This window comes from Danio aesculapii, chromosome 16, assembly GCF_903798145.1.
Source record: "Danio aesculapii chromosome 16, fDanAes4.1, whole genome shotgun sequence".
NCBI lineage: Eukaryota > Metazoa > Chordata > Actinopteri > Cypriniformes > Danionidae > Danio > Danio aesculapii.
In genome coordinates, this window is record NC_079450.1 from 40,637,516 (window position 1) to 40,689,017 (window position 51,502).

General features: G+C 40.4%; 1 protein-coding gene across 1 annotated transcript; it reads right to left on the bottom strand.

Moving 5' to 3' along the window:
• Positions 1-237: 237 nt before the first annotated feature.
• On the bottom strand, positions 238-21,008 carry LOC130243124 (dual 3',5'-cyclic-AMP and -GMP phosphodiesterase 11A-like). The gene is given in 15 exon segments (XM_056475186.1): positions 238-653; positions 742-857; positions 1,236-1,315; positions 7,626-7,676; positions 7,833-7,925; positions 8,058-8,125; positions 8,199-8,274; positions 10,136-10,268; positions 10,423-10,488; positions 15,421-15,560; positions 15,761-15,808; positions 15,810-15,851; positions 18,637-18,795; positions 20,236-20,510; positions 20,513-21,008. Coding segments are annotated over 15 exon segments (2,259 nt in total).
• Between the last annotated feature and the right edge of the window lie 30,494 nt (positions 21,009-51,502).

Genomic DNA, 51,502 nt, shown 5'->3' on the forward strand with positions numbered 1-51,502 from the left:
GCCAGTGCATCCTTGCCAAGGGAGTCCTCGGTCAGGGAAAAGAACCACTGGCAATAGGCGTTTTCTGGAGAAGCAAACCTGAAGAGTTTGACCTGGGCTTCCTCGAAGCACGCCCATATCAGCTGGACGGAATCGGCGTGGAGTCTACATTCTCCCGGATGCCGTGAGAGCACATCGGATGCATGGTGAGCTTGCCGGAATATGAATGGCGCGCAGCGATTTCAGCCGCGTATGACTTCAGAGGTGCAGACGATGAGCGAGCTGAGACATGCGGGGGAGCGGATACCCCCTATGTAATTGATGTACACCACCGTATTCGTGCTGTCCGTCCTGACCAGCATGTGTTCCCCCTCCAGCATCGGTAAAAGATGGCATAGAGCAAGAAACACTGCCAACAGCTGCAGGCAACTGATATGCCAAAGCAACTGGGTTCCTTTCCACAGGCCCGTGGCTGCATGCCCGCAACATATGCCCCCCGCAGCACATGCTGGAAGCATCTGTCGAGATGACAATATGCCTGGACGCCTGTCCTAAAGGCACTTCGACCTGTAGGAACGCGTGTGACTCGATTTTGAAGCCAGTGCTTAAGTGCTCATATGGAGATATCCGAGTGGCGTGACAGCTGCTGCGGATGCCATGTGCCCCAGGAGCCTCTGAAAACCCATGGAGACAGAGAGAGCCCGAAAGGGAGGACTTTAAAGTGCCAGGCTCAATCTTTGAATGCACACCGCATAGACTGACGGTGGCATGCAAGAATGGAGACATGAAAGTACTCATCCTTCAGGTCTATTGCTGCAAACCAATCCTGAGGACGAGCGCATCGGAGGATGTTTCTGCGTGAGCATTCTGAACGGCAGCTTGAGAAGACAGCGGTTCAAAACGTGCAGATCTAGGATTGGCCATAACCCACCGCTCTTTTTGGGTACGATGAAGTACAGGCTTTAAAACCCACTCTCCATCTTGGCTGGAGGGACTGGCTCGATTGTATCCTTTGCCAGGAGGACATTGAAAAATGCCGTTGGTTGTGGAGCCCGGCCCTTCGCCGGGGAAAGAGCAAGTTCCCTCTTCTCTGAATGGCCCGTCTCAGGGACGCTTCATGGTCCGTTTACCGAACTTAACGGTGCCCTGGGGCGGGGGTGGGCTACCTGTCTGTGTGGTGCCCTTGGCAAGGAACAGTGGATGTGATTGGTTAGGCGGGGGGAGCGTCTTACGTTGCCGCCGATAGATGACTTTACCCATTGCATCCCACTCCTCCTTCGTCGCCGTGAATTCCTGAGTGAGTGAACTCATCGATGTTGTCACCGAACATGCCAGCCTGCAATATGGGTGAGTTAAGAAGCGAACTTTGTCAACATCGCGCATATCTGCCAGGTGTAGCCAGAGTTCGCACATCTGGCCCACTAATGTGGCCATCGACCTTCCCAGCACACATGCAGCGACCTTAGTGGTCCGAAAAGCATAGTCCGTTGCAGTGCGGAGCTCGATTAACAAGCCTGGGTTGGAACCACGCTTGTGCAGCCTGGCTTGTGCAGCCTGGCCAGCGCCTGCGCTTGGTAGCGCTGGTAGGTGGCCATAGCATGCAAGCTGGAAGCAGCCTGGCCCACAGCTGTGTAGGCTCTGGCTCAGAGGGAGGCAGATAACCTGCACGCTTTGGACGGGAGATGAGGTTGACCCCGCCAGGAAGAGGCACCACGTGGACATAGGTTGACCGCAATAGCACGCTGTAGGATCATCTCGTACCCCTGGCTGCTCCTCTGTAAAGGGTGGTGAGGGCAGAGCCTACTGTGCGCCTCCGGGAAGAAGGGGACGGGAGGCTTGAAAGGTCTGGCTTTCTTAGTATCCTCCACGTAACACCCATCTAGTCAGTCTGGCCGCCCCAGACCCACGGCCGAAGCAGCCTGGGAAAGCCCAGCTAACATGTCCGCTTCTGCATCTGGCGCAGCGCTCACCACCCCGGAGGGAGGGAGCGGGTCCGGATCCTCATCAGACAGTGAAGGCTTTCCTTCGATGCAGCGGTGGATATCTGGTCCTCTGTGTCATTGAGTGAAAGGGCGACCATCTGGTTAGATGGATCTCTTGCTCGAAGCTTGGATGGAGCCCTTGGAGGAGCGAGAGGTCCGCAAGCATACCTGCCCGAGTGCCAGCCACAGTGCGGGGGACAACTGGGATGGGTCGCCCTTTTACAAGAACGAGCCACGATCTTATCTGCGCAACAGACATGCCATCGCAGTGAAGGCATGCACATCCCGCGAGCACCGCATAAACATGCTGGAACCCCAGACAAGCAATGCTGTGCTCATGCCCATCATCCGGGGAACAGGCTACCACCGCACCGCACCCGTTCTGAACGCACGTTCAGAACGACATCTTGAAAAAAAAGGCCCTGCACATCCCGCGAGCACCGCATGAACATGCTGGACCCCCAGACAAGCAATGCTGTGCTCATGCCCATCATCCGGGGAACAGGCTACCACCGCACCCCACCCGTTCTGAACGCATGGTCAGAACGACATCTTGAAAAAAACGCCCTGCGCATAAGCGTTTCTCTTTTAGGGAACTTAGCAACAATACAAACCACTCTGGAGGACTGGACCCAAAGAACGCCAAGCAAGGGAGAAACCCAGCACGACCGTCTGCTGCTGCGTATCACACATTATGGACCGGGAGAAGCAGCCTGCTTTCTCTTTTCTCTCTCTGTCCTAACAGTTGGAGAAACCCTCATCGACTCTCTCAGAAGCTTCGTTGAAAGTATCTGAAGCAAAAAGGAAGCCTCAGCTTGGCATGTGCAGCGCTTAAATACAAGATTAATTGTAAGTAGCGGCAGCTGTGCATGCTGATGCTGCCAACTCATTGGCATTTCATTGGCCCGTTTGTATACTCTTTCGGATGATTGGATTCTGACGAAATCCCCATAGCGGAAGTTTCCACATAGCATTGAAGTTCCCCTCCCAAAGGGGAAAAGCTATTTATGTCTCTAATATACATATTGAGGGATTTAAAAACTATATTTCAATGTGCTTCCTTTCAGGTCTGTCATCATTGAGCAATATTATGACCTTACGCTAACTAAGAAGAGTAATGTCCGACTGAATGACCAGCTGTAGGTTCAGAAGCTCATAATTAAACATTATTTCAATAAAATTAGCATAATTAATTTATTTGCTATTTTATTATGTTTTGTTTTAAGGATTCCCAAACCAACAGACATCGATATGAGGTAAAATATTTTAAAAAGCATTTGTTATTTCTGTTCTTTTTTTGTCTATGTGTCCCCCCCCCCCCTTCCTTTTCAGTGTTTTCATATTGTTTAGTAGCTGATTGTGCAGTCAAGCAGGAACGGGTCAAGGACAGAGTGAAAGCTCAAGAGATTTATAATCTGTATCTGTGTGTGTCCTTACAGTACAAAGATGATTAAAGTTGATATCCCACGGGAACATCCATACAGCTCCCACATCGCCCGATATCCTGCTGTATTTCCATCATACCGATCACCAGCAGTACAGTCCTCCAGTCCCGTAGTTGTTGTGTGGCGCCACCATCAAAGAAGCAAAATATAACATGGAAAATAAAACAGTAGCAAATAAGTAATGTATTTCAAACATTTTGTAAAAAAAACATATTATGCAGCACAGACAAGCCCTTTTAGAAATAAAATACATACACTACTGTTTAAAAGTTTATTATCAGAGTTTTTGGTATTAAAAGAAGCCTAATCGGCTCACAAAAGGTATGTTATTTGATCAAAAATACACTAAAAACTTGAAATATTATTCAAATTTAAAATAATAATTTTCTTACTGAATAAAGTTTCAACTTGAAAGTATTTCTGTGATTCAAAGCTGAATTTTCAGCATCATTCATACAGTTTTCAGTGTCACATGATCCTTCAGGATTCATTATTGCACTGTAAATAAAAAGTTGACAACTAAAAATTGTAAGGCAACTTGCTCCACAGCTTACAGGCCTTACAACTTCAGAGAAAAGTCAGAAAAGTTAGCCCTCTGTGGCAACAAAACAGTTTTTTGTTATTATATAAATACTAAAATAGTAGCCTCAGGGCAACACTGTGCAGTTAGACCACTTTTGTTAAAGCAATAACATCCTATGAAAGGAAATGTGCAGAAATGTATAGTTATCACCACCATAATATATATATTTTTTGAAATATACTGTATATTATTACTCACAGGAAATAAATTGTTATGTATTTTATGGAGGTAAAAAACAAGATTGAGCAGTTGGGCTCATTCCTTCTGTCAGCAAGCTTGAGGAGTCAGTCACATTAGCTGTGTTTCCATCTAAAGATGCAAATTAAACTTGCAAAAAGCCACAGTTCTGCGCAGTTTATCTTCAGCCCTGATTAAACAAACCTGATGAAACTAATTGTGTTCTTCGGGCTGGTGTTAAAGCAGGATACACTCTAAAACCCAACAGTCAACTTTATCGAATGAAATGAGTGTAGTTAACTCAAAATTCACTGAAAGGTAATTCTACTAATTTAAAAAGAGTTTTGAACTCAGTGTTGAAGGTAGTGAGTTAATTAAATATCTCATTGCTTCAACTTAAATTGAGAAAGTTCACAGTACTCATATACTGTAGATTGGTTTTTTTAACTCAAATGGTTGTTGCAATCGGGTTCCTTAAATGAGTTGCCTTAACTCTTTGGGTTTTACAGGATTCAGTTGGTTTGAGTTCTCTTCATTTATTGGGTTTTACTGTGCTCAAATTACTTTGTTTACTCAAATGGATTAATTTCTGACTGTTAGTGTTGATAGTAAAAAAAATAAAGATTTAAGATCTGCACAAACATCTGCCCTCACAAACACAGTTGCTCCCTTGTACCCAAAATATAAATGTGACTTTTATAAAAGAAAATAATTTATCTGTAGCTCTGTAAAGTGCCGTCAGTTCACAGAATTCTGAATCGATCTTTTCATTTTCTGTTTAAAAGTTGCCTGAGTGACCTTAGCTTCACCGAGAATGCTTTTCTTTATATTTCTTCTTCTGAACCTCTTTCAAACCGGTGAAAAGCATGTCTCGCAGCAGCAATGTCCTTGAGCGTTTGCGAACACACATTCTTTCATTCTCCAAGCATCTGTGCCACCTCTGCATGCAGGAAGCTGAAGAATGACTGCAATCTGTAGTTTTGTCATTGCTGGAGGTTAACAGAGGGAGAATTTAATGTCTCTCTCTCTCTCTCTCTATCCTCTCTTCTCTCTCTCTCTCTCTCTCTCTCTCTGTGTGTGTGTGTGTGTGTGTGTGTGTGTGTGTGTGTGTGCGCGTGTGTTTGTGTGCGTGCTTATGTAATCTTCCATTGCCTGATTCTCTGGAAGCGAGAGCGGGTAGATCCTACCTCTTGGCAACTGGGCATCTGGAACTAGGTCGATCGCGCAGTCCCATGGCCGATGCGGCGGTAGCTGGGAAGCTCTCTTGGGGCAGAAGACATCATGAAAGGAGCTGTACTCCTTAGGAATGTGGATAGACTGCTTCTCAGGAGGGCTCTCGACCGATGTTGCAAACAAAGAAATGGGGTTCCGACCTTGAAGAGGGAGATTTGGAAAACAGGCAGGTGTACATCCAGATCCCCATTTCTTTATCTCTCCTGTGCCCCAAGAGATGATGGGATCGTGCTTCACCAGCCACGGGCGCCCTAGAATGATGTCCTATTTGCACCCTCCAGAACCAGAAATTGAATCCTCTCTTGATGTAACAACCCCACTTGAAGAAGGATGTCTTCGCATTGTCGATGGATACGGGTCGAAGATCGAGTGCACTGGGTTATCGGTTGTATCTGGTATATATGCGAGGACGCCTCAGTACGGAGGTGGAGTTGCCGACAGAGGATTGGGAGATGAAGTTCCCTGCTGACCCGGAGTCGATGGGCTGTGACAAGGAGAGAAATAGAGGCAGTAGTTATTTGTACGGTGGTAGTAAGTGGTTTACATTGTTCAATATTCGTACTGAATACACTCACTGAAGTCCGAATGGGACGAAGGGGACACTCCATACGGGTGTGTCCACTGACACCGCAGTATAGACACAGACCCCGGGTCAGCCTCCTCTGTCGTTCCGCTGATGTCAGTCTTCCAGACTCTATTATCATGGGTTCTGGTTCTGGAGAGGCTGTTGACTCAGGCGATTGGAGGAGTGCAGACGAGGGGGTGATGGTGTCCTGTTGATAGGAACGGAGACGATCGGAACATCGGAGAGAATGTTGGATGAATCTCTCCAGACCCATTGTATCATCTAATGTGGCCAGTTGGATTCGGAGAGTGGGTTCCAAGCCGAGCCGGTACGTGGTCAACAACGATCTCTCATTCCATCCACTTGCAGCTGCTAGAGTGCGAAACCGGAGAGCATATTCCTGTGTAGATAGAGTACCTTGCTTTAGATGATACAGCTCTCCAGCGGCTACTTCCCCATCAGAACGTCCAAACACCTCTTTGAAATACTCCGTGAAGGTAGTGATGGAATTCATGACCGGCCCGGCTTGGTTCCAGATCGTCTCAGCCCATTTAAGTGCAGGTCCAGAGAGTAGAGATACGATGTAGGCGATCTTCGACTTATCTGTGGGATATAGAGAAGGTTGCATTTCGAATATGAGGGAACATTGTAACAGAAAACCATTGCACTCCCCCGCTCCGCCTGAGTAGGGCGCTGGTCGGGCCATGGGACTGGAAGGAAGGGCCGAAGAAGAAACTGTGGAGGCGGAAGTGCTCGGTGCTGGTGGTGCGTTGGAAAGTGGAGCTGGTGGCTGTAGAATCCGCTTCAACTGGTCCACCAGCTCTTGAAGGTGATCGGGGGTGCTCATGTTGTCGTCGTTAATGGTCCGGGCTTCTGTTATGAAGCGGACAGGAGACAGAGGTAAGGAAACGTTAGGGTGTTTATTAAATGACAACAAGGAGCACATGAAGGATAGCCAGGAGGATCAGGAATGATGTTGGGGTCTTTTCCTCCGTGGGGGTAACAGGAATACACGAGGATGGACAGCACACACCAGATACAGCTGACAGAGGATGACACAGACTTGGAAGGACTGGAAGACAGGACGATTCGGGAGGACCAGGAAGACTAGGAGGAATACAAAGAGAACAGGTAAGTAAATCGTTTGTTTAGCTGAGGATGACTACGCTGAGTGGTCGCTCAGTTGTCCGCTTTCGTCGAGACGAGCCCGGACAATGAGCGACTGGAGTGCTGTGCTTTTATCTGGTGCTCGTGAATGTGATGCAGCTGTGTGCTCATTAGAAGTCAGGTGATGGTGATCTTCGTGAGTGGGGGTCGTGAGAGCCTGACCAATCCATGACATCAGTATTACTAGGAATTATACTCTCATTCTGGTGTAATAGTCAAGAATCTCTGCTGCTGTACAATGCCTGCACCAGGCAGAGTGGCATTATGCATTGCATAAGAATGGTCTGTTTTCAGAGGGCATCTTAAACGCCTTAAATTAATGAATGAGATACTTTTTAGTTTTTTTAGTTAATATTTGACTTTATTTTCACCGTTTATTAGGCTGTGTCCTTGAAATAAAACTACAGTAAATTTAAAACATTTATATATGGAGTGCTGAGGCATCTAGTTTGCATGGACTTAATTTGCATATTTTATCTCTTAACCTGACTTACCTTCAGTCTATCAACCTCTGCCTTGGAGCACGTAGCATGATACGACAGCATCTGGGAAAACACAGAAACAACAATACACTATGAACACCAAGCACACACAATAAATTCTTTCTTCTGACTCATTTATTTGCAGGCAAAATGTAGATGTTATGTTAATGAGCAAGATAAAACACAAGAGGAAACATTTAAATAAGAGATATTACTCACATCTAGAGCCACAGACTGCTTAGCCCATGTCTTCTTCACCTGGTTATACATCATTGTGTTGTTAATGCCCAGACCACAGAAAATAACAAATGCCTGTGAGGAACAACAGAAATGAAAATGACTCACCTGCAGGATTTATGAAAGCACCAAGCATGTCTCTAATTCACTAATAAAATACTGATTTGTGATTTTATTACACAAGATCAAATATTTGAATAGGCACACCTCAAATAATCTTTGGTCTGCATCATTAAATGTCTTCCTGTCCAAGCGGTTTAATATCTGAGCAACACCTAATGAATAAAAAAAGTTGAAATTGATGTGTCTGTGTACAAACAATTAATTATTTGAGTGGGGGAAACTCACCAATAATCTGATGAGTCCGATTCCAGATGGGGACGCATAAAACTGATCTGATATGAAAACCAGAAGCCTGATCTGCCTGAGTAGAAAAAAACATTGCTTGGATAATACATGTATGTGCTTGGTTAGTATGGCCAAATTTGTACCATTCAATGGTAAAACAGTGGGTGGGAAGTATTCTAATGACCTATATTTCAGTCAAGTCTCTTTAGTCAAAATTTTATTTATTCTACCCCAATTCAAAATAAATTTAAACAACTGTAATATCTACTCAGATCACATGCAAAGTAAGTTATATGTTCTTGATGGCAAATACACTTAATTGCATATAATGCATATTTCTTAATGTTTTAAAAGGTATTTTTGGTACTGTAATTCTTTTCTGCAATTTTAAATTGTTCTTGCAGATAGATAAGATGGCATTTACACAACAGCTATTTTAACTTAAAAATGGAAAATGTTTTATGCGTTATGACCCTTCATTTAACATCGCCAACTGTTGGCCTAGCGCAGAATTTTTAGTTGTTTGGAGGTCAACATACACACATTTTTTATTATTGAACATGAAGAACACAAGACACACTAGAGTGCAGGGGTCCGTTCTTCGTACCCTCGTTTAATTGATCTAAGATGAGTTGACAGATCTTTTAATCTTGATAACTGATCTCTGGCTAATTAAGTTCTTCAAACAAGTTTGCAAATCAGTTTAAAATGTCTGGATAAACTGATCTGAGATCGCTGCATGTGTTGTGCAGGACAGATCTATCGATTCTTGAAATCATGTTCAGCAATGCAACAACTGGCTGATGGCACAGCAGCGCAATGACATCATCTGATTAATATTCAATTATCCATGTGAGCAAAATTACATAAAATTTGTAGCAAACTGTTAGTTAAATATGATATGCAATAACTTTCCACATTTGTTGTGGACTGCAGGCTTTACAATTTCACACATCATTGGAGACTGGTTTCTTTAACATGACAATGAGTTCACTGTGCTCAAATGGCCTCTACAGTCACCAGATCTCAATCCAATAGAGCATCTTTGGGATGTGGATGGGATGGGAGATTCGCTTCATTGATGTGCAGCCAACAAATCTGCAGCAACTGCTTGATGCTATCATGTCAATATGGACCAAAACCTCTGAGGAATATTTTCAGTACCTTGTTGAATCTATGCCACAAAAGATTAAGGCAGTTCTGAAGACAAAAGGGGGTCCAACCCAGTACTAGTAAGGTGTACCTTTGGTGTACAACTCTCGATGAGTTTTGAAGAATTAAATGATCCTGGATCATGTCAAATAATCAATAATCAAATCCAACTAATTGAGTAATCCAAGTATGAAGAATGGACCCCTGCTGTAGTGTTATCTAATAATATTTTATAGTTAATGTATTTTAAATGTACTAAGTAGCAATCATTATAAATACATTTGAATGAATGACATACAGGTTTCAATAAAAAAGTTTTTTTTTTTTTTAAGTAAGTTTTGACCTGTTTTAATTGCTTCATGGTACACTCTCATCCCTGGAACCATATTTTAAAGATGATAGAAGTCATTTTGTCCAAAGAAAGTGTTGAGTATTTTTTACTCCTTCACGAAAAACAGTGCGTAAGCTGAGTAGTATGTCCAAATTAATAATATACAAAAAAGAAAATGGGTGAAAAGTACCCTGATGACCTACTACTTTGGTCAAGACTAACCTTATTCAAACTAAATTTAAATGTAGTATCTATATAGTATTAACAGAGTGAGCAAGTAAGTTAGCCATGGTGTTTTGCATCACATGATGTTAAAAATGGTATTAGTAGCTATAGTGTTAATCAGCTGCTGCTAACAGGCTATTTGGAGCTAAAAACAAACCTAGTTTTAGGTCCATGTAAATAAATAAAAACGAGTGTGGAACCGGCGTGGGAGGAGGTTTGTTCTGCTCACCTCAGCATCAAAACGGGGATCCTGACAGACGTCACTTATATTAACTGGCAGACCGGTTGATGCTACCAACTCAGCAATGCTGTTATTGATCAGCCAGTCTGAACAAGACACCTTCTCCATGCTGACTTTGTCAAAGGCAAACACACACACACACACACATACAAACACACAGATACTAAGCATAGCATACATTAATTAATATTATTAATTAAAAAGAATATTTTGCTCAGCTTATACACTATAAACATGTAGCAGTTTGTTATTATTAATAATCCTGTTGTTCTCACCTGATGTCATGATCAACACTACACAGTGGAGACATTAGCTCAAACGTCTGGGAAAACTTTACAACCTGAGAACAGAGTGAGATGAAAATGTCAGCAGTGTTTCTTGTACGACACCTGCACAACATTGCTAAGGTGTTCTACAGGAGTTGGACAATGAAACTGAAACACTGGTCAATTAAATATTGGAGGTTTCATGGCTACATTTGACCAACTTTGTGGCACATTTATTGCACATTCCACCATAAGAACATGTGAAGATTTAATTAGCAGAGTAATAGCACAGTTTTGCTTAAAATATTGCAATTTAAACAACATTATAGGTGACATATTAGAGTTCAAAAGAGGACAAATTGTTGGTGTGCATCTCGCTGACACATATGTGACTAAGACGGCAAGTCATTTTGATGTATCGAGAGCCACGGTATCCAGGGTAATGTCAGCATACCACCAAGAAAAATGAACCACATCCAACAGGAATAACTGTGGATGCAAGAAGAAGCTGTCTGAAAAGGATGCTAACCTGGATTGCATCCAAAAAACATAAACCTACCCCTGCTGAACTCACTGCAGAATTTAATGTGCACCTCAACTCTCCAGTTTCCACCATAAAGCTCCACAGGGTCACTATACATAGCTGGGCTGCTATAGCCAAAACTTTGGTCACTTGTGCCAAAAACCATACGTTAACCGTTCCAGCAGCAAAATCTTGGGCTGTGAACAATGTGAAACATGCATTGTTCTCTGATGAGTCCACCTTCACTCTCTTTCCCACATCCAGGAGAGTTACCATGTGGAGAAGCCCCAAAGAAGTGTACCACCTAGATTGTGGCAGACTGCAGTTTTGGAAGAGTGAGTAAGGAAACGTTTTCCCCCACCAGCATCACGTAGTGACCTGGCCACTATTCTACAGAAGAATGGCTCAAAATCCCTCTGGCCACTGTACAGGTATCTGTCATTCCCCAAACAAATTGATGTTATATTGGCCACGAAAGGAGGCCCTACACCATACTAATACATTTCTGTGGTCTAAAGCTGCGGTCACACTTGACTTTTCTTCCCATAGACTTCCATTCATACGCACCACGAATGCGTCAGACTGGAAACGTGGGGTCATGCGTCAAGTTTCGCAGGTTGCTGCGGTGCAAAGTTCAAGCTTGGTGAACTCTAACCTGCTAAATCGCATCACTTGACTGCATGAGACCAATCGAGGATCAAAACACGACCTCTCTGGGCAGAAATGTAAAACATGGAGCGATCGCTCGCTTTTTTTAATGTCTAATCATCTTCTTTAATCCCACCGCTTTTCGCAGCGCCGCACGACAGAATTTCGCACACACAAAGCCCGGTGTGACTGTAGCTTTAAACCAGGCATTTCAGTTTCATTGTCCAACCCATGTGTGTTGTTTTAGCGCATGTGGTTGCTCAGCTGATGTAAGTGTTTGCAGTATAAATATGATGGCATATAAGTAAAGTTTATTTCTAAATTAATTTAGAGAGGATCACGTCCTTGTGATTGTTCACAGCTGGTCCCGCATCAGCTCATGATTAATTCTCCAATTTGATGATTCCTAACTCACTATAAATAACCTGAGTTTTTCTTATCTCAATATCTTCGTCTTGAAGAAACCCTCCCTGCCCACCCCTTTCCAGGTGGTCGACACAGCGGCCCAGTGATTAGCACTGTTGCCTCACAGCAAGAATGTCTCTGGTTAAAGTCCCTACTAAACCAGTTGACATTTCTGTGCGGAGTTTGCTTGTTCTCCCTGTGCTCATGTTGGTTTTCCCCAGGTTCTCCGGTTTCCTCCTACAATAAAAAAAACACGCAACCTAAGTAATTTGAACATACAAGTTCACCTCTCATCAGCCATCCTATATCTGACATTAGCCAGAAATAAGCCGGGGGGAGTTTATCAAGATCTACCTAAGCTCAAACTCCCCTCTTGCCCTGCAAATGGGAGAGAGCCCAGAGCGAGAGGATCTCATAAGCTCAGGGCTCTCTCCTGGGACAGCATGCCAAACAAGCTTTATTATCAATCATTTGCTATGTGAACTCTTGAAATGGGTGATTTGAGGTAGAAGTGTATTTGAGTCAGCATTTGGGTTAAATCAAATTAAAGGACTTTTCCAAATAATCTAAAAATAATCAGCAGGATCTTTTTTATTTTAATGAACATATCTAAAATCAACATATCTAAAATCAAGCAATGTTAACGTTATAATTACAGTAATACTGTTTCAAAAACAAAGTAAGCAGTCACATGCAGACAGCCAGACACTTTTAAACACCATACTCTTCATTTTCTGTCTGATTCAGGCAGCTTTACTTCTTGTGAGGTGTGTAGTAACTTCTGATACCTTTGCAATATTAGTGTTGAAACATGACGCCCTCTATTGGCTGAATTGAAAATGCAGTCAGTGGCAACTATGCATGATAAACACGCCACTAGCAAAGAAAAAGCCTTTTCTTCCAAACAATAATTTTGCAGCCTAAGATGCACTGTAATTGTGTCACCATATTTCCCAGATCTTCATACTCATGGCAGAAAGTCTGGTATTCTTTGCAGTTTTGTTTTTTTATTTGATCATTCAAGGTCTCCCATTGAGGCCATTTGAATGACATATTCATCAGCAAACACAGATGGTTTTGTGACACATCATGTTAAGAGGACTGAAAATGTAAATTTGATATTCCTAAAATAACAGACCAGTGCACAATCAATAAATCATTAATTCAAGAACAGTGTCTTCAGTCGTCAATAGTCTTTGCCATGAAAGTAACATACTTTTGAGTTCCACGTTTAGTTGATAATGATGAGGTTTTAGGTCAATAGAACCAGAAGAGGTAAAATGTTAACTCATTTCTTTATTTATGAATTAAAAAAAGTCTTAACTGCTTTATGCAAATTATAAACAGAAATGCATTTAGATTATAATTAGCTTTTGCTTTGGTTTTCACTTTGAGCTCTATGCATGACTGAATTAGTTGTTTTTTTCTGGCAGGGAAAGATAATAGCTTGGCTACATGCTCAAAATCTGAGTTACCATTTAAGACCATGGCACAAAAACAAGTTGTGTTTCACATTTTAATACTCCTGGCAAGGGTACTTACTTTATCCTTGATCTTACTGTAATGCCAACCAGCTTCAACCCTTTCACTTGAACGTCTCTTTCTGTGTTGGAAATTGCCCCTATACCATAAAATAGTACTCCACTTGATTTGTGCTGGTGTAGCGGACTTAACTAATGTACTTAAGTGTACTAAGTAATGCAACTCATGCGCATTTAGCAGCTGATGAATTACTTATCAGGTTTGTGAAAATGAATCCCAGCATCCAACATTCCAAAATGGCACTTGAAGATGAATCTTGCATCTTTCCATTTTTCCAACTGCTAGACCAATATGTGTACAGCATAATATCATGTCACAGCATAATTTACAACATAGGCTCAAAAAAAATTCATGCTTCCGCCTAGATTTTTTGTGAACCTTCACAAATATACTTCAACACACTGTTTGACTGCCTGTTTGACTGCCGTTGGTTCCTTTCACACTAATGATATTTACATACAGTAAAATATTCTCAAGAGTTCACACTTAGCTGATGATTGATTTAAAGCTTGTTTGGCATGCTGTCCCGGGAGGAGAGCCCTGAGCTAATAAGATCCTCGAGCCTGGGGCTTTCTCCCATTAGCAAGGCGAGAGGGGAGTTTGACCTCAGGTAGATCTCGAGAACTCCTTTGCTGTAGTAGCTAATGAACAGATAGTGATTACTCTTAAGAGATAACTACTTTCTAGGTGCATGTCTATGGTGTCGATTTGGATTAGTCAATTAACTTAAGTTGCATGTTTTTGGTTAGTGGGAGGGAACCCGGGAGAAACCCATGTGAGCACAAGGCGAATGTGTAAACTCCGCACAGAAACGTCGGTAACAGTGCTAACCAGTGGGCCACCGTGTCACCCATCGAGGAAAGGAGGAGGAGTAAGGGTGGAAGTGGGGATTCGTCCAAAATGAAGATGGCTGTTATATGGAACTCAGGGTATTTAGAAGCTTAGGAATTGTCGATTGTGAATCATAAATGGATAATGCGGGATTAGCCGTAAACAATAAAAAATACCACAAAACAAATTAAAAATGTCTTTGATTTGTAATCAAATACATTTGCCTCACCTATTTACATGTATCTCTATATGGACAGCTTTTCTGGTGTAGTCAATTTGCTTGGTAGCTCAATTTGTACAATGTTGTACTTACAACAGAGTGTTACAGTAGGCTTTTGGTTCGAGTCTGGCACAGCCCGGTTTAGCAAAAAAATAAAGCTATGTAGGATCAAGGTAAAACTTGTAGTTGTGGTGCACATTTTTTCTTTTGAAAATACTATTGGTTGGGTTTAGAGAAAGGTTTAGGTCAGTGGTTATCATGAGCACACATCATTTACATTTCACAAAATGTAGACTGAGGCACACATTTGCCATTGATCATTATAAAATCCCCTTTTAAATCCTAATTCAATTAATTAAGGTTATAGAACCCAGACAGAGTTCAAGATTTCTCTTACTATTGGAGCTACCTAATTTTAAACTTATTTTTTTAACCAGTAACCACAAACATTGGAAAGGCTGCCATACAAACACTGCATTAGTGGAGTCTGAAGAACTAGATTAGTGATCTTTCAGGTGTGTTTCAGCCTGGCCAGTTGAGATTTTGTTGCTGATGTGAAATGTGTAATTAATTGAGATTTCAGAATTCCCCTATTCATAGAGAGGCCCCTCCAGGAAAATGTAAGGGACATCTATATGAATGAACAATAGTGATGTTCTCTTTAGCAGACAACACATTTCAGCTATTTTATTATTTGTACTTAATGTTTAATTGCACTTATTATCTGATGATTCATTGTGATTCATTGTGTCACATGTCCACTGAGCAATGTGGAATAGATGTAAAAAAAACCAGAGGACTCAAATCATGGCAGAAAAGAGTAAAGTGATCTCACCTGGGGAGTGGAATGTCTTCCAGCAGAAGCACTGAGCAGCGTTCACACTGCAGCAAAGTCAACGCACGCTGCATGATCTTCCTCACAATCTTCTCCAGGTCTGTCTGCTCCTCAAACAGATCATTCACCACCTCCAGCAGGGCCTTGAGAAACAACAGCAACAGCTCAAATGCATTCAGAAAACCAGGCCTTTAAGCTTTGGACCACATCATTAAATATTGAAACCATGAGCCCTGAGAATTGTAAACTAGGCTCACAAAATCAAGCAACGCTGTCTAACGTCAGAAAGTCTAGAGGCAGATTTAGAATTTTTGAGTTTTATTTCAGCTGGTCTGTGACTCACTCTGCTCCTCTCATACTCCTTGCGGGATTCGGAGAAGAGCTTGGCGTTTGGAGATCGATATTCCGCAGAATGGTAGATACATTTGCAGCACCTGTAGAGAGAAGCATTGATGCCCTTCAAAGCTTCGGATATGTTCATGCATAATCACAAGAGAAAAGAGATATTTAGTAGAATATGTTAGGATCTTCCCCGCGTTCACGTGGTTCTATTCCGTGTGCTCCGATTTCTCCCACAGTCCAAAGACATGAGTATAGGTGAATTGGGTAGGCTAAATTGTCCTTAGTTGTATGAGTGTGAATGTTATGTGTGTGCCCAGAGATGGGTCACGGCTGGAAGGGCATCCACTGCGTAAAACATGTGCTGGATAAGTTGGCGGTTTGATTCCGCTGTGGCGACCCTGGATTAATAAAAGGCACTAAGCCGAAAAGAAAATTAATGAAGGATCAGTATTAGGGCTGTGTGATTAATCGAAACCAAATCGCAATTGCGATTTGAAACGTTACTATTAGTTAATCATAAGAGGCTGCAATATGAAATATATTTGCATTATATAATTTCCCCCACCCAGAGCAAATGTGTGACTGCCGCCTATGTGTGACAGTCTTACTATCCAATTGAGTGAGCACACTTTCATTCTGCCATAATCAGAATTGTGTGACCAAACTATGCGGAAAGCCAACAATAAAATAAACAAACAGGAAAGCGTGGACAAGTGGGATGATATCGTCTGCTGCGTCAGAAGCATTATAGATGAATTCATATCAAAGAAATGTCGGTTATATGGGAATATTTGGTTTCAAAGTCACAGACACTGAAAAAAAACAGGTCATTTGTAGAGCAGTCACAGAATTGTTGCCGCAGTATGAGAAAATACAATAACCAGCACCTAAAAAAGCACCACAAGCGGCTATATGAGGTGCGTCCTGCTAAAAAGTAAACTAAAAGTATTGCTAGTGACACTCAATCTAGTAAACAGCAAATTACTATTTCAGAGTTGTTTGCAGCTGTTACAGCATATAAATAAAAAACCACAAAGGCACTAGAGATAATTAACGCCATAAATCACTACTGTTTGCTCTAGTGAAAAAAATTGTGTTTCATTTATGAATATTTATAAACAAATTGAAGTTGGAGTAAGTTAGTATCTTTTCAGTTTCTTTTTTTAACTAACACTCACTGCATTTTAGCAGAAAGAAGCTACGATACAGAATATTGAGCTGAAACTTGATTACAAAATCAAAACGCAAATCAAATCGAAATCGTAATACATGTTAAAGAAAAATCTGACATTTCCCCAAATTGCACAGCCCTAATCAGTATAATGATATACAGTAGAATATGTTAATGCCAATTCATGTATTGTGTTAAAAATAAACCTACTCTGACAAATAATTAATCAAAAAATATAGCCTCATTTTTTAAGAAAATAAATAAGTTAAGAAATATGTAATTTTTGGGGGATGTAATAGTCAAGTTTAGCTTCCAAATTAGGTTTTCACTAGTACAGTTAATCACTTTTAAAAAAGAAAATCAAAAAGCAACTACAGTTTTAGTGATGTTTTTATGTACTCTATTGATCTTATTCTGCAATGTGGAAGTAGGGCTGGCCGATATGGAATTGCAATCTCGATTATTAATTTCCATATTGAATGATGGACGATATATATTACATATAAGTTGTTAATTGCTTCCAGATTTAAAAGAGTACCGCAACAATGACTGAAGATTCCCATTGTTGTACATTTCTGCTGTGTGATTGGCTCTTGGATCAATATAGAGTAAAAAAGTCTAGAGCTTATCATTGTTATTGACAAATTTTATCGCGATTCGATATAATATTGTTTATCGACTCAATGTAAAAGTGTGATTTTTTTCTACTGTTTTAGAACTTTAAATTTATTTGCTTATGGAAAAAAGATGGCAGAACTACTTTCTCTACAACAAGCGTGTTTATGACTATACATTAAAAGTAGAATAATATAATACAAAATATTAGTTTGCAACATCAAGCAGCATCATAAGTGTCTTTAATGTCTAAAAATCAATGGAAGTGATTGAGACTGGAATGTAATGGATAGTTTTCCAATGGATGTGCCTTGCTTTTATGTAAAGAATATGGCCACTATCTATTCATAAAAGAAGTAATATTGGGAGAGGAAAAACAGCAGAAGCAGAACATCAGTTTTGCTTCTTTGTATTTCTAGGGCATTTATAACAGCATGGTCTGTATCTGCTTTCAGCGCTGCTTGTATAAATAATTCTAAAGACAAATGCGTGCTATTAATCACTATCTATAGAGAGATGTTTTGAAGCAGCGCTGAAAGAAAAGGAATGTGATGTGCGGGTGCAGATTGACTTGAGCTCAGAGCCTGCAGTTCTGAATCTTCTTTACTGAAACTTTAGTATTGATTCTGGGGTAAAGTATATGTTATTTAAATGCCTGGTCTGTTTACTATTTAAATTACTCAGTGCAAACAGCTTTAAGAAATTACTGGTAGCAAACAAACAATATAACTGATCTAGTTTTGATTTATGCAGTTGTTCAGTGCGTGTGCAAAAAATGGCCATGGGGCTCTTATTGGTTATGCTTCGGTTTAAGGTTATGAATAAATGTCTAATTTTCTGAACCTATAACTGCTTGTCTGCTTGTACTCCAGAATAGCAGGATATTCGCTAAGGTGTTGATTTATAGATCTCTACTGACTTAGCGCACAATTATCTTCACCCTATGGAGTTTCATTACCAGCAAAAGTTTGGGCACAATAGTAATAGGCATCTGGAGAATGTAATAGGTTGTGAATCCAGCAGATGCAGCAGATCTTTTGAATGTAACATCAGCATGATTGAAGCCAAGAGAAAAGAAGTACAGGACTTACTTTCTCATCGTCCTCTGTAAACGGTGTTCCGCTGGGGTTCTTGTTGATGGCCTGCACTACGCCGATGACTTCACCGTCACTGTTGCGAATGGCCATACACAGAATGGACTGAGTCTTATAGCCTGTCAGCTTGTCAATTTCATCACTGAACCGATGGTCCTAGATAATAGAGCAACATTGTAAACTGATGAAAACATTAATATGCATTTTATCAAAAGTACTATTAAAGAAAATTATGTATCAGGAAATAATTGATATGTAATTGAGATGTGTTTTGATTTACTAGTGATTAATTCTGTTGTTTTTAAAGATTATCCTTGCAATTGTTCTTATTTTTAAGTCATTTACAACAATTCAAATATAATTCAACACGATATGGGGAAATTGCTATTTGTTTCAGTTTAAATATGACTTTATATCATTGAGGAAGATGGAAAAAAATGACGATTTACCTTGTAACATGTTATGTGATTATTCTGATTTATGGGTTTTGGGAACTAACTTTTCATAGCCACTGGCCTTTCATCTGATCGCTATATGGTATATTATCACATTCATTGCATTGCATTAACAGATCTTCTCTGACCACATATAGGGACAGCTTGCCCATGGATATGCTATAATGATGTGTATGTACAACTGGTAGTCTGTATTTAAAAATGAGGAAGCTGTAATCTAGAAATTTGAGGTTATAATTTGACTATAATCAAGATAATCATGCAGTGATTCCAAGCTTTGGCTGCAGAAACATCAATCTTTGAAGTCACTGTTCACATACTGTAACCTGAATCTTTCTATCCATATTAAATTTTCATATTTGTGCGGTAGCTGTTAAAAAAACAAGAGAACACAATAAAACCAGAAAGAGGTAAACGGCATAATGAAAGTAGAATTTTACCACAAGGATTTTGGGGCAGAGATTATGTCTTTTAATTGTTACAGTAGCAATGTGTTGGCCATATTTTGTGTCACCTCTTTCAAAGTTTCTGTTAATTAATTGTATAGTTTCATAATTATACTTTTCTTTAGATTTAGCTTAAAATGTTGTGGAGCTCTAATGCATTATGACTATAACTGGAGCCATAACCTTTTTGTTTTCTTTATTAGTTTTTGTTGTTGCTGTTAATTTTTATGTTTGTTTTTGTTCTATTCTTTTATAAGCCACTGTTTTAAAATAAGTAATAATAGCAATGTTACTCTGACCAATAATTGAGAGAAGTATAAACTGTAATAATACCCTTGTCAATTTATTTGTTGTGCAGAGTTTCAAAAGAATTTTAATATGTGTTACATTATAACAAAGGTGGGGCGAGGAGGGCTGTCAAGGTTGCCTTACGCAACGCAAATTAGGTTGCCAATACAGTTAGCTTAACATAAAAACATGGTTTTTGTCAAACATAATTAGTTTTGACGACGTTCATTTATTCATTAACCTATTTAGTGACAAAATACGCACAGTATCTAACTGTAAACTAGCTTTTATTATTTACTAGTGCTTAAAGACCCTGTTGAAAGCTGCCATATCGTTATTTATCGCTTTGGATAAATCCCTTCAAGACCCCCAAATACGCAGCTGTGTATTATTTGTTGTAGTTCTACCTCGTATGCGTTCGGTATGTTGACGGTTTCTCCGTGTTCTGCTACATAACCTATGATGCCTTTTCCCCACGGAACCTGCACTTCATTCGAGTCCAGAGTGCTGGATGAGGGTCGCACTGTAGTACCGGAGTGCACATCAAAAAACTTGGACACGAGTGTCCTCTTATGAGACGGTCCCTCTACCAGGAAAAGCGAACACCTGTCTGCGTTCACCATAATGCACACATTGATAAGTATCTTGTAACTCAGATTCGTCATGTCAAGTTCGTTCGAATGTCCTTAACCAGCTCAAGGAAGAACTCCCTTTCATTGGACTCTTTAAGTCTGTATTTGTAGTCAATGGCGCTGGAGGCATACTGAGGCACGTTCACCCGGGACTCGAGCAGCGCGCTCAAGATGTGCGCGGTGGTCGGCGGTAACGAACTGGCTTTCCGCAGGAGCGCGCGCCGCCGCATGCTCGACTGGGACTCGTGAGCCGTGAGACTGACGTGCTCGTCGTAGGTCCGGTGCGCCGTCATCGCTTTGGACCGGGCGAAGTTCTTTCGGAGCTCCATGTGGGACGATCTGCGCTTTAGTCCATCAGGGTTCGTGGGCCAGAATGGATCCCTCGCGACCCCGCGTTTCTCCTCCACCGGAGAGGTTTTGGACGGCTGATGCTCTTTCAGCCACCTGCTCAGGCTGTCACATTTTCCCTTTCGGACGAGATATTCCTCAAAAAGCTCCGGATGGCAATCCAAAAATGCCTCCACCTCGGAAAAATCAAAAGTTGTCATGTCGATTGCCGAAAAAACCACCACTGAAGTGTTGTGGAGTCGTGTTCTGTAACACGCAGCTCGCTGTGATGCTGCACACACTTCACACATCCATCTTCCATTTACATATCACTGCTCTCCAGCCTTCCTCCTCACGCGAGTCTTTTACGAAGCTCCAGGAGTTGAACGCTGAAATAAATGAATAAATAGCCTACAGTTGATGCGCAGTGAAATAAAGCAATGTGTTAGATGTTTGGCAGGTAAGACAGATCTCCTCTGGAGGGACCTTAATAAACTTGAAAGCAAAAAAGTATGGTTTGTGTCTGTGACTGAAACTGGATGTTTCTTTTTGTGTCTACTGGTAGTTTAACGAAGTCTTTTTATGCAGTATGTTCATCATCACGCCTGCTTAAATCTGCGTGCGTGTGTGCGCCCGCGCGCTATTGTGTGTGATAGAAAGAGAGAGAGGTTATTTTCCAATAACTTCTTTTATTTCATTAAGCACTAATGAGCTAAAGGCTTTTGAAGTAGCCCCAGTCTGAAAATTATGACTGCTTTCATTTGTCATTAAAGAATCCCTTTAATCTAAGCCTGTCCACAATATGTGTATTCCAAATGGATGAATAGCCCATTGTTTCCTCTTTACATAGAGAACAGTCATTATGAATTTAATATTTAAATAGTACTGCTTTATTGTTGCTATAGGGAAATTTGTCTTGGGCTCTATGGTGCTGAAATAAAACACTTCTTCAAATCATCATGACAATAAAGCAGTACTTAGCAATATGCAGATTTGGCAGACACCAAAATGACACTGCATTCAAGGTATACATTTTTAATATCATACACTAGAAATCCCACTCATGTCCTTGCCATAGTAATATTGAAAAATCTTTAAAACATCATAAAACAATAACTGTGTAAATACATTATTATGTGATAATGGCATGCTTTTGAACACACTCCACTTCACCTAAATTGTGTTTGTTGAAACTTCAGCTAACTTCTGATGAAGAATCGTATGCATAACCTTATACTTAAAACACATATCATGTTATGTTGTTATATTATATTATATTATATTATATTATATTATATTACAAATTTTATATTCAATTCAATTAAATTCATGTTTATTTCTATAGCGCTTTTACAATGTAGATTGTGTCAAAGCAGCTTCACATACAGTTAATGTCAGAATTATTAGCCCCCTTTGATTTTTTTTTTCTTTTTCAAATATTAACCAAATGATGTTTAACAGAGCAAGGAAATTTTAACAGTATGTCTGATAATGTTTTTTTTCTTCTGGAGAAGGTCATATTTGTTTTATTTACACTAGAATAAAAGCAGTTTTTTAATTTTTTACAGACCATTTTAAGGTCAAAGTTATTAGCCCCTATAAGCTAATTTTTATTTTGACTGTCTACAGAACATCCATCATTATACAATAACTTGCCTAATTACCCTACCCTGCCTAGTTAACCTAATCAACCTAGTTAAGCCTTTAAATGTCACTTTAAGCTGTATAGAGGTGTCTTAAAAAATATCTTGTAAAATATTTACTGTCTTCATGGCAAAAATAAAATAAATTAGAAATTTATTAGAAATGAGTTATTAAAACTATTATGTTTAGAAATGTGTTAAAAAAAACTCTCCGTTAAACAGAAATTGGGGGAAAAATAAACAAGGGGGCTAATAATTCAGGCGGGCTAATAATTCTGATTTCAATTGACGATTATAGTGAATATAGTATCAGTTCAGTTTTCAGAGTTTAAGTTCAGTTTAGTTTAGTTCAGTTCAGTGTGTTTTATTATTCACTGGTGAGAGTCCAAACACTGAAGAGTAATCCATCGATGGGCAGCTCTACAAGGCCCGAAGTATGCAAGCGAGTGGCAACAGCGGCGAGGAAAAAAAACTTCACCAATTGGCAAAAGTGAAGGAAAAAAAACCTTGAGAGAAACCAGGCTTAGTTGGGCACGGCCATTTCTCATATGGCCAAAGATCTTATGTAGAACTGCAGTCTAGGTGCTGGAGGCTGGAGAACGATGGACCTCAACGAAGACCCGTCAGTCCCTGGAGTCTCACAGGAATCAGACGCATGCTCTCTACTCCTCCATGACCACCACAGCAGCTGCTACGGTCTGCTCCGGGATTGTGGAAACCTTGGGATCGTCTCTTCACAGGTCTTGGATCGCTTTAGTGACACTGCATAATCTCCGGGGGCCTCCACAGGTGGAAATAGAGAATAAAGAGAGTAATTAGCATAGCTGCTGTTTATAGTGTATATAAACGAGATGCGTGGAGCACATTCATGCATCATACCGCTATGTGGTGCATTAAGTGTATGCTTTACTAAAAAGATTTTTAATCTAGTTTTGAATTGCGAGAGTGTGTCTGAGCCTCGGACATTATCAGGAAGGCTATTCCAGAGTTTAGGAGCCATAAATGAAAAGCCTCAACCTCCTTTACTTGACTTTGCTATTCTAGGTACTATCAGAAGCCCTGAATTTTGAGATCTTAAAGAGCGGGTTGGATTGTGGAAAGACAGGAGGTTGGTTAGATAAACAGGAGCTAGATTATTTTAAGCTTTATAGGTAAGAAGTAATATTTTAAATTAATATGAAACTTAACAGCCAGCTAGTGTAAGGAGGATAAAAATGAGTGATATGATCATATTTTCTAGACCTGGTAAGTACTCTGGCAGCTGCATTTTGTACTAGCTGAAGTTTGTTATAGAGGATGCTGGGCAACCATCGAACAGAGCCTTACAGTAATCCAGCCTAGAAGTCATAAAAGCACGAACTAGCTTTTCTGCATCTGAGATGGATAGCATACTTCGTAACTTAACAATATTTCTTAGTTTAAAGAAAGCAGTTTTTGTGACATGGGATATATGATTTTCAAAAGTTAAATTGCTGTCTAATATGATCTTTTATAGTCGACCTAATGCCAACTTTGTATGCCTCTAATTGTAGGTCGAGTTGTGAGATCTGCTGTGTACAAGATTTAGGCTCAATAAGTAATAATTCTGTTTTGTTTTCTGAGTTTAAGAGAAGAAAATTGTTGGTCGTCCAGTTAACATTTTTAATACACTCAGTTAGCTAAGACAGTTCAGACGTCTCATCAGGTTTAGTTGAAATATATAATTGAGTATCATCTGCATAGCAGTGAAAGCTGATCCCATGTCTTCTAATAATTTATCCCAGGGGTAGCATGTATATTGTAAACAGCAAAGGTCCTAAAACTGATCCTTGAGGCACCCCATACTTTACTGGCCTGACTTGTGATAGCTTTATTAATTCCATTAATATTCACAAACTGGTACCGGTCAGCTAAGTATGACTTAAACCATAGTAGAGCCTGTCCCTGGACACCTGTAAAATTTAAGTGGTCTATGAGGATATTGTGGTCAATGGTGTCAAATGCAGCACCAAGATCCAGTAATACTAATAACAAGATGCACCCTTGGTCAGCAGCTAAGAGTAAATCGTAGGTTATTTTCACTAATGCAATTTCTGAACTGTGATGAGGCCTGAAACCTGACTGAACCACTTAAAAAACATTGTTCATCTGCAAAAAGGAGCATAATTGGGCAGAAACTACTTTTTTTAGAATTTTAGACATAAATGGAAGATTTGAAATAGGCCTATAATTAGGTTGCTGGGATCCAGTTGTGGTTTCTTAATAGGCTTAATAACAGCTAGCTTTAAAGGATTATATCATTGCTGTATTATTCTAGAACTTGAAATATTTTGTATTGGTAAATCTAATGGCCAATTTTTGGTCTCATAAATATATTATTTGTAGTAGAGCAAATAGTTTTGGTACTGAATGTACTAAACAACAAATGTCTTTGCTACTGAATCACTCAAAATCTCAAAAGACAAATGTAAAGTGCTCTGATACAGAATTACATACGCTTGACCTTTGACTTTGAGTGATTCTTTAGCAAAGACATCTACAGTATATTGACCAGGTGGCCAATCTGCACACTAGCTCTGCCGAGGTTCTCTCCTCGATAGTCTGTTATCTTACCCCCACATTGGGACTCTACACATCTGGCTGCAACTCATCCCTCTATCCATCTGGCTCAGTGGGCTCCTCCCTCACTTGAGCGCCACTTGGTCCTCAGTTGCTCAAGCTTCACTGTGGTCTTCCAGATCTTTGCCCCTGCCTCAGTTACTTGAGCCGTCAGCTCCGTCTTGACCCTCCAGGTCTGTGTTTTACCCTAGCTCTCAGCCTCCACATTTTCACCTTGGGTTCAAACATGATCATCTTTGTCCTGTCAGTTGATTCCCTGGTGGAGTCTACCACATTTGACCATTATCATGGTTGATCTTTTGGTCCCTGCCTGCTCCCCCTGATCCTGGCTCATCTCTGGCTCTTTGCACCATCATGAGCACCCTGGTTCCTCCTGTCATCTCCTCATCTCTATGTTTCACGTCCTCCTCCAAATACCCCTCCCTTCCCCCAACTGATTTGGAATACTGTACAGGGAAGGTTGTGCCTATACCAGGAGTGGGGCATAATTTTACATTTCAACTTTGTTTCTGCCCATCATTTAGTTCTGCAGCAGTCCAAGTTAAAAAAAATTATTGATTATTAAGTCCCCCCATTTCCTCAGTTAGTTCTCTGATATTGTTCCATGTACATGTTTTTTTTTCCTGCCTTCAATTTTAGATTAAGTGTGTTATTGAAGACTTTGTAAGCGGTCATTCTCATCTTTGTGTTCCTGAACACGTAGCTTTGTCATAATACTCTACATTATACATTAAGCCTTAAACCTCATTTAATCATTCCCCATTTCTTTGTTGTTAATTTTAAAGTGATGTTGTCAAATTTGTAGCAGAGATGTGGGCTCAGCTTAATTTATCAAATCACATACTTCTTTTTACCATGGATTTAAATCTCTCTGGAATTACTGTATAGTGCCACAAAATGTTAAAAAGACATTCCATTGTAGTTTATTACTTATGTATATTAAGCATCTGTGTAACAGAGGCCAGCTAATGACGTGCTATGCAGGTAAACCTCACTCCTCTCACCTCAAAAGGTGCTCTTGCAACAGACACTAAAGGTCATGCTCTTTAGCCATCTTGTTAGAGCAACCGACTCCCATGCATTGAATCGCTGGTTCAATCCTAGCTCAGACCGGGTTGGGTGTAGTAGGACTGGTGGGTTACACATGGGGGCTTGTCCAGGATGGGAGTGAGGTTTAGGGGTGATTGTAACCAGCTAGAGTAGCGCTATGCAGCTAAACCTCACTCCTCTGACCTCAAAAGGTGCTTAGCAACAGGCGCTATGGGCCTTGGTCTTTAGCCTCCTTGTTACAGGAACTGACTCCTATGCAAAGAATCACCAGTGGTATCCTAGCTCAGATCGTTTGGGATGGGAGTGAGGTTAGGGGGTGAGTGTAACAGAGGCCAGCTAGCGAGGTGCTTTGCAGGTAAACCTCAGTCCTCTGACCTTGAAAGGTGGTCTAGCGATAAACGCTAGAGGCCATGGTCTTTAGCCTCCTTGTTAGAGCAACCAACTCCCATGCAAAGAATCGCAGGTTCTATCCTAGCTCAGACCAGGTTGGGTACAGTAGAACCGGTGGGTAACATTTGTTTTGTCAGAAGTGTTTCTCATGCAATATATGAATGAGCCATATGGCTTTTCTTTGAGCGAGAATGAGATTGAAACTTATTGTTGTAAACTATCATGGTTGTATCTTCACTGCCAAATAGTACCCTTTTGGTATGATAAAGTTGACTAATACCGAACCGTACTGTATCATCCTGGACTGAACCTTACCGTGCAATGCATTTACATTAAGTAACATCTAACTTTCATATATAGATGTGTAATATGCAGACAGATCTTCAATAAACTATATCTGAGACTAACTACTGTGAATGTTAAGTTTCATAGAAGAACTTTCATGGTGTTCCTCTGAGCTTGATAGGTTAATCACATAAATGCATTTAAATGGTTGCTGGTGTGCGTTTTAGCCTATACCTGTTGATGCTCATTAATAAGATGAGCCACTGCTGCAGACTTGACGTTTAAAACCGCCTCTAATGGCCCGCAGCAGAATATTCTGACACAGGCTAATGAAACCTGTTCTCCTTAGCTGAGTATTAACAAGCAACCGAGGGAGAGGCATCACTGCGCTACATTCATAATACAACAGGAAGAGATGTAGTACAGCAACCCCTCTGAAGAGGAGGATGGTAATTGGTCACTGAACTTAAGTTTGGCATGTGGGCTAAATCCCAGCTTTCATCGAAATCTTTGACAAGGCCCCCGGGGGATCCCAATTAAAGGTGTAATACTGAATATATTGTTCAAAGCAGCCTTATAAATAAGGCTGGCCTGAGGAAATGCTTGGCAAGCAGTTGGCTGTACCACTAAATAAGGGGTAGTACATCGATCTGTGTGTTCACTTTTTGATAACAAGTTTTTCTTAGGAGTGTGCATTTATAAAAACAACAGAATGTATTAAATGTTTAATGCAATGAGGGAAATAAGAAAATCATTATGTAACTAACACTAAAACACTTTATTGTGGTTTATAATGCAAGTTAACAAGAATTAATATCAATAATATATCAAATATTAAAGTCTCTATGAAATCAAAATTGTAATTGTTTGGCTTTCATTATGAAAGTGCATACTGTAGCTGGTTGGATCTATCTAGAAATTACAGTCCATTACCACCTACAAACTGCATAATAAAAATTGTAGCTAGTGTTTTAATCTATATTGTGCATTTTCAGTACTGTAATCTGAGCACAATTTGTTTATTTCTAGTTTACATTTGACCTAACTTGTTTATCAAGTCAATTTTATTATTTTGCGCCACACAATTCTAAATTACACCTAGAAAGTTATTTTTTGTTACTAGTAACATGAAGTCTATTAAAGCTAGAGATTTGTAAAGGAAGAGCTGCAGGGGATTTGTGAAATAAAACTTTTTAGTCATAATAAAGCAATTAAAATTAATAATAATTGTATTAAGCACATCATAAGTTTTTCCTGGTAAATATATTTCAACTCAACAACTTAACAATTCAAATTATCCAAACATACAAATACATCCAAAAGAAAGAAAATCAGAAAAAAATTATGTGTAAAAACAATGGAATAGCACAAAAAGAAGGAATTAAATACTGAAATGTATACTCAAATGTGTACTTTGGGATACAATCCTTAAGTCATGATCACCAGTGATCTATAGTTTGTGCAGATCTGGTGCAGATTGCTGGAGAACTACACATATGCCACCTTATGAACCACAATTCCCATCATGCACATCAGACACACCAGTTCCTGATTCCCTTTGATGGACTAATCAGATGGAGCATAAAAAGAGCACACACACTAAACAGAAACAAAACTCAGCAAATTTTGAGTGTGAGCATCACATAAGCGTTGTCTTTGTCTTGCCTTCCTGTGCTTTTGGCTTTTGTTTTCTTTATCTTTCCTGCTGTTTTGCCACCATTTGCCTGCTTTTGACTACGCTCTTGGTTTTCTGTATGCTCCTGTTTTGACCGTTGTCTGCTTAGCTAAGCTATAGATAAACTGCATGTAGATCCTCACCTCTGTTGTCCCAGACCCTTACGTGACAACTTACTTCACTTACTTAATAATAATTTGTAATACAATTAATACTTTTTGTTTTGTTTTGTTTTGTGCATTGCACAGGTGTGATTTTTTTTTCACCCCATAGTTCGAATGAGTCTAAAAATCTTGATAGTTGTATTGGTCTAGTCTATCAACTCTGATATTTAGTCTAGTTAACTTTTTTTTTTTTGAACCCAATTGGGAGTTTTGTTTATTTCTTTTATGGGATGGTTAGAGTGAAAAGAGTAGGGGCGTTTGTGATCACTGAAATGTCCATCTTGGTTTTATCTTCATCATATGGTAATGTAGGACAGCTAATTTTAATTTACACTGACAAACATACCTGTCAACATTGGGATGTGAAAATAAGGTATATCTCTTCTAAAAAAGGATTGCTTTCCTAACTTTTTATGCTCATTTAAGACAAAATTTGTTGTGTTTAAAAGAAAACCCACCAAGATCATCATTTTTAGATATTATTATGTGTATATGTCTGTTCAAACATGCACCAAAAACCCAGAATGTCCACTTTTGCTTCGCTTCAAATCACGTGTACAGAATTAGTTTGGGAAACAGCATCTATTTATCACTATGGAGTTCATCTGGCAGTCATGCACTGCTACATGAACTGACTGTTTTGAGGATTGCATAGAAGGGGCAACGGAGCCTGTAAAGGAAAGGAAGGTAATCTCGTCGTTTTTATATTTATTTTAAAGTGTTTTCATGCCTAAATAAAATGAAAGCACAGAACAACTTCACATTTAAGAGCAAGGGGCATCCCCTAGTGGTTCGGGGGTATGGGTTGTGTATAGGAGCATCAGCTTTTTAATATGTATTGCCACCCTTCATAGAAAGAGTAAAAATATATGAGAAACACAGGAAAATATATTTACGGGATGATAGCAGGATAGAATTGGGAAAATGGGAGAGTTGACAGGTATGCTGACATGGGGCAGTGCTGTTTTGTAAATAAGAAGAGATTTCAGCTTTGGGCATGCCTTTTTACACCTTACTTTCTTCAATCTGTTCAATTTCTTGTATCTGTTCAATACTTTTCCCTATGTCATTTCCTTTTTTTTTAGATAAACCGAGAAGTGACATTTTCAGTACACGGCAGATCATATGCTGTTTCAATAGTAGAACATAAAGGATAATATAGTAACTTGATTTTAGAAGCCTGAAATTAAGAATTAAACATTAATTGATTTGGCACACAAGCCTTTAAAAAATGTGCAATATTAAAGCTAGCTGAATGAACAATGGATCTTCTAAAGTATTTTCATTATAATTTCACAGTGATTGTTCTGCAGGTCTGCATCTTTTTTAATAACCCGAAACGCAAAATGAATTAGGCTGTCTGTTTTTTTTAAAAGTAAGGATATGTTTCAGCCTTTGCTTCTGCTGATATTACAGTAAGTGTAAAATTAAATAGGGTAAGGCAGAACACTCAAAAAGAAAGAATTTTGCTGCTTGTTTAAAATGAGCTAAATCAACACAATTCTTGAGTTTTTTTTAGACAACCTAACTGATTTATGTTCAGTCCACTTAAATCTGGATAAGCAATTAAATTAACTTGATTGATTTGTGTTGAGATAACATGAAGACTGTGTGTGGAACCCAGCATTATTTACAGTGAATATGTGTGTGTGTTGAGAACATGGACATTTAAATTAACTTACATAAGCAAACCTCCATCTATTCCTTCTGCAATGATATATGCGTGGCAACGGAGGTGGTGTTCCAAGTGCTACAGCAGGGGTCAAAACAGGAACAAAACAGTGATGGCATGGGTAATCCAAAAAGAGAACTCCAAGAGACAGGCAAAGGTCTGGGCAGGCAGAAAACAAAGCAGACAAAACAGACAAAGCAGTCAGGACAAAACATAAAAAAAAGAAAACAAGGAACAGACTTAAAGATGTCCATCATGAAACAATGTGGAGATACATCTGAGTGCATATGTGGTGCTTAAATAGTGTCTATAATCAGTGGTCATTATCTGCAGCTGTGCGAGTTTGTGAAAGTCCAGCTTGCTAACAGCTATAAATGGAAATCGATGGCTATTTCTCAATTCCATGAACACAGAGAACAGACTTGTGTTTTTGTGGAGATCGTTCCTGCCAAGTTACCTTGGGAGACCTCGATGGTCACATGACCTTCACGCATTTTTAGTGTAAAATTATTTAAACATTATAGCATTTAGTGATTTATTGTTTTTCCCCTTTCACAATATATACTATGCATAAAAACCATACAAATATACAATGCACAATACAAATAAAACAAATTTTGATACAAATTTCAGCAAATAAACATCCTTAATGTGTTTATACCTTTATTAAGATTTTCATGGTAAATGTTTACTTTCATCGTCTTATTTAAGGAAACTCCTGACAAAAATAAGTTATATCTCTGATCTTTAATAATAAACATGCTGCGCTTCCCACCTCCTTTATTCAGCCGCAAGGACTTCTGAGACTTCTCAAGCAAATTTTGCTCTCAAATCTGCACCGACTCATCCTCGATATCAAGAGCACATCTGGGAACTTTCACGCATCCTCCATTCTTGCGGCCTTCAGTTTTGGAACTGAACTTTGGTGGTTGATAATGACATTACATGAGAACACGAGGACGCAAGAACACTGAAGAACGCATATTGAGAAACAGCCAGTCTCTGGACTAAAGTGCCCTTTAGTGTGTGGTAAGCACTTAAGCTAATAATCGTGACACCTAACAGCTTATTAAGTCTCTATAAAGAAATTGTTGACAAATTAGCTTAACATTGACCTGATCAAACATACCTGAACCAGTTAATTAGGACCTGAAGCAGCACTTGATAATTACAGACAGGTGTGTTTGGGTTGCAACTGAAATCTGCAGAAAGGTCGATCTCCAGAAACAGGGTTGGTGACCCCTGTCTAGATACTTAACAAGGTATAATTCATCAAAAATAACAAGGTGTAAAATTACCATAGACTGAGATGACGTGTACTCAGGATACCCTCGTGCTCTAAGCAGCGCTTAAAAAACAAAAACCTGAGCACTGTGTCTTACATTTTTAGACTCAAAGATGTGTTCTGTGTGAATGGCTCCAATCATTAATGAGGAATCTACTATTTTTACTATAACTGCTGTTATTTTTATGCTTTTACATATTATTTTTCAATACGGTAGGTCAATTTGACAAGGACACTGCAGATATTGGGCTATGTATGGATTTTAGGATGTCATTTATAGCCTCATTTATGAATTTTTTTCTTCTGTTGAACCAAAAAAAAAAGATTTTCAAAAAATACTGGTAGCCAAATTGAAAGGGCCAAATAACTAGAAGTCAATGCATACAGTCAACTTTTTGGTTACCAGCATTCTTTAAAGTATCTTCTTTTGAATTTACTGTCAAGAATTTCTAATTTTTCTCATTATCTCAGAAGCAAGATTCTTGTTTTCTATAAAAATGTATCTATTGTAATTGAAACAAGTTTACTGTATAATTAAGAACAAATCCTACTTAATTCATATCAGATTGGAATTTGCATAGCCTGATGCTAGATATTTATTCTGGTTTGAAGTATAGCCCCAATTAATTTTGCTCAGTTTCTCAGAAAACAAGGCTTAATTCTTAATTTTGCATTTCAATAATGATGCATCCTGAAGAAAAAGATGTACACTCACCGGCCACTTTGTTAGATACACCTTTCTAACAGCTCGTTAACACAGATTTCTTGTCAGCCAATCACATGGCAGCAACTTAATGCATTAGGAAATGGGCTGCGTCTGAAATCACATACTTGCATACAATATATTTAGTACACTAAAATTAGTAGGCGAGCCGAGTAGTATGTTTGAATTCATAGAATTCAAAAATCAAAATGCGAGAAGTACCTGGATGACCTACTTCTTAAGGCAAGATTCTGAAGTTTGCATTGGATGGACGCTACGGTATTCCAAAATGCCCCATGGTGGTGGTGGTGTAATGTTGTGGGGGATATTTTCCTGGTACACTTTGGGCCTATTAGTACTAATTGAGCATCGGGTCAATGCCACAGCCTACCTGAGTATTGTTACTGACCCTTTATCCCATCACTTTTTGACCACAGTGTACCCGACTTCCGATGGCTACTGCCAGCAGGATAACGCACCATGTCATAAAGTGTGAATCATCTCAGACTGGATTCTTGAACATGACAATGAGTTCACTGTATCAAACGGCATGCACAGTCACCAGATCTCAGAGCACCTTTGGAATGTGATAGAATGGAAGATTTGCATCATGGATGTGCAGCCAACAAATCTGCAGCAACTGCGTGATGCTATCATGTCAAAATGGACCAAAATCTCTGAGGAATAGTTCCAGTTTCTTGTTGAATCTATGGCACGAAGGATTAAGGCAGTTCTGAAGGCAAAATGGGGTCCAACCTGGTACTTGTAAGTAGTCGTATAAAGACTACTAAAAAATCAAACTTAAAGTAAAAGTACCATTACTTGCCTTAAAATGTAGTGCATGTAGAGTAAAAGTATCTGTTGTAAATGTTACTCAAAGTATGAGTAAAAAGTAGACCTTTCAAAAGTACAGAAGATTAGTGAGTAGTGAGTAATGTGCTGTTAAAAGCTGATGCAGTTACGTGTAATTTGTGGAACCCTCCCGCTTTTCCCAGGATTCTCCCGTATTTTACAGTTCTATCCCGCTATCATCCCGTAAAAGTATTTTCCTGGATTTCTCCCGTAATTTCAATCTTTCTCTGAAGGGTGGCAAATGAACATTAAAGAGCCGAGCCTCCCTATATGCAACCCATACCGCCGAACCACCAGGGGCTGCCCCTTGCTCTTAATTGTGAGCTGTTCTGTGCTTTCTCTTTGGTTAGACATGAAAACTCTTTGAAATAAATATAAAAACCGCGGGATTCACTTTCCTTTTTATTACATGTGCCATCTCCCCTTCATATGCAATCCTCAAAACAGTCATTTAGCGTTGCGTGACTGTCAACTGACGCGCTCCATAATGGTAAATAGACGCTGTTTCCCAAACGGATTCTGTACAGGCGATTTGAAGTGGAGTGAAAGTCTGGGTTGTGGGTTTGTGTTTGAACAGACATATATTAACAATAATTATATCTAAAGATGTCAATCTTGGTGCGGTTTTTTCAAACACAAATAATTTCATCCTAAATGAGCATAAAAAGTTAGTAAAGCAATCAAAAGCTTTCATTATTAGATCTGTGCATTTTTAAAGTGACACCTGTTAATGTAATGAAAAGAAAAAAAAATCTAAATAAATAAGAGATTAATTGGTTGCTCTTTTTGATCAGAAGAAACAGTGAAGAAACGGCTAATGAGATTTGATAGCTTGATGATTTGACAGATATCTATTTCATTGTAATAACCGACTTTTAATTTTAATAAGCTAACTGTTTGCTAATGTATACTATTTAATTTTTCTTTTGTAAATAATGATAATAAAACATATTACTGGCCATTTAACTATTTATTTACAGTGAAACAGCTCCAAATGAACATATTTAGTAATTTGGGGATTTTTTTTTTTTTGGGGGGGGGGGGGGGGGGGGGGTGTAATCCCTTATTATGGTGGGCATATCCCTTATTTTCACATCCCAATGTTGACATGTATGGGGTAAATGTAACATTCTGTAGTGCATTTAGTTATTGCCCAGCAGGCACACAACGTCATTAAATGATAATATTAGGTTAGATTCGGCACCTGATTTAGGTTGTGACGTCAGGTGACCAAAATTCTATCCTTAGCCAGTGTCTAAGGATTCATATTGTGTTAGAAAGTGACAAAATCCAGCGTTGAACCAACATCTTAAACCAACGTAATATTGACATCAAATACTGACATTTATTCGTCAGGTACTGCAACCAAAATCCAACGTCTGTCAGACATCATAATGGTAACGTCCACACCGTCAAGCTGTAACATCATTATGCGTTGATATTTGGTCTGTCCTTGGACACTGGGGTTCTGGTATGGTTTTAGGTTGGACGTTGAGTTCTGATGTAAACCCGATTTTCATTTCAAAACAAAATGCAACATCCCCACGTTGAGGTAAGGCAAGGCAAGGCAAGGCAAGTTTATTTATATAGCACATTTCATACACAGTGGCAATTCAAAGTGCTTTACATAAACAGGAATAAAAGAAACAAGTATAAGATAAATAAAAACAATTAATAGAAATGGTAAAAATAAAAATAAAATAAAATAAAAGCTGATAAAATGTTATAAAAGAATTAAAAAGAAGAGAAAAACATAGTAGTTCGATCTGTCGGACGTAGCACAGTGCTCATTCAGTAAAGGCACAGCTAAACAGATGTGTTTTTAGTCTTGATTTGAACGTGCCTAATGTTGGAGCACATCTGATCATTTCTGGAAGCTGATTCCAGCAGCGAGGGGCGTAGTAGCTGAAAGCCGATTCACCCTGCTTTGACTGAACTCTTGGAATTTCTAGTTTATTTGATCCTAAAGATCTGAGTGATCTGTTTGGTTTGTATTCAGTGAGCATATCTGTAATGTATTGAGGTCCTAGGCCATTTAGTGATTTATAGACCAGTAATAATACTTTAAAATCTATTCTGAATGTAACTGGGAGCCAGTGTAAAGACCTGAGGACAGGTGTGATGTGCTCTGATTTCCTGGTTCTGGTCAGAATTCTGGCCGCAGCGTTCTGGATGAGCTGCAACTGTCTGACTGTCTTTTTGGGAAGGCCAGTGAGGAGGCCATTACAGTAATCCACCCTGCTGCTGGTAAAAGCATGAACAAGTTTCTCTAAGTCTTCACTGGAAACAAAGCATCTAATTCTTGCAATGTTTTTGAGATGATAGTATGCTGATTTACTAACTGCTTTGATATGACTATTAAAACTCAGATCTGACTCCAGAGTCACACCAAGATTCTTGACCTTATTTTTTGTTGTTTGACCCTTAGAGCCAAGGTACGCATTCACCTTGAGAACCTCCTCTCTGTTCCCAAACGCAATCACTTCAGTTTTCTCTTTGTTTAACTGAAGAAAGTTTTGGCACATCCAATTGTTAATTTCATCAATGCATTGGCAGAGGGTGTCAATGGGACTGTAGTCATTAGGCAGTAAGGCTAGGTAGATCTGAGTGTCATCAGCATAGCTGTGGTAGGAGATTTGTTTTTTTTTCTCATTATTTGGCTCAGAGGGAGCATATAAAGGTTGAACAGGAGTGGTGCCAGAATCGAGCCTTGTGGGACTCCACATGTCATGGGTGTCCACCTCGACCTATGGTCACCTATACTGACATAGTAACCTCTCCCTTTAAGCTAAGATCTAAACCATTTGAGGACCGTCCCAGACAGCCCAACCCAGTTTTCCAGCCTATCCAGAAGTATGCTGTGATCGACAGTGTCAAATGCAGCACTGAGCACGAGCAGTACCAGCACTGTTAGTTTGCCTGAATCTGTATTTAGGCGGATGTCATTGATTATCTTTATAAGGGCGCTCTCTGTACTGTGATGTGGTCTGAAACCAGATTGAAAATTGTCCAAACACCCCTTGAAGTTTAAGAACTTGTTAACCTGGTTAAAAACAACTTTTTCAATGATTTTGCCAATGAAAGGGAGATTCGAGATGGGCCTGTAATTGCTCAATATGGTGTTATCCAGGTTGCTCTTCTTCAAGAGGGGTTTAACAACTGCAGTTTTAAGTGAGTTAGGAAAAATCCCTGAGAGAAGTGAAGCATTTACCACTTTTAGAAGATCCATTTCTAAACAGGTAAACACCGTTTTAAAGAATGATGTGGGGAGCGTGTCAAGACTGCAGGTTGATGTTTTCATAATTTGCACGATCTCTTCTAAGATTTTGCCATTAATTGCCATGAAATCGGACATAATGTCTGATATCTTAAGTTGTGGTTGAGCTAGTCTGACTTCGACACAACTTGGCTGATTGGATGAGCTGATTGCCTTTCTGATATTATTGATCTTGTCAGTAAAGAAATGAGCAAACTCATTACATTTGCTTTCAGAGAGTAGCTCACTGGGAATCCGACTGGGGGGGGTTGTGAGTTTCTCTATCGTTGCAAAGAGTTTACGAGCATTGTTTACGTTGCTGTTTATAAGGCTTGAAAAGAAAGTCTGCCTAGCAGTTTTTAGTTCCATATTAAAAGCACGAAGACTGTCTTTATAGATATTATAATGGACTACTAGTTTGGTCTTTCTCCACATACGCTCAGCTTTTCTGCACTGTCTTTTCGTCATTTGTATTTTTGGGGACCTAGTCCAAGATCCCCTTTGGCTGCTAGTTATCTTCTTGGCTTTAACAGGAGCAATGTCATCTATGACATTCTTAACTTTAGAGTTAAACAAATCAAGGAGAGAATCAACAGAGTCTGCAGATATACTTGGTGCTAGCGATATGGTCTTCATAAACTGCTCATTAGTGTTCTCATTTATGCATCTCTTTCTGACAGAGACAGATCTGTCTTTAATAGCTGGAGTGATCAATATGTCAAAGAAAATACAGAAATGATCAGATAGTGCAACATCCTTAACAACAGTGGAAGAAATGTGTAAACCCTTAGTTATAAGTAGATCAAGAGTGTGTCCACGATTGTGTGTGGGTCCTTGAACATGCTGAGTCAGATCAAAAGTGTTCAAAACAGTCATCAGTTCTTTTACAGCATTGATTTCTGGATTATCAATGTGAATATTAAAATCCCCAGCAATGGTAAAATAGTCAAATTCAGAGGTTACTAATGATAACAGCTCTGTAAAATCATCAATAAAAGTTGGAGAATATTTTGGAGGTCTGTAGATAATGATCAGTAAGATACGTGGAGCACCTTTCAGTGCTATACTCAGATATTCAAAAGACAAAAAGTCACCAAATGACACTTGTTTACACTCATAGACATCTTTAAACAGGGCAGCAATGCCTCCACCTCTCCTATTGGCTCTGCAAACACTCAAAAAGTCAAAGTTTAAAGGAGCTGTTTCATTCAGAACTGCTGCACTACAGTTGTCATCTAGCCAAGTTTCATTTAAAAGCATAAAATCAAGGCAATTTGAGCTGATAAAATCATTGACTAAAAGTGACTTATTGTTGAGTGATCGGATGTTTAAAAGTGCTAATTTAACAGTTTTAGCTGTTTTTGCTACAGTAGTCTCAGATTTATATTTAATAGACACAAGATTTGAGTGATTTGCCATACGGCCTGAAAAAGTCTTCGGTTTTCTGTCACGTAATACAACACATATATGTGTAGAGAAAGCTACAGGCACACTGGGTTCCTGCTTGTTCTGTAAACATCTGATAAAGACACTGTTATCTAAGCAGGCACCCGAGACACATCATGGAGAGCAGTTTTGTTCACCAGCTGAAGATGGTGCGTTGTTGTTTGGGCCCTGGCGGTGGGGCAAATGTCGGAGGGCTCTTCCAGGTGGGCTCAGAGGTGGTTGTGGAGCAGGCCGCTTTTTGGTTGGAAACTGGGGGCTTGCGGCAATAGAGTGTGAAAGTTTAGTTCCAGCATGCACCAGTTCCTCCATCTTTTTTGAGAAACCCAAGAGAGGCGAGCAAGATGATAATGAGAACGTGTCTGGTGACAGAGGCTGTGGCTCTGGAGATTCTGGGTGCTGAAATATGTTTTCCTGGGTGTTTTCCTGAGGATCATTTTTTAGTGACGAGACATGATGATGTTCTGATGCGTCACAGTCTGTCTGTGTTGAGCAGAGGGCCAGCGATAGTGTCTCTATCAACAGTGGTTGTTTTGGCTGCGTAGCGTTATCACTGTCCTTGGGTGATGCATCAGCCCCAAGTCCACTCGGGAGCTGATTTGAGGTCCTGTGGTCATCCGGACAGATGCTAGGTGTGTATGTGCCATTTGGATTGAGGTCAGTGGCACACACAGCTGATGGATGATGAAGGGAGAAAAAGATATTGTCCTTTAGCACCTTTGCACCAAGTTTGTTTGGGTGAAGGCCATCTGATGTCAACAGTTGTCTTTGGTTCCAGAAGAGATTGAAGTTGTCAATAAAATTCAGTCCTTTCCTGTTACATGCTTTCTGCAGCCATACATTTAGACCAAGCAGCCGTGAAAACATATTTGTCCCTCTTGCAGGGAGTGGTCCACTGATGAACGGCTGAATTTTCACTCTTTCAACTGTTTCCAAGAGCTCACAGAAATCTCTCTTGAGCAGTTCTGACTGTTCCTTCCGAATATCATTCTTCCCCACATGGATGATAATCCGTTTTGCAGTCTTGTGCTTTTTCAGAATTTCCTTAAGTTCTTTGTTTACATCAGAAACTGTTGCATGAGGTAAGCAGCATGTCATTGTAGATTTGCTCCTAAAATTCCTGATTATTGAATCTCCTACAACTAGTGTTCTTATCTCAGGTGCGATCGGAGCAGAATGCCGCTGTCTAGTCGGCCTTGAGCCTCTGTTCCATGCCGAGTTAGCTGCTGAGTCATGCGATCTCTGTCTGACTGCATTTGGGGATTCTTCACCCATATTACTCAATACTTCATATCTGTTCTCAAGCTGTATTTGAGTCCGAGCTGTATTTGGGGTAGAGGACGCTAATGCGGCAGCATATGATCTGACCCCACGAGTACCCTTTGGTCTCGCACCTTGTTTATGCCAATGCTCATTTTCAACAGTTTTATTCTGTTTTTCTGTGCTTGAAATAGTGGTAGGAATAGATTTATGGGACTCACCGGCTATTTGCTGTGAGCGTCCACAATGACGCTGCAGTTCTGGTTGGATCGCAAGTAACTTTGTTTCAAGAACTGCAATCTTTTGTAGAAGTTTGTGGCAGTTTGTACAGCAGTGAGAATCTGAATTAATCCGATCCAGAGGCATTTTCACAGCCGTGTTTTCCCGTCTCAGGAATGTGAGCAGCTGATAGCTGGTAGCGGGAGGATTGTTTAGACGATAATTCCCCTCTTGTTAGTAAAACTATATTCCAGAAAGTTTGTAGAATCGATGCTGATCTTCAAGCTGTGTCGTTTGAGCACTGTGCTGATAGGCTCAAGTTAAAATTAGGGTTTAAGATATAAAAGCAAGTGAGCAGAGAGCGGAGCAGTAGGCAAAGACGTCCGAACAGTAGCGAAGCAGGAAGCAGGAGGTACAACATCAATCTGATATCATGTTGATGTCTTGTGCCTGCTGGGAGTTTAAGGCTATTTGGCTCATCATACAGTAAACATCTGTCATTTTCTGATTAGTGACATGCATCTATACAGTTCTGGGTCAATGCATGTAAAGATTTTGGACATCTTCTTGTACACTTTTAATGCTTCCAAACATTTTGCAGCAATTATAAATCGTCCATGTCTTTAGGTAGTTCATTATGACACGATTTACCTTCTATGTATGATTTGATTGGACAGAAATCACAAGACTACTCAGCCAATCCCCATAGACAAGAAAAAATAAAATTAGTGAGAGCAGTTTGAAGGAAAGTAGTGGAGTAAAAGTACCGATACTGCAGTGAAAATGTACTTAAAGGAAAGTAAAAGTACACATTTATAAAACTACTTAGTAAATTACAATTCCTGAGAAAAACAACTCAATTACAGTACTTTGAGTATTTGTAATTTGTTACTTTACACCACTGCTAGTAAGGTGTACCTAATAAAATAGTTTTATTTGTATACAAACATACGGAGGCCCTCATTTTTGCAGTTTATAGAATATTTAATACCATGTTTTTATTCATTTCAGACTTTCCACCATTAAGAATTTGTTTTACCGGACTAAATTGTGGACGGGTAAATGAATTGTGTTCAAGACAGGCAGAAACTTTTACAGCCTTCATTCATTATGTTCACTCAAAAAATTACTTTAGCTTTGTGTTTAAACTACTTATTTAAATGAGTTGAAACAACAGAATTCTAAATTTTTGAAGGGACAACTTAATTGTTTTAAATTCAATCCACTTAAGTTTGTAAAAATGATTATGTTAACTTAATTGATTTGTGGCGGTTCATTCCGCAGTGGTGACCCCAGATTAATAAAGGCACTAAGCTGAAAAGAAAAATGAATGAATGAATTGATTTGTTTTAGCACAACATGAAGGAACTGTTTGGAAACCAACATTTTTATAGTATATTTTAAAGATTGAAATATCTGATTACATAGATGGATAGAAATGAAGAGCAATTATATAAAAGTTTTATTTATGTTCCAAAGACAAGGCTTATTGGTTTTAGCTGAGTAAAAAAAAAAATTACATAATTTAAGTTTTGGTCAACTGTTACATTAAAGATGCCATAGACTGTATCTTTCTCTAGGATGTGTTTGTTAAAAATTCACATTTAGCTTCTGAAACCAGAGCTGGTTTCTCGACCCATGCAGTAGCCTAGATCTCTGTTTCTCAGATAACCTGCTCTGGTTTCAGCCCATTGAATTCAAGCACCAAACTTTCCTCACTCAGAGGCCTTTCCAAAGAAGATTTTACATTTGGATCTGTGATTGCTCTCTTGGGGCTATTGATTTCTTGCATAATTCATAAGGAGTACATTTATTTTTGAATTTACATAATTAGCTTTGAATGTAATAGTTACATCCAGCCGACGGGAACTGACATCAGCCTAATTTGTTCAAAGACAAATTTTGCATCATATTTGGAACTTATAAGGGAGTTTATGGGCTTAGCGGTAGGATTAAGTGTGATATGTCAGTGAGGCAAATCTAATGAGCATCTCATATCACCAAATCTCTTAAACACAACAAAGACCGCAGCTGAGCTTCCATAGTGATGGTGTGCGGACTTGGATAATGTGTCACTCTGGGGTTTCATGTGGCTGTTTGCTGATTCAATGCTTGTGAGCAGTGTAAAGGTCCCAGCCTTTGGAAGCGGCGTCCATCTAACCAGTATTTGCAGATCTCTAACCGAAGCACCGGAAACGCCTTCTAAAAAAGCGATTTGACAACAACTAAAGGAAAAAAAAAGCTTTGGTGGACAGTGCTTCAACTTTTGTGAGAGAGCATTGGTCAAGAAAGCATGGAAGAAGAAAACGGCCCTTCTGCACTCAGACTGCCTCCAATCTTGAGGCATCCAATGAGTATCACTGGACTTTATATTCCAAGGTGAGATTGAGTTGACTGCATTTAAAATTAAGTACTATATAATGAAGAGGAGGGCAGTGTTATGTAAAAGTTTGGAAAGTTTTGCTTTGTGATGCTTGTCCACGAGTCACATATTTGTTCTGAATAGTTAAACTGCCTGCTGTTTTTTAGAAAAATCCTCCATGTTGGACAGATTCTTCAGATTTCAGGGATTTTGAGATTCATCTTGGTGTCTGTATGAAACCATCCCATAGATAAAATATGCTAATGGCCACATTACAGTGCAGTTGTAGGGATGGATTTTACTTAGACCTAAATGTGCCCTGTAATAAAACGACAAAAACTCTGAAATCTGAAGAAAAAAGGCCCAGAATAGACTTTGCCCTCTTTCCTGAACTTTTCTTCCCCTCTGGTAGCCTAAAGATAAATACTCAAGTGTGACTGGTAACAAGTTTTTTTTTTAACTATCTTTGATAAACTTTGATTGAATCCCAACAGATGAGCAGTGGTGGAAAAAGTACTGAAAAATCATACTTATTTAAAATTACCATTTCTTGCCCAAAAATGTTGTACAAGTAGCGTAAAAGTATCTGTTGTAAATATTACTCAAAGTATGATTAAAAAGTAGCCTTTTGAAAAGTACACAAGAGTAGTGAGTATTACGCTGTAAAAAGCTGATGCATTTACATGTAATTTGTGGATGTGTGTAAACAGAACATTCTGTAGTGCATTTAGTTATTGCCAAGCAGGCACACAATGTCATAAGACTTTAATATTAGGTTTGATTTAGGTCCTGATGACGTCAGGTGACCAAAATACAATGTCTAGCCAGCGTCTAAGCACAACGTTATTTTGGCGTCTAAAAACAACTTCAAATGACATTAATATTTGATTGATTTTAGGTTGTGTTGGAAAGAGACCAAAATTAATGTCGAGCCATTAACTTAAAGCAGCGTCATATTAATGTCAAATACTGACATTTATTTGTCAGGTATGGCAACCAAAATCGATAGATGTTAGATGATAGGATGATAAATGTCATAGTGGTAACGTCCACACAACGTCAAGCTGTTACATCATTAGACGTTAATATTTGGTTGATTTAAGGTTGGACGTTGGACATTGACATCGGCCTGATGTTGAGTTCGATTTTCATTTCCAAACAAAATACAACGTCCCCACGATGTTGGGATACAACGTCAATCTGATGTCATGTTGACGTCCTTTGCCTGCTGGGTGTTTAAGGCCATTTTGATCATCATACAATAAACATCCGTCATCTTCTCATCAGTGATATGCATCTAAACAGTCTCTGGGTCAATGCGTATAAAGATTTCCAACATCTTCATGGACACTTTTAGTGCTTCTAAACAGTTTGCTGCAATTATAAATTGCCCGTGTCTTAAGGTAGTTCATTAAGATGTGATTTACTTTCTATGTGCGATTTGATTGGACAGGAATAACAGGGCTGATTTTTCTAATCCCCATAGACAAGAAAAAAATTAAGTAGTGACTGCAGGTTGAAGGAAATAATGGAGTAAAAGTACCGATACAGCACTAAAAATGTACTCAAGGGAAAGTAAAAGTACACATTTTTAAAACTACTTAATAAATTATAATTTCTGAGAAAGACTACTCAATTAGTTTGAGTATTTGTAATTTGTTACTTTACACCACTGCAGATGAGTAAATCTTTAAATCACTGGTTAGCTTTAACAAAATAATCATTCATTGCTCTTCTAGGGTATTTAAAGAAAAGGAAGAAATGTCTTGGGCTCACAAGTCTGTATCTAGACCGGCCCATAGTGAAGAGCTCTCAAGCTCAACACTATGTATAATTTGGACTTCCATCTATACTCTTAGATTTCTCTTCGAGTAATTGATGCTGTGAATTTATTTCTGAATTGGCTTTTATTGTTTGATTCTGTAATTAGCAAGGTATACCGTCATCTGGAAAAAAAAGTGTTAAGTTTTGATGCATTCTGAATTCTCATAATGAGTTAATTACATTTTGGTACTAGTGAGCTAGACTAATTGGGTATTAGTTAACCCTGCATCTTCTGACTAACTTCAGAATGTCAAGATCTGAGCTTCTAACATAGCGTTGAGCTAGACAGACATACAACTCAACACTCCTACCACAGACGGCCACATTTTTTACTTCAGGACGCTTTGAGATATTCATCTGACGAAATAGCCTCAGAGTTACCGTGGTCACAAAGAATATTGCTTCACCATGGCATATTGAAGAAATACAAGGAAGAATCCAGATACAACTGAGAAAAATCCTGACAGCGACGAAGCTAATGGTTGCACCAAGCTAACAGGTGACGCTACAATGAACAACAGAGAGTACAAGATGTTGAAGGCTCTCGCAGATATGAAACACTTTTTCTCATCTCAGTTTGAAGGCGTTCTGAATGCTTATCAAGGAACTAAATATGAAATCTCCAATTTGGAGGCAGATTATCAGAGGCTGAACATCGAATTAGCAAAACCAAGTAGCCTATAATGTGGTAAAGTTACAGAATGTCGAGATCCTGTCCGTGAGAAACACGTAAACCCTGAGGCGTGAAAACTCTGTGCGCATTGGGTCCCTAATGAATGTATAACTGAAGAGTATGGGATCAGATATAAATCAAAACAATAAATTGATTTATAAATGAAAAATGTGACCCATTCCTAATTAGAAATACAGTCTAAATTTGATGGTCATTTAAACTGTAGTCAGACTGACTACAAATCTGTAGTTGAAAACAAATTTAAATAAATTCTAATAACCAAATTATCCTTCGACCATTCATCGGATTCCATCGTTGGACTGATAGAATGGAATCTTACATGGTCAATGTTTTTTTTAGTGAATGAGGGATTCGTCAGGGTGGAAGAAAAGCTCAGTGCAGCAAATACGATACAAAGAAGTCCTTTTACCAGAGCACTCAGGAACACAGAAAATCCACCCTTAAACAGCAGAATCATTTTAAGCCCACGAGCTGTAATTGTTAACAAATGTGTTTTAACAAAGACCTGAGTTAAGGCTGTGAATACCTATGCAGAGGAATTATTTCAGTCTTTCCTTTTTAAGAAAATTACAAAGTTTAATAAAAATCGGCTTTGTCATGATGGACTATGGAATGTACATTGTAAGTGCATGAGGAATGAAAATGAATGTGATTTGACCTGTACACATTGCTTTTTAATTTTACAAAAGAGACAACAGGGTCTACCACAAGAACCAGAATAAAGGGCTAAACCAACAGGCTTACAGAAAGATGACTTCCAGTTGTCACAAAGAACACATTCCTGCGGTCATTAAGGGACATCGACACTTCAGTTTCGGAGGATCTGTGTTACCTGAGTGAGCGCTGCTATTCTTTTAAAGACATTTTTCATACATACTGATCACAATTTTGTCAAATAATATATAAATATAATTTGCATTATTGTTAAATCAGACAAATGATAATACATTTTACACTGCTTTAATTTGATATTATATTATATTATATTATATTATATTATATTATATTATATTATATTATATTATATTATATTATATTATATTATATTATATTATATTATGAAATATTTTACAATATTTTCATTAAAAATGATAAGTGTTATACAGATTTTTTTTTCTGTGCTGTAGAATTTGACCAGTTTATTAACTTTTTTTCTGTGCAAAAAATTTTTGAGCATGATTTACAGAAGACTAAATTGTAATTTGTTATAAATACAGTTTACACACTATACCAAAATCTTGTCATTTCTATTTACTGGAAGAATCAAATGAAATTTTAATATATTTAAGGATCACAGTGCAGATCCAAATTTTTCATTCTGTTTTTAGATTTTTATAATTTACCAATTTCGTTTAACCCATCTTAGTTTTACCCATTTGTTAGCAAGAATGTCTAAATCATTAAAAATATAATCAAATTTAATGCAAATAATGAATGGAAAATAAATGGGGGGTGGGGTGGGGGCTAATAATTCAGGGGAGCTAATAATTCTTCAACTATGTGTGTGTGGAAAAAATCTGTTACACCGAATAATGATAAATAGGGGGGGGGGGGGGGGATGGAAATGCTATGTGGAAACTTCCACTATGGGGATTTTGTCAGAATCCAATCATCTGAAAGAGTATACAAACGGACCAATGAAATGCCAATGAGTTGGCAGGGTCAGTATGCACAGCTGGCGCTACTTACAATTAATCTTGTATTTAAGTGCTGCACGTGCCAAGCTGAGGCATCCTTTTCTAGCTTTTGCAGCTAAGGGGCAATCGTTGTGGCGAAGGAACATAACATTTTCGTTCCTCCCCTTGGGGAACAAGGGTTACTTTTGTAAACGAAGCTTTCCCCTTCTGGAGGGGAACTTCAATGCATTGTAGAAACTACCACTATAGGGAAATCTATGGAAAACGCCACGATGAATGAACTCTTGAAGTTTGCAGATGACACCACACTTATCGATCTCATTCAGGATGGTAATGAGTCTGCTTACAGACAGGAGGTTAAGGAGTTGGTGGTCTGGTGCAGTCACAACAACCTGGAGCTCAACACGCTCAAAACAGTGGAGATGATAGTGGACTTCAGGAGAAACCCCCCTGCTCTCCCCCCACTGAGCATCACGGACAGCATTGTGGCAGCAGTGGAGTCAATCAGGTTCCTGGGCACCACCATCTGACTCCATTGGGACCAGTGGGACACTCACATTGACTCCATTGTCAAAAAAGCTCAACAGAGGCTGTACTTTCTTTGTCAGCTGAGGAAGTTTAACCTCCCAATAGAGCTGCTGAAACAGTTCTACACCTCCATCATTGAATCAGTCATCTGCACATCAATAACTGTCTGGTTTAGCTCAGCTACTAAATACGATCTCCAAAGACTACGTCAAATAGTTTGCACTGCTGAGCGAATCACTGGTACAACCCTTCCTACTCCCCAAGAACTGTACTTATCTAGAGCGAGCAAAAGGGCTGCCAACATCACTCTGGACCCCTCACACCCAGCACACTGCCTCTTTGAACTGTTACCTTCTGGTCGGCGCTACAGAGCAGTGCGCACCAACAGCCAGACACAGAAATAGTTTCTTCCCTCAGGCAATCCATCTCATGAACACTTGATGATAATAATTGTGGAACCAACATCACTACTTGCTGAACACTTTTATACACATATACACTTATTTAACAACACACTTTACATGCCAATTTGCACATAACAGCTGCACATATAACATTGTAAATAGTAATATAGCTGTACATACACTTGTCAATTTGTATATTTGCATTCACTACTTACTTGTATTTTTTCAAAATATATTTATTATCAGTTTTTTTGTCCTGTCTCTGTAATGCTGTTGCACTGTAGAAGCTCTGCCACGAAAACAAATTCCTCGTATGTGTGAACATACCTGGCAATAAAGCTCTTTCTGATTTCTGATTACCTTGCCCCTGATGAGAGGTTATGCCAAGCCAAGAGTGTGAGTGCACCTGCATCACCAGAGGCACAGTCTTCCAACATGTTCCCTGGCCTTTACTTATCACACTTATGAAGAAGTTTTACAGATTTAGATATATTTTTTGGGAATTGTAAAATGCAGCTAATTAAACTTTAGGAATTTTAAATACGACAGTATGTTGGGAAAGCGTGCAGTCCCAATAGGGAGGATGCTGCGGAGGCCACCTGCTCCCCAAGTGGGGAGACGTGGTGGCAAGAAGATATATGGACTAGTCCTGATAAGGGGGAGTACTCATATGAAAAAAGATGGTTAGCGAGGAGGGAAAACATGAGCCTGCCTAGGAGGGGGGACTACATCGTGGCAAATGGAATCGCCAGTGGGGATCGCACATACTGTAGCAGGCACCTATACCCAGAATGAGGGCTGACCAGTGAGCATGCCAGCAACGTAACGGGCCATTACCTGACTCCTCCGCTGACTCAAAGCTGGGGGCCTCAGAGGAACTCTGCAGGGTTTGTCAAGGGGAAACTCAACTGACAGCGAGAAAGCGCACGCATCTCTGTGTTAGAGAGAAAGGCTCAGCAAGTGTGTTACAACACCTTAACCAAATTTTTCCTCAATCACCAAGGTTTCCTAACACCCTTGAGGAAACCAGCTCCACTCGCAGATTATAAAATCTTGCAAATGTATTAGATGTTGCCCAGCCCACAGCTCTACAGTTGTCTGTTAGAGAGGCGCTGTGTGCACGTGCCCAAGAGGATGTGACTCTGGTAAGCGAGGGAGATGGCATCCACTTTCCAGCTGTCTTCAGGGACAAAAATCTTAAGGATACTGAGTCTAGTGGTTTGAAAGGATCTCTGTGCATGCTTGTAAGCACTACAGCGAGATCCCAAGAGGGCATGAGAGTGGGGTGGGGTGGATTTAATGGCCTCACGCCTCTGAGGAACCGGATGATGCCTTCCCACAGTGCTGCCAGCCACCGCATCATGGTGAGCAGAGATGGCAGCCACGTAAACCTTTATTGTGGAGGGTGACAGCCTGCGCTCCAACTTATCCTGAAGAAAAGAAAGCACAACGCTGATCTGGCAAGTTCGGGTGTCTTCTCGGCGAGAAACGCATCACTCAGTGAAGAGACTCCACTTCAGGGCGTAGGCATGCCTCGTAGTGTGTGCCAGCCTAAGTGGTAGTATTAACCACCGCCATCGGTAAGTTACATATGTCTTCCTCACTGCGTCTAGGGACCACAGGTGGTAACTGCGCGAGCAGGTTCACTGGGGGAAACACATATTTGTGCATGCCCGAGGCCAGCTGTGGGCCAGTGCATCCTTGCCAAGGGAGTCCTCGGTCAGGGAAAAGAACCACTGGCAATAGGCGTTTTCTGGAGAAGCAAACCTGAAGAGTTTGACCTGGGCTTCCTCGAAGCACGCCCATATCAGCTGGACGGAATCGGCGTGGAGTCTACATTCTCCCGGATGCCGTGAGAGCACATCGGATGCATGGTTGAGCTTGCCCGGAATATGAATGGCGCGCAGCGATTTCAGCCGCGTATGACTTCAGAGGTGCAGACGATGAGCGAGCTGAGACATGCGGCGGGAGCGGATACCCCCTATGTAATTGATGTACACCACCGTATTCGTGCTGTCCGTCCTGACCAGCATGTGTTCCCCCTCCAGCATCGGTAAAAGATGGCATAGAGCAAGAAACACTGCCAACAGCTGCAGGCAACTGATATGCCAAAGCAACTGGGTTCCTTTCCACAGGCCCGTGGCTGCATGCCCGCAACATATGCCCCCCGCAGCACATGCTGGAAGCATCTGTCGAGATGACAATATGCCTGGACGCCTGTCCTAAAGGCACTTCGACCTGTAGGAACGCGTGTGACTCGATTTTGAAGCCAGTGCTTAAGTGCTCATATGGAGATATCCGAGTGGCGTGACAGCTGCTGCGGATGCCATGTGCCCCAGGAGCCTCTGAAAACCCATGGAGACAGAGAGAGCCCGAAAGGGAGGACTTTAAAGTGCCAGGCTCAATCTTTGAATGCACACCGCATAGACTGACGGTGGCATGCAAGAATGGAGACATGAAAGTACTCATCCTTCAGGTCTATTGCTGCAAACCAATCCTGAGGACGAGCGCATCGGAGGATGTGTTTCTGCGTGAGCATTCTGAACGGCAGCTTGAGAAGACAGCGGTTCAAAACGTGCAGATCTAGGATTGGCCATAACCCACCGCTCTTTTTGGGTACGATGAAGTACAGGCTTTAAAACCCACTCTCCATCTTGGCTGGAGGGACTGGCTCGATTGTATCCTTTGCCAGGAGGACATTGAAAAATGCCGTTGGTTGTGGAGCCCGGCCCTTCGCCGGGGAAAGAGCAAGTTCCCTCTTCTCTGAATGGCCCGTCTCAGGGACGCTTCATGGTCCGTTTACCGAACTTAACGGTGCCCTGGGGCGGGGGTGGGCTACCTGTCTGTGTGGTGCCCTTGGCAAGGAACAGTGGATGTGATTGGTTAGGCGGGGGGAGCGTCTTACGTTGCCGCCGATAGATGACTTTACCCATTGCATCCCACTCCTCCTTCGTCGCCGTGAATTCCTGAGTGAGTGAACTCATCGATGTTGTCACCGAACATGCCAGCCTGCAATATGGGTGAGTTAAGAAGCGAACTTTGTCAACATCGCGCATATCTGCCAGGTGTAGCCAGAGTTCGCACATCTGGCCCACTAATGTGGCCATCGACCTTCCCAGCACACATGCAGCGACCTTAGTGGTCCGAAAAGCATAGTCCGTTGCAGTGCGGAGCTCGATTAACAAGCCTGGGTTGGAACCACGCTTGTGCAGCCTGGCTTGTGCAGCCTGGCCAGCGCCTGCGCTTGGTAGCGCTGGTAGGTGGCCATAGCATGCAAGCTGGAAGCAGCCTGGCCCACAGCTGTGTAGGCTCTGGCTCAGAGGGAGGCAGATAACCTGCACGCTTTGGACGGGAGATGAGGTTGACCCCGCCAGGAAGAGGCACCACGTGGACATAGGTTGACCGCAATAGCACGCTGTAGGATCATCTCGTACCCCCTGGCTGCTCCTCTGTAAAGGGTGGTGAGGGCAGAGCCTACTGTGCGCCTCCGGGAAGAAGGGGACGGGAGGCTTGAAAGGTCTGGCTTTCTTAGTATCCTCCACGTAACACCCATCTAGTCAGTCTGGCCGCCCCAGACCCACGGCCGAAGCAGCCTGGGAAAGCCCAGCTAACATGTCCGCTTCTGCATCTGGCGCAGCGCTCACCACCCCGGAGGGAGGGAGCGGGTCCGGATCCTCATCAGACAGTGAAGGCTTTCCTTCGATGCAGCGGTGGATATCTGGTCCTCTGTGTCATTGAGTGAAAGGGCGACCATCTGGTTAGATGGATCTCTTGCTCGAAGCTTGGATGGAGCCCTTGGAGGAGCGAGAGGTCCGCAAGCATACCTGCCCGAGTGCCAGCCACAGTGCGGGGGACAACTGGGATGGGTCGCCCTTTTACAAGAACGAGCCACGATCTTATCTGCGCAACAGACATGCCATCGCAGTGAAGGCATGCACATCCCGCGAGCACCGCATAAACATGCTGGAACCCCAGACAAGCAATGCTGTGCTCATGCCCATCATCCGGGGAACAGGCTACCACCGCACCGCACCCGTTCTGAACGCACGTTCAGAACGACATCTTGAAAAAAAAGGCCCTGCACATCCCGCGAGCACCGCATGAACATGCTGGACCCCCAGACAAGCAATGCTGTGCTCATGCCCATCATCCGGGGAACAGGCTACCACCGCACCCCACCCGTTCTGAACGCATGGTCAGAACGACATCTTGAAAAAAACGCCCTGCGCATAAGCGTTTCTCTTTTAGGGAACTTAGCAACAATACAAACCACTCTGGAGGACTGGACCCAAAGAACGCCAAGCAAGGGAGAAACCCAGCACGACCGTCTGCTGCTGCGTATCACACATTATGGACCGGGAGAAGCAGCCTGCTTTCTCTTTTCTCTCTCTGTCCTAACAGTTGGAGAAACCCTCATCGACTCTCTCAGAAGCTTCGTTGAAAGTATCTGAAGCAAAAAGGAAGCCTCAGCTTGGCATGTGCAGCGCTTAAATACAAGATTAATTGTAAGTAGCGGCAGCTGTGCATGCTGATGCTGCCAACTCATTGGCATTTCATTGGCCCGTTTGTATACTCTTTCGGATGATTGGATTCTGACGAAATCCCCATAGCGGAAGTTTCCACATAGCATTGAAGTTCCCCTCCCAAAGGGGAAAAGCTATTTATGTCTCTAATATACATATATTGAGGGATTTAAAAACTATATTTCAATGTGCTTCCTTTCAGGTCTGTCATCATTGAGCAATATTATGACCTTACGCTAACTAAGAAG